This window comes from Mesoplodon bidens, assembly GCF_964165515.1.
Source record: "Mesoplodon bidens genome assembly, chromosome: 6".
Taxonomy (NCBI): Eukaryota; Metazoa; Chordata; class Mammalia; order Artiodactyla; family Ziphiidae; genus Mesoplodon; species Mesoplodon bidens.
Window position 1 is genome coordinate 70,028,397 of NC_138162.1, and position 72,089 is coordinate 70,100,485.

Below are 72,089 nucleotides of genomic sequence, written 5' to 3' on the forward strand. Positions count from 1 at the left end.
TTCAGTTACTGTATTGTTCATCTCTGTTTGTTTGTTCTTTAATTCTTCTTGGTCTTTGTTAAACATTTCTTGCATCTTCTCGATCTTTGCCTCCATTCTTTTTCTGAGGTCCTGGATTATCTTCACTATCATTATTCTGAATTCTTTTTCTGGAAGGTTGCCTATCTCCACTTCATTTAGTTGTTTTTCTGGAGTTTTATCTTGCTCCTTCATCTGGCACATAGCCCTCTGCCTTTTCATCTTGTCTACCTTTCTGTGAATATGGCTTTTGTTCCACAGGCTGCAGTATTGTAGTTCTTCTTGCTTCTGCTATCTGCCCTCTGGTGTATGAGGTTACCTAAGAGGCTTGTGCAAGTTTCCTGATGGGAGGGTCTGGTGGTGGGTAGAGCTGCCTGTTGCTCTCGCTCCTTGAATTCTCTGTCCAGGGAAACTGTCCTTCATATATACAGGAGAAATAAAGACTTTCTCACACAAATACCTTGAGGGGATACATCACCAGCAGAATTCCCCTGGTCACACAGAAATCCACGGGTCAGTGAGGACAGGTAAATCTTGAGGCTGGTTTCAACTCAAACTTGAACTCCAGAGATAACTTGTCATGTGAATCCAGTCCCCCATGGAGAAAACTTTACACCCACAGCAGTGAGCCACCCCATGACTCCTTCCTCGGCACCACCTGGTGCTTCTGGTTCAGCTTCCGGTCTCGGGCTGTAGCCAAGGGCATCAGTTTCTAGTGAGTAGCCGTGGTGCACCTGTCTTATTCTTAAGGTAATGTTTTTAAAAAGTAATTTGATAAAAACCAAGCAAGCAGTAATGTATTTTTACAATTCTGAACAAAATGCTCAACTAAATTGTAATATTAAAAACAACCCTTGTTTTCTTCCCTACCACTGAAATCTTGCTCCTTGTAAAAAACACCAGAAGAGACTATATCTGGGTTAAATGTAAACATCACAATGCTTTTCTAGTGTTGCAATTGAAATAGCCACTTCTGCCATTGAAAATCACTGATTATTCAGAGCTAGTTATAGAGAGCAAAATATCTATGTGATTGCATGGTTTCGATTACCATCATTATAATGCTGTGCACAAAGGCTGATTACCTTCCATTTTGCACTTCTTGTTAAAAACTGGGTTAATAAGAGACTTCACAAAAGGTTCTCCTCCTCACATGAAATTTCTCACAGAAATGCAAAAATTGAAATTGTTTTATTGTTAAAGAAAGAATTAGCTTATTGTACAATTTTTGTGGCGGCTGACAATATCTCATCATTAATGTATTTATTGATTAAAATACTTGCTTTACATACATGAAGCAAATTTTGGTTTCTTATATACGTCTAATGTTGACATTAGACGTGGGTGCAACAATTTAGAGTTATGTTCAACTTAAGATAGATAGATTTAAGGCTATAATTTTCTACCTATGTATACTCTCAGTGGTAATAAATTACAACTATTTCAAGTGTAGCTTTGTAGGGAACGTAAGTTATATAGGGTAGCTTTTTTGGGAATTAGTGACTTCTTCATTTTAAAAAGTCTGTATGATTATTTCCTTTTTCGTAAGTATTCAATAGGCAGAAGAATGTTGGGAGGAGCAAGAAACATAGTTGGTGTAAGTAATATGTTTCTTGATGGATAGTGGGGGGTAGGATGGGGAGTGGGCTGTCAAATCAAATGTAGGTTTTTCACTTCTAGTCATGAATTAATTAATTCTCTTTCTTTAGCCAGGCCACAATCTCCCTATAGGTAAAATGAGTGATTAAGACTGATTACTAAGAAAACTCCCCAGCTCTATGACACTCTTCAAAGTAGCAAGACTCCCAGAATGGAAAAAGTACAGAAATGGGGAAGAGAAAAGAGGAAATTTTCTTGCTTAATTACTCTCTCATAATAGATAAGCAATATTATTACAGGCTATTGACTTTGAAGGATATGCTTAGACTACTTACTAGTAGGAAGTGATGTGAGGTAATTGAGAGTTAGTAAAAAGAGCAAGAAGCCTGTTTGTGTTTCTTTTGAAAATACTCCTTATCGTGATTTGACTTGTGACACTAGTGTTATAACTGGAAGCAAATTAAATCTTTGGGCAGCTAAGAAAGTTTTGAGAGTTAGAAGTGGATCAATATGATCTGTTGTCTTTGTTCGAATTGCTGTCAGAAAATACCATAGATTGGGTGGTTTAAGCAACAGATATTTACTTCTCACAGTTTTGGAGGCTAGGAAGTCCAAGATCAAGGTGTCAGCAGATTTGGCATCTGGTGACAGCCATCTGTCTGGTTTGTAGATGGTGGCCTTCTTGCTGCGTCCCTACATGGCAGAGAAAGAGCAAGAGCTCTGGTCTCTTCCTCTACTTATAAGGGCATAATCTTGTAACGGGGGCTCCACCCTCATGACCTCATCTAAACCCAATTACCCACCACTTCCACACACAATCACGTTGGGGGTTAGGGCTTCAACATACAAATTGGAGCACAAGCACTCAGTCAATAACATCTGTTAATTCAGCTTTTCTGTTATGCATAGAATGATTACCTATAGGTACTTGCAAAGCACTGCTATTCACTTGGTGGCAGCTACTTGCAGGTGTAGCATTGGTCTTATTAGAGCTCTCTTACATGCATTTCAGTGGCACATTTGACATCAACCATTCAGTCCTGCACTACTGAATAACAGTCCTACTGAAAGTGCGCCTGTTGGGGCTGGGGGCAGAAAAGTCGTTACTCCTGCAAAAGCCTAATAGTTTTAGATGCATACTCAAGTGATACAGACTGCAATCTATATCCTTATTTTATTTTTCTAGGGGTAAAGAGACCTAGAACTCTTATGGTATTCTACACCATGCTAGGAAGAAGTATGGGGGTGAGGGGTGATGTGTTCTTGTAAGGATAATGAATGAAGAAAATACTTTACCTGTAAAGGTATGTAGAGGTTTTTCAGAATTAAATATCCATTTAATGTGTCAATAGACAAAAATATGTTTGCCTATTCACTCAATCAATGTATTTGTAGGACTAGCCTAAGGAAATAATCTGAAACACCAAATAAACTTGACATTTAGGTGTACATGGCGGCATTATTTATAACAAAACACTAGAAACAGCATAAATATATAACTATAGGTAAATGGATGTGTTAGGAACTGCACATATTTGATGTCATATTATGCATAATTATCATAATACAAATCACAATATGAAAAAACAGGGAAATGATTCCAAAATAACATTAGGCGAAAACAATAGAATTGCAAAGTTGTACAAATAGCATCATTATGATTATGTAATGCAAATGCTGGCATAGAAAAGCAAAGGAAGGGCACACGCCTTAATGACGGCACAGGTTATGTTTGGGAGGTGGGATGACAGAGGATTGGGTAATGAGACTACTGTTTTCTTCTTTCTAATTTTCTGCATTTCCCACATTTTCTGTAACAAGCATTCATTTCAATTAAGTTGAAAAATAGAAGCATTCCATTTAGACTTTTATTTTAATCTCTCCAGTTCTCAGGTAGCAAAAGGAGCCAATTTTAAGCTCAAGCCCCTCTGCACAGGCTCCCTCCCAGAGTCAGAAGCCTCGCTAACATCCTCCGTAAGCAGCTTAGCCAGAAAGCTGGCTCTGCTTTCTTCCAACCCCCAGCCTTTCTGCTCAGCAGGGCCTGCCTCCCCTCATCTTGGAACTGGAGCTGGAATCACGTTAGAACCCCTTTTCCCTGAGCCTGTGCCTTCCTCCCCAGAACCCCAGCAGTGCCTTTCTTCTCTTCTTTCTTGATTTCCCTTCTGAATCTTCCCTGCGTTCTCATTTCAAGGCCAGATGGCTGATTTTGTGAAGCATTCACATTTCTCCTCTGCTGACTTACAACTGTTTAAAACCCATCACCCACACCTCCCTGGTAACCAGGTTTCCCCCATGGCAGGCTGCCTGGTGGGATCTGGCAAGTGTGGAGAGGCTGGGGAGGGAGAAACTGTTCAAAGGGAAACTGGCCAATAAGCTAGTCAACTTTACTTCATTCATTTGGAAAGCACAGAGAGTGCTTAATGAGGACCATTAAAGAGAAATCTGGGTTGTTTAAAGAGCCATCAGTTGTGTTGAGGCTGGTTCAGCAGTTCAGAATTTGATAAGTAGATTTTCGGTTTTGCCTCAAAAAATAGACATTCCTTATGTCAAAATAACCTACAGATAAAAGATTTCATTGACATTTATTTCACATGGGCTTAGGCAGGGTTGTAGCTGCTAATGTGTTTTGACTACTGGTGAACCTGGAAAATGTGAAAAAAAACGTCAAGATTTTCAAAACAGAGGAGAACAAAAAGTACGCATCATGCCTTTGGTTTGGCTTCAGAATATCCAAAAATAAATTGAACCTGCTCTGGACAAGTCCTCTTCAAGGAATGGTGAATGACAAATACAGATAAATAGAGACTATGTCCTCAAGAAGATTATACCAGGAGAAAAATGTGTATGGCAAGTAACATAAAATTATTCTATTAAAAACATAAGATACTGTGTATCAATTACTTTCCACAAAGCTTGGCATTGAGTAGTGGCTCAACAAAATCCCTTTCCCCTACCCACTGTGTATCCCAAACTGAGCATCACTTAGGATGCTTTTAGCTTCAATTAAGTAGTTCTAACAATAACAGCAATTCACTATGTCTTATAACAAGTCTGAAGGGAAAGCAGTTCCCCAGATGATATATCAGTCAGGGTCTAGACAGGAAAATATAAATCAGTGTAGATTTTTCAAGCAGAGGAACTTCAATATAAGGGATTGCTCACCAAGGTATTGAAAGGGCTAGAGAAGCCAAAGGGTGACCTCCTGAGTGTTTGTGCAGGTAAGGCTGCCGGACCCAATATTACTGCTGCTGAGCCAGGAGCCTGTGGTGCTTTGAATACTGCTGGATAGCCCAGCCACCTGCATTCGCCTGCTGTTGCTGGTATAGGAAACAACAGTTTCCTGCAAGTCTCTCACTGCTCTTAATGCTAAAGCCAGAAACATAAAGAATTACTTCAGTCTTCCTTCTTCCCTCCATCCAGTCTTGTGCAAGTGCCTTGCCATTGACAGAAGCTACCAGCAACCAGCTGGCAATGGAGTCTGGGAAATGCTGTTTCTAGGGTTCTCATACCCCCACCCCCCCCCCACCCCCCCGCCCACCAGCTATAAAGAGAAGACCACAGAAAGATTGGCATGGGGCTAAGTGACAATAGAAAGCATCTGGTAGAGCTGGAAAATTCAACAGTTCAATAACATTATGAAGGACAAATATCCTTTTGTCTTCCCTCGAGGCCATCCCTCAGGGCTGGATGGCTTTTCCCTTAGGCTGGATTCCATGAACACTTCAAGATAGCTGAATGTTGAAGACAACATTCAAAGGCAGAAAAGGGAAATGTCCCTTTTTTTGTGTTCTTTTTAAGGAGTGAGATAAACTCCACCTTACTTGCTCTCCTATGTCATTGGCTAGAAAATGTAACACAAACTTTCTTAAACAAATTACTAGCAAGGTGTAAAAAGTAAATCCCACAATTACCTAATAAATAACAATTATATAGTATTATACTATCTTCTGGTACAAAGATTTATTAAATATAAACTTTTAAAACACACTACATTTTTGTAATCTTGTTTGCATTTCTTCATTTGAAAAAAAAACATTTATTTATTTGTTTGGCTGCACCGGGTCTTAGCTGTGCCATGAGGATCTTTTAGTTGTGGCATGCAGGCTCTTAGTTGTGGCATGCGGGATCTAGTTCCCTGACCAGGGATCAAACCCATGCCCCCTGCATTGGGAGTGCAGAGTCTTAACCACTGGACCACCAGGGAAGTCCCTGCATTTCTTCATTTTTAAAAATTATTATACATTAGTATTATGTCACCATATACTCAAAAAGTAGAAGTAACCTGGCCTCTCTCAACCTCTGAGAGGCTCTATGGGGAGGCTGAACCAGCCCAGGGAGCCTTTTGGAGAAACAGGACAGGTGGGACTGTCCCAAGCTACTTTGGCCAATAATATGATTTAGCTAATAGAAACAGAATAATTCTTCCCAGTAGAGAACCAACCGACCAAAAGAGTCTCTGGAAATTACGAAATACCTTTGATGATGTTGTTGCTCACCCTGGGTTCTGGCATCATTCTGGCAAAATGAATAAGGAATCAAAGAGTGAGCTCTTTCATGCCAATAATGAACGCAATGGAAATTGGCTTCTTTCCATTCCAGCTGTAGCAGCAGGCATAGGTTTTGCTGCCAACACAAAGCTCCATCACAGTTCAGAGTTGATACTGGTCAAATCAAAGGGCAGTGGGGCAGCATTTAGTGCAGACACTACATGTCCAATTGCCAACCTCATGCGCAAAGCTCTGCTCCCTGTGTCACAAACAGCTCCTTTGAGATTGTTTATCTCCTTCCGGCCCTTCGATTAATGAACTATCCATAAACACTTGGTAATATTAACAACTATCATCTGTGCATTTGTAAAGTGCTTTTGCTCTTACGTGATTTTATTTAAGCCCTACAGCCACTCAGTCAGCTGGGTTTTTTACCTGAACAAAAATCAAATTCAGAGTTGCAACTTGGGTAACACACATAAACTGTGAAAATGAGAGTTGAGCCTTTTAAGATCCAACATTGGATGGAGTTAGGTAAGATGCAGTTCTAGCGCTGAGGGAATTTATTATTTTGTAGCTGGGAAAATGAAGAATGCAGATAAAGAAGAATATTAAGCAGCTTGTTAGATGTGCTCAGTGGACAGTATATAACAAAAGTACCATGCAGGTGAAAGAAAGAAAAGTCCATCATTTATTGGGGTGGTCAAGACTATTCATTTGTTCCTTGTCAAGGTATGGTTCTGTTATTCTGTCAACCTCTAGATGATATCATGTGATCTTCCTGCATGTTCCACGCCCAAGGGTGGAATAAAGGGGCAGGCTCAACTTTCCAATTCAGATATCAGTATAAATACTGTGATCTAAGATAAATCTGAACTCTCCCAGTAATTAAATCCAGATATTCTTTTCGGTGATCACCATGAGGGAGAATTAAGGTAAGTCATAGTAATTTAATTACTCAAGGAGAAAATAAAAATAGCCAGGTAACAAATACCATAAAAACATAAGCATTCAGAATCTAACTTTCAGAATCGTTCCTCTTTTAAGTGCAGATGATTTTCTGCCTCACGCTTGCCACATAAATATTTATAGAAACCGACCACTGGATCAATTAAAGGAACCTTTCAGAGGGTGTGTTCCACTTTTATCAATATCAGCTTACAGTTGATCACTAAAGTTAAAAGCCTTTCTTCTGTAGAACAAGCCCACACATGATCTCTTCCTTCTGGTATTAACTCCTAGACCCTTGGTTTTATTTTTTAAGTTATCTCTATAAAATTGAGGATCAGACTGATTATTCAAGCTTGTTTTGGTCATTGGTAATCAGGTAATGAACAGACATGAATCCCTCACCATTGAAAAATCTGTAAGACTATGCCAAAATGCCCTTGGAATGCTAAAGAATTGGAATTGCAGTAGCTGACCTAACTCACAACTATATTAATCATCCACCAACTTACTTCTGGAAGTGTTGCTCCCCGAGATGTGGCTTTCTAAGTGTGTTTTATGACTGTTGTGCAACCAAGACCCCATCTGCTGCACCATCTTCTGTTCTGAAGCCATTTATCTGCAATTCTGAGAGTGCTTAGCATACATGAGACTTTAAGAATAAGACTTTACCAGAACTACTAATCGAGTGAGCAAATACGTGATAAATTTGAAAAAAAAGCTTGTCATGTGTAAAATAGTCTTTAGCAATAGCCACACAGCCTACAAAAGTGCTCCAATTATTATTGGAAGAAATAGGTTTTCTAAATTTTCCTAAATTGTGTCTTTTTTAAAAAAGAAAAGTAACAAGAACAACAACCAAAACCTCTATTGACTAAAAAAAAAAAAATCTTAAGGTGTGACATTTTGTAGTTGTACCAGAGCTTTGATTTCAGGATTGGTGGTGATATATGAAAGCACTGTAAGCTCAGTTTAAATATTATTGATTTGTGCTTTGAAAGTAGCAGACTCAGGAACAATAGAACAGTAAATTGTCATTACAGTAATATTTTTTTCTTTGCATGTTTTCAAAGTCAAATAAGAGAAGAAAAACGTCAAATTAAATCTCAACTTGAGCTAAATTAATCCCCAGGGTATTCCTTTCAAGACCCTTAGGTAAATCAGCTGACTCTGTTTTTTTTCCCTGGTACTCAGATATGTAAGCCTTGAGCCCCTTTTACCCTTGGTCCCCTGAGGTTAAGGCCAACAGATGGCCTATGACTTATTTTACAGTTTTCTGTACTAATAAAGAAACAGAAAAAGTGTAGAACAATAATTGTATAAGCTGAAGTCTTACACTATTGATGTTGCTTGTATGCATTTTAACATTTCATAGTATTTAAATTTGATTCCAGGGAGGAAAGAAGGAGGCTGGCAGGCACATCACTGGGATAATTGCACCCTAAAAAAGTGCCAGGCCAGGGACATCTGAGACTCCTTTCTAGGTAGGAGGCAGTGGTCAGTCTCCCAGTGTTAACAGAGTAGAGTAGATGAAGGGCAAGAAACAGATGTCTGGACAAAGAGGCTCAGGACTGGCAGAAGGTTTCAAATGTCATGGAGTCCATTTCTCCTTTAGCTAACACTAACCCATTACTTACACACAGAGCAATGGATTCATGGAATCAATAGGGTCTTGATGTTCAAAATTTGTGGTGATAATCAGTGACTGCAAAATTAATTACACCCTCTCCTTACACAATAAAGTTGTCTGGAATCAGTGTTGGCGGTTGGAAAGAAACCATGAGAATAATGTAAATGCTTTCACATAATCCAATACTGTTTCTGTCTCTTTTTCATGTTAAATGGAAGCCAAAAAGATAGAGAGGCTGATGGAATTTCCCCCTCATCCTGGAGTTCTTCAAGATCTTTTACTCTCCTCATTACTAGAGACTTATATTTATAGATAGGAAAGGTGTTCCTCTTTAAGTCTCCTCCGTTCCCATTTTTTGTCAGAATTCAATTTTGCAAAGACAATAAATGACAGTGAAATGTGGTAGCAATAAAATAATAATCACTAAACAAGCTGACTCTGGCATTCTTTAAAGAAACAAATTCTTGTGAAGAGCATTATATTTGCAGGATGTCAAATAAAATGTAAATGCTATCTTTTGTAATAAAAGATGACAGGGAAGGAAATTTAAGACAAAGTGCCAATAAATATGGCGTGTGAAATTTAAGACTTAGTGATGTTATAATTCCACTCACACAAACACTCAGTATTCAGCTTTTGGTGGATGGTCTAATTAGCTCTTTTTGCTGCACTGTATTAAGGGTGAATATTTCCCTCCAGTGAACTGGAAGGGAAGTCTGAAATTTCACTTTGAAGTCCCTTCTTTCTCATATTTCCTATTCTATGTGTTCTTCTTTCACACCATTCCTTTTCCCATTTGTTTCCACTTTCTTTGCTTGGAACTTCTATTGTCCTAAATTCCTGAGTTTCTACCACATCCTGGACACTGGCTTTAATTAAGAGTTGGTGGTTCATCACACAAACATGTTTTCATTTAGAACATGATATGCTTTAGTTGTTCTTAAGATCTCATCTCAACCTTCACTTCTTCAGAAAAGCCTTTCCTAATCTCCTGATCTAAGTCAAAGTCCCATTATCTATATTATGTACCTTTCATTCATATCACTTTTCACAGTTGTAACTTTACATTTAATGGTATCATTCCTTGTTTAATGACAGACTTCCAAACTAGACCAAAATTCAATGTATGGACAGAGTACATGTCTATTTTTGTTTTCCACTGTATGTGCAGTGCCTAGCTCACAGTAGGTGCTCAACCAATATTTATTTGAATGAATAAACTAGAAAAGTCTTGTTGTGCATAACATTTGCTGTCTAACAAGCAACTCAAGCATAAGTCCAAAAATGGCATCTGCATCTTCCCTTCCAAACTCTCTTCATAGTTGTCTCCATTCTGGCAAATGTAAACTCAGTTTTTCCTTTTCCTCAAGCCCAAATCCTTTGTGTCGGCTTTGATTCTTCTTATGCTCTTATACCACATGACCAATTCATCAGCAATGACAGTTAGTTGGCTCTCTTTTCAGAATTCAACCCCATTGTTCATGTCCACTGCTAACTTTCTAGTCTAACCCACTATTGTCTTTGGCTAGATTAGTGCAATGGCCTCCTAACTGGTCTTCCTTCCTGCACCCTTGCTTCTCTATATTTATTTTCAACACAGCAGAGTATTCTTTTGAAACATAAATTCATATTACTCCTCTCTGAAACCCTCCAATTTTTTCCATCTCACTCATGTTAAAAGTCACTATGAAGGCTCATGGGGCCCCACACAATCTGCTCAGTGACAATAGGGACTTTGTTACGTTCTTTGCTACATCTGCAGTGCACAGAGAAGTCAACGGCTCAAAGTAGATGACTGATAAATTTTTGTTGACTGAATCTGTACACCCACAAATCAGAGGCTATGTCATTTAAAAAAGTACTCTTCTCAATCTTAAAGCAAAAAAAGACCCCATGTAATGGGTTCCAATGGATACATTTACCACTGAGTTAAGTCATACTAAGAGTGTTCGATACATAGCATGACGTTATGAGCTTTTGTTCCAAGTCCTGCTCCTGAAAAACATGCATAACAATACTTGTACTGTATAGCCTATTTTGATTCATTAGGAAAATCATTATTGCAATCAATATTTGCTCAAAGAATCATTCAACGGCATATCATGTCATAAGGCTAACTACTGTAATTGACTGAATTTAGAATTAGAAAGAAAAAATTCCACTTGGTAATTTAGTCTGTATTTAGGCACTAGTTCAACTGCTCAGTTTGGTGGTGATTTTGTGCCATTTTTCAGGAAGTAGAAATAATAATCGTTGAATACTTTTGGTGGGGAGTTTTCATTTGTTAAGGCATTTTGACAATCAGCGAATGACTAAATCTAAAACAATCTACAGAACATCATATATCAGTTTCTTTAGCCTCTGCCTCCTTAACCTGCTTATGGTATGAAAATATAGTATTGAATAACTTAAAATCTTAAAGGAAAGTAGGGTAAGGGGAATGAGGTCACAACAAACCTCTGAAAACAAATATACTTTGGTTTTCTTTTTGCATATACTAACATATGCAAGTAAAGTGAACATAATAAATTGAGAGAAGAGTGATGGCATGTCATATCATTCAAATGAAAAATAATGGTTAATGTACAATGAATTTCTACCTGTCTTTGATCTTAAGATGACTTCCTGAGATGATTATGATGATAAAATTGTTAATTAGGATGATGAAAGGGGCAGGGGGAAGGTGGTGGATTATTAGAAGTTAGATCTCTGAATTGTTCATACCTCCTCAAACCCATTACATATGTCCAAAATTTCCTAGGAGTGTTTGAGAAATTCAATTGTGTTCTTATGGCTGAAGAAGCTTCATTATTTTATCAATTACAACTCACTCATTCAACAAATATTCACTGAGCACCTATTTTGTACCAAACACTGTTCTAGGTATGTGAATGCCATTGCATCTGCTTCAGTATAGAGCCATTACATGTCATTTAGAACTTTGCCTGGAGGAAAGATTTGTCCTATGAGGAGGGTGAGCCATATTTGGAGGAAGAAATAAGGATTTATTTAATTTGGATAAGAAAATAATAATTAGCATGGAATTTTCCTAAATTCACACTATAATTTGCTCCAGAAATTAGGAGGTAGAAAGGAAGGAATCTGGGATAAATTTTTGCTATAAATATATTTTGCCACCATTTAATAAAATCAAAATGTTCTTGAATAAAATAAATTGAGATACATTCAACAATCAGGTCAAAAATTATATATGCAAAACTTTTTTTTTTTACTAATCATCTTAATCATTGATTTTCATATGATGGATTTGTTATGGACACTTCCAATCTGAGATTGGCATTAAGATTGCTAAAACATAAACAGAAAGAAAAAAATACGATAAGCAATGGATTGGATTCTCTTTAGTAACTTTTGCCATGTAGACACAGGAAAATGTGATGTAATAGATCATTAGATTTAGGTGCAGCCATTCAACCTCACTGAATCTAATCCAAGGAAATAAACCCAAGGCCCTTCCTGCTTCTCATTTCTTTTACTGAAACAGTTGTTGTGGCAGGAAATTCAAAGAGATGATATACATTCAAGGGGAGGGGAGGGAGACACTCTAAAACAAAGAACAAAAAACCAAGCCAAATGAAAAGCAAGCAAACAAACAAGTTGAAGAGCCCTCAAAAAAGTTTTTCAACTATTAGGGGAAAAAAACCCAAACTCTATGAACCCTCTAAAAACTAGGGCTCAGAGAAATGTAGCACACCCATATTCAACACTCAGATAAGCACATTAGATCCTCAGGCATTTTTTAAAGACCCATATGTTTGGTGCAACTGCACTAAACAAAGATACATTTCCAAGACCTAAGAAAATTTCTTTTCTTTTATCCTAGGAAGGAGACTGCTCAAGCAATTAGCACTTCTTTGGAAACCCTTTCTGGCCAAGAATGGCCTGGAGCCCACATTGCTCACCCACAGCAAATGCTATGCACGTGAATGGACGCTTTTATACTGTAGGAGACCGACTCTAAAATAATAAAATCACTTATCCTTAAAGAGGATTAAACATATCCTCAAAGCAGAGAACTTGAGACAGCTGAAATTCTGTACATTTGTATGCACACATCTAAGCAATAACAGTTAACCAAAATGCAAACTATCAAAAACACATCACTGAGCAACCTCGGAATTTTGCTGTCAGCTATGATGCTGCAGTGGGAACCTTATATTTATATTATATGTCACTCTGTCTTAACTCTGTTTATCCAAAGGACTTCACCAAGTACTGAACAATTCCCCAGGAAAATGTTAGCTGTTTTCTTTTTGAAAAGTAAAATTATGATTATATGTTAGACTTGAATTTGTAAGATTCCTCCTATGCCTCAACACATATATGTCATAACGAATTTGAATTATTCTTCAAAGTAAATAGCTAAGCAAGTCATATTCTATGCAATGTTCCCCTGACCAACATTTCAACTAAGGGAATTATAGTGAAGTAACAGTGGGAACCTTAAAGGGAGAGTCACTGAATTCAGGGACTTGAAGGGAGGACTCTGAAAAATGGAGAAGGGCAGTTCCAATCCTTTTTTTTTTTTTTTTTTGTCTGTGGGTTAATAATTATAGGCAGGACAATTCTAGTAAACCTAAAGAAGTTTCAAGTTTAAGTGACTGTGCTATGGTGGTGGTGCCTTGTAGTCTTTGTGTCTGTGATGTTTTACTTGGGGGCATTGTTTGCTGGCTGAAGGAGAAAGGAGGAATGGGAGTATGGGCACTTAGAGGGATGGAAAAGGCAAGGGGACATGGTGGCATCTTTTCTCTAAGTCTTCATGATCTGTGGAGCTTTCCTTTCATATAAGCATTTGCTTCAAGAAGAGTGGAGTTTCAGCAAGACCTGAAGAAGCCATCTTCGTGAAGGAGAGAGGCATATCACATTGATTAAGTAGTTTCAGGAAAGGGGAATCTCTTCTTTTGTGTATGGAACAAAACAGGACACCACCCTGGAATTCCAAAGACTGCTGGCTTCCCGTGACTTCACAGCATGAGGAAGATTTGACCATTTGATTTTGCATTGACTGCAGTGTTCGGAGTCTCAGCCTGCCTCTCCAAGGTCCAACTAGCTGAAATCTTATTTCTGAGCCTTCATGAGGGGGCAGGAGTCTGTTCAGTGGACATTTGTTCCTGTCATGCCCACAACCTCACCAAAGTCTCCTGGCTGCCAGCCACAGGACACAGTTCGCTGTGAGTCAAGCACGAGTCTTCTAACAGGTTGGCGGAACAGCAAGCTTGTGCTGCATTTCCTGGCCTCAGAAATGTTTCCCAGTACATATGTAAGTTTCCTTGATGTATTCTCCATATGGTCCATGTGGTTAACCATGGTTTTATTTTTCTTAATAGCAGTAAAGAAAGACTCATCATGACCCTTCTTCAGGCTCATCACTCTCTCAGACCTATGATTTACTAGGAACGTCCTCTATGGGGATGAATGGCTCAACTATTTGGTAATAGGATATGGAGCTTTTACACACTGTGAGCTGTGTTGCTTAATGCCAGATGACAGTTCTGGTAAGTTGCTGAGGGAAGTAAGAATCCACCTCCTTTCCTAATCCACTGAGCTGGCCAGGTGGGTCCCAGGCTAGGTCAAGAAGGGGCCAAGTCTTCCTCCTTTGCATACCTTCAGTGTAAGAGGAAGGGCATAGACACTTGAGCCAAGTAGACTTGCTTTTGAATTCAGGTCTATGACTCTACTGTAGAGGTTCAAAACCAGGGTGGATTTGGTCCCCCAGGAGATACCTGGCAATGTCTGGAGGCATTTGTGATTGTCATGACTGGGGAGGGGCTTCTAGGAAGACGTCATCCTACCATGCATAGGAGAGCCTGTTCCCCCTTGTCCCTCTACAACAAAGAACTATCCCGCTCAGAGTGTTAGTAGTGCTGAGGTTGAGAAATCCTACCCTACTGTTGGATGCTAAGCAAATTTTAACCTTATTTAAAATGAGAGATAATTTTTGGTCCTATAGGGTTGTGATAAAGATTAAAATAAAAGAAACAATAAATATAAAATAGCTGTATTATATACAGAACCAAGACAACTCCCTTCCTCTTTTCTTTGGTACCCCAGTACCCACAAGCTCTCTATGTGCCATTGCCCTCTACTCCCCATACAAGCCTGTTTCAGCTTAGCTTAGGCTAAGTTATGCTGAGTTCTTCTAAATTATTCAGAGGTAAATACCAACTCTGAAATCTCAGGGTTTATACCAACTAAGGTTAGTTTCTCACTCTTGTAAGTGTCTGTCAGGGCTGGCACCAACTCCTCAATCAGGCCCAGGGTGAAGGAGCAGCTTCTGTCTGGGACATTGTAATGTGCAATGAAAAAAGAAAGGGAGGAAAACCACAGGTTAACTTTTAAAGCTTCCGCACAGATGTGTCTTACATCACTTTTTAAAATGCTTGCCATTCACCCCATTGTTGAAGGAGAGATTCCTGCCCTAAAGTTATGGGAATGGCTGAGCATATGACACCTGACACTGGACAGATGACATTAACAGCAGTTTATTAGTCACATGAACCCACAGCCCAGGGGAGGAGGATACTGCACATGATGCAGAGTCACAAGAAGGTTCATTCAGGAGCAGTGTGGACAAGCAGGGGCTGTGGAAGGCAGGCTTTGTAGTGTCAAGACGATGAGGTACCCCCTGGTTCCCACAGGAGGATGCAATCACCTTGTTTGAATAATCCTATAGCTGGAATTCCATAATTGATAAATTAAGTAATTCTGTAATTGGCTAGTTAGAACATTTCCTTGCTAGGAATTGAAATCTGCTACAAAAGGACTGCCCTGGTCCCTTTGATAAAGAAGGTTGTTTGGCTAGGGGACCTCATCCGAGGAAGCAGAGTGGGGAGAGGAATTTAGGATTAGGCCATTGGAAGGCCTACTGATTTTCCAATATTAGCACATTGAGCCTTAATTTTAGGCCTTAAACTATAATCACTTCTGCTTGCATTTCCTTGGCCCAAGTTACATAAAAAATTGAATCAAGTGACAGAAAGTAACTTAAAGATCATCCATCATTTTAAGCCAGTGGATTCTACACTTCCTTCTTTGATTGTGGACACTTTCGTTGAAATGGATCTTATATAAACATCATCATCTACAACAACAATGATGGATGGAATCAACAAAATCAGATCAAACAGGCTCGAAGCAGGATAAGGGTCTGGGCATCCCAGTGTCTTCCCATCCACTGAGGTAGCCTGACTGACCCCATGTTTCACAAATGAAAAGACTGAGGCTCAGAGAGGGAGGAGTGACTTAACACAGTAGAGTTGGTGTCTTCCAGTGGGAACGAACACATATTTCTAAGCTAGAAATAATTCTGTGGTGAAAAAAATGTAGAGAAAAAAATAAGAGGCCAGTAGATCCTAAAAGTATGTATATATGACAGAAGAAGGGGCAAAGGAGAAGAGGAGAAGGTAGTAGAAGAAGGAAGGTCAGAGTTATTATGAAGATGAAAGGAAAGAAACGAGAAAGGGCAAAAGCGGGAGGCAGCAAGGCCAATTCAAATGTGTGCTGTGCCGATGACTCCCAATTTCTTGGTCTAACCAGAGTACTGAGCTTCCAACTGCCTGCTTAACATGTGACTTGAAGCCTGATATGTACATAGTCTTATAAGTTCAGGACACAACTCCTGATTCCCCACCCTCCTCACCCTGCTTCTCCTTAGTCTCCCTGACCTCAGTAGGTTGTACCATCTACCCAGTTTCTCAAGCCAAATATATAGACACTAGTCATTGACTCTTTTCTTTCCCTTCCTTCCCGAATCCAATCCATTAGCAATCCATTAGCATTGGCCCACCTTCAAAATATATCCAGAACATGAGCCCTTCCTACCAGGTCTGAAAACTCCACCCTCTCCTGCAATGGCCTCTTGTCTAGTCTCTCTGCTTTTGCTTTTGGATCTCACAATCCATTTACCTCACAGCAGCCTGAGTGATCTCTAAAAACATAAATTAAACCTTATCACCTCTCTGACTGAAACTCTCTGATAATATCCCATCAGTACACAGAATAAAGTCCAGACTCTTTGCCTTACAAAGCCCACTTCCTTGGGACCCAATCTACCTCTCATAGCTTATGTCCTATCATTGGCCACCTAATTCACTCTGCGGATGCCTCTTCAGCCACACTTACCTTCTTGCCTCTTCTAAGACATGCCAAGATTATACTGCCCTACAGGCTCGTACCCTAGACTCTCATGAGGTCTTACCATTTTTGTCACTCATACAACTATTTATTCAGGTTCAGAAAATATAGCAGGCACTGTTTTCAGCACTGGGGTTCTCATCTGAAATGTCTCTTCCTCAGAAAGGCCTTCCTGAAAACTGGCCATTTCTCCTACCACTTTTTATCCCATTATCTAACTTTATTATTACTATTATTGCACTTAAGACTACATAAAATTACATCACATATATTTATTAATTTGTTTTTTTTCTTACTAGGATATAAGTCCCTCAATTATAAAATATGCTCTAGGAACATGAAATAATCTAACACTGAACAGCTCACAACTGGGGAAAATGAATTAAATATTTTAATTATGCTTAAATATGCCATTATAACCAGATGAAAAGTGGAAAAGTGTATATTTGAAATGTCAAAAAATGATGGCGGTATTGTGGATAATTAGGGATTAGAGGGCAGTAATAAATTTACTGAGCTAGGAATACTTATTTCCTGCACAGGCACATAAAATAAATAAACTAATTAAAAGGTAAGGAAATATAAAAGCATTGAGGTAATTCCTCAACATCCTTGGGCCAGTAACTGAAGAAGAGTGGTTTACTTCTTTGGTCTTCAGAACTAGCTGCAAATCAGAATCTTTTGAGAATTATTTTTACACATGCAAATTCAACAGCCCCATCTCTGGAGATTCTGATTCTCCAAGGCTGGGGTGGAGCCTAGGAAACTGAATATGTTAGGAAACTTTCCCAAGGCATTTGATGATCAGCCTCGCTTGGAAACCTCTGGGCTAGTAACTTACCCCGTACTATGTTTTTACTAGACTAACCAGGTATTTGAATAAACTGGCCAAATGGATTGCTTTGGGCTTGAGCTTGGTCATTGTTGATCTGGAGCTTCATTTATTTTTCTCATGGCAATATAATGAACCTTGAATTCTGGGCTATAGAGAATACCTAGTTTATGTTATATCCATGAAGGCAAAGTCAAGTCCTTGGTTATATCTTTGTTGGCAATGTTTGTCTTTTCCCAGAATAATTTTATAAGCAAGAAAACCAAAGCAGCAGCTCCCCCCAATCGAGCCTGTGGCACTAGTGAAATGTGGAAAGCTGAGCACTGACACCCACCTTTCCATATTCCACTACAAAAAACTAACCCCTTAAGGTACAGTGTGTCCTTGGTCAGTACCTACTAACTTTGGAACGCTAGTTTATTTGATTAGATGCTGAGATGTGTCAGCAACAACTGCCATGATTAAATGCATTTAATGGATTTAACCATCCCATGAGGAAATGAAATAGGACACAAACCTTATGCTAGTCTTCCTTTTCTAACTGGGAGTTTATTCTCCACTGGGAGGGAATAAACATGTGAAACAAAATTCTGTAGCCTACGGCATGCTGGTTTTTGTTGTCCCTCACTCTTTCATGCCTCACTGGCATTTGCTGATTATATTTACAGGGGAAAAGTGATTTTGAACTCACAGTACATTTGGGAAGTAAACCTAATGGTCATGCGAACAACCAATTGCAGTGTCTAGGAAACTAACTCAGTACATTTCCAATCTTTAAAACTCAAGTTTTCTGAACTATGGATTGGCACAGCAGTACAAGGATTTGAGTTTTATGGGGCTGGAGGAAAACTGTATATTATCGTAAAATGGAAAGAAATAAAGATTTTTAAGTTACCTGGACATTTTATTCGAAGCCAGATCATTTACAGTTCTAAAGCTGCAGTATAAATCCAGATCATGGCCATGAATCTAGGTGGAGGGGGAGTGGAGGTGTTTAACTGCAATAAGTCCTCTTTGACAATGTGTCGATATCCTAAACCAGGGGTCCCCAACCCCCGGTCTGCAGATCCATACCAGTCGGCGGCCTGTTAGGAACCCGGGCCGCACAGCAGGAGGTGAGCGGCGGGCAGCACGCGAAGCTTCATCTGCCGCTCCCCGTCGCTCGAATCACCGCCTGAACCATCCCATTACGGCACCCTCCCACCCCCACACCCCCGGCTGTGGAAAAACTGTCTTCCACAAAACCGGTCCCTGGTGCTAAAAAGGTTGGGGACCGCTGTCCTAAGCCATCAGCAATAGCTGACCAGCTGAAGGAGTTTGTATAGGCCTGCTGGTTAATCTGAAATGCAAATGCCACCACCAGTCTGCTTTTCTATGAATTCGTTTTAGTTGGGAAGACACTCTTCCAGAAGCTGGAAGCTCTCCTGCTTCTGTCTAATGTATGCAAATACTTTAAAACTCATTCCTCAGTTCAGAAGGCTGCAGTTGAAAACCACCCCTGCGATTCCTCACTCTAGTCTTAGGCATGGGACAAGGGAAACTGTTTTTCCCTCCCAGTCCTCCATTCCTCTTTGATATTCCATCACTCACCTCAACAGGATTCTCTGAGACAAAAATAAGCTTCCCAAAGAAATTTCAACTGGCTCCATCCCACTGTTGCCTTTGATAGGTCAAAACCTGAGACTCGTTTGTGCACTACTGCATAATTAATAAGAAGTACAGTACAACGACTGGCAGAAAATATGAATAAATACATAAAATGACAGAAGAGATCCCTTCATAGAATAAACACAAATGAATGATCGGTGGGAGAACATTAGAAGTGACAGAACAATCCTGGCCAAAATAAAGCCCCTTAGCTACTACATCCATTATTGTGAACAGAGATATAAGAAATGGGATAAAACAGACTGACAAATAAGTATAAGAGATGGTGGCAAATGCCATCAAAAGATAGCAATAAAGTAGTGGAGGTGTTTAGAGATGAGAAAGTCCCTGTCCCAGGAAACATTTAAGATGAACTTTGAGGTGAAGATAAGACTTGGCTATATGGAGATCACGGTCAGGGAAAGCCCTTCAAGCTAAGGGTCAGCATTGCCAAGGCATGAAATGAAGAAGGTGAGAGAATGTATAAAGAATAGTAGATAATCATAGTTCCTTAGTTTTTGGACTTAGAGAATGGGTGTGCAGGCTTGGCAATAGGGTGAACCTTGAGCCTGACACCATGGGAGACAGCCTGGAGGTTGGGTCTGCGAGGGCCAGCCTGGTGCTGGGATGGGCCAGGAACCCAGATGAGTGGGAGCCAGCCTGGAGACTGGGGCCATAGGGACCGATCTGACATCGGGTTAGACCAGGAGCCTGCATCCATGTGAGCAAATCTGGAGGCTAGATCCAGGCTGTGTTGGTCTGGCGTTGGACTGGGCTTCAGCCTGGGCTTACGGGAGCCTCCTGTGCCTGTGGGAGCTGGCCTGGTGCTTGGGGTCTGTGGTGAAGTTGGGTGCTTACTTTACTCTCCTTCCCACGTGGAGAGGGTATCTGTCTCTTCGCTGGGCTGCCTGGACTTAAGGGAGAGGTGATAGAGATAATGTAAAACTATCTTTCCTACCCTCTTAGCTATGTCTTTTCTATCCTCCTGTCAGGGACTGTAATCTTTCCAGTACCTGATATCCTGGAATCCTTAGCTCTTGTGGAAGTATCTTTTGTGTATGGATAGCTGTTCAAAATGATGTTTCTGGTTGGGGAAGAATGGTAGAAATTCCTTACCACCATCTTGCTTGAACATTTAAAATTTTGCTGGAGTCCAATTCATCTTTTTTTTTTTTTTTCTTGTGCTTTTGCTGTTGGGTCTAAGAAGGCTTTGCCTTATCCAAGTTCATGAGGACTTACTTGATATTTTCTTCTAAGTTTTATAGTTTTAGGTCTTGCATAGGTCTATAATTGATTTTGAGTTAATTTACATGCATGATGGGGTCAAATTGCATTCTTTTGCATGTGGATATCCAGTTGTTCTAGCACTGTTTGTTGGCAAGACTATTTTTTTCCTCATTGAATAATCTTGGCAGCACTGTTGAAGCCAATTGACCACAAATAGTCTTACATACGGACTCTTAATTCTGTCCATTGTCTATCCTTACACTGATGTCACTGTGTCTTAAGTACCATAGCTTGGCAATAAGTTTTAAAATTGAGAAGTGTGAGTCCTCTTACTCTGTTCTTTTGCAAGATTGCTTGGCTATACTTGGGCCCTCACATTTCCATATCAATTTAGGATCATCTTGTTAATTTCTATGAAAAGTTTAGCTGAGATTTTCACAGGGAATACACTGAAGCTGTAGATGAAATGGGGAACTATTGTTATTTTAACAATATTAAATTTTCAAATCCACAAGCTATCATTCATTTTATCTTCTTTCATTCTAGTTAACAATGTTTTGTAGTTTTCAGAGTTCAGGTTCAATGCTTTTATGTTAAATTTAATTCTAAGTATTTTATTCTTTTTGATACTATTGTAAATTGAATTGTTTTCTGCATTTACTTTCAGAGTTTTTTTTTTGCTGGAGATAGAAATACAATTGATTTTTGCATGTTGCTCTTGATTCCTGCAAACTTGCTGAACTTGTTTATTAATTCTCATAGTTTTACAGGGACTTCTAAAGGATTTTCTATATACATGATCATTTATAAGCTCATGTTATCTGTAAATAGGGATAGTTTCACTTCTTCATTTCCAATCTGGATACCTTTTATATCTTTTTCATGCCTTACTGTCATGGCTAGAACTTGCAGTATAATATTTAACAGAAGTGGCAGGGGTGTCATGTTCTTGATCTTAGAGGGAAAACATTTGGTTTTTCAGCATTAAATGTGATGTTAGCTGTGGGTTTCTCATAATATACTTTATTAGATTGAAGAAGTTCTAGTACATATTTTTTAAAAACAAATGCAAAAATGAATAAATACTTGATGAATTGACTTGAATTCTATGGCTCATTCTCAGAGCAGTTTTGAGTATACCATCCTTGACCTCACAAAAAGGAATCAAATTCAGAGTCTTTTGAGAAAGTAAGCTAAAAACTTTAAGCCATCTATTTTACCTGATTTTTAATGTTTCCCTCTAAGCAGCCCGTTACCTCTTTATTCCTCTGTTACCCTGATTTTCATTCTGGTTGTAATAATTTTTAATGATATAATCTTGTCTCTAATGATGATTCTAATGCTAATGCTTACCAGTTTTCTTCACATCATTCATTATCAAAGCCTGATAAGCTCCAGGTGAAGAATCAGGGCAGTTTCTTCAGAAAGTAGAAATAGTAGCCATTAATGAGGCTTAGCCATTTCAGGCAATGATGAACACTTGATCAAATGGAAACCCCACGGAGACTATTTTCTGGTAGTTTCTTACAGCTTCTACTAACAGTGAGAGTTCAATTAAAGTTACACCAATGGATAATACTGAAACATCAGACAGCTCATTTTAAATAAAACTTATTGCTAAAAATTCAGCTACTTTTATAAACAGTGGGTGCTGGGAGAGCTGCTGCATCAACAAGATTGCTCAGGGTCCATTGGGTAATCAATATATATATACACACATACGCACACACAGGAATATACACATGAATATTCAGGTGTGTGTGTATATATATATATTCACATGAATTTTTTTCCTTAATATCATCTATTATCCAAAAACTAAATAGTCAATAAACATTAAAGGGGGCTCAAGCTTATCAGTAATTAGGGAAATACAAATTAATAAAACAGAGATATATATTGCACACATAACAAATGGATAGAAATTTAAAAGTCTGATATCAAGTGTTGGAAAGGATGCAGAACTCAAAAACTCTAATGCATTGCTATGGGGAAGAGAGATAACATCCTTCCAGAAAGACAGTTTGGCATTAAATAGTAATTGTGAAGATGCATAGATCTGATGCCCTCTACCACCATTTGCCCTCTATTCCCTTATAACTCATAATCTCTTCCATATTTCCACTCATTTAGCTGGCCGACTACTCAATAAAGACAAGCCACCATTTTTTGTACATAAAATCCTATTTGAAATGAGGTTTAAATATTTTGCAAAGTTCACTGGGATTCATTGAAAGAGAGGCCCCAAATGAAGTACTTTGGTAATGGAAGTTTAGGGAGAAGGGCAGGGGATAGCTCTCTCCTTAGTATCATTTTATTTTTTTCTTAAACTAAATAGTAAAGAGTTTTGTGAAAGATCTCTACTAAATCATAAAATATGTGTTCTTGCTTTCTGGATTTTTAATTAAGCATAGAGGGAAGCTATACGTGATTTTTAGGGAAATACATTTGAGGCTTGGGCCAATGAAATAGGAATTATGATTGTTAGGATGGGCATTCTAGCAGATAACAAATTTTACCTTCTTATTTTGCCCTAGTCAAGGTTAGTAATACCACCTAGTCAGAGAGCTAATTTCCAAGCAAGAGTCATGTAACTTTTCAATTATTAGATGATACAGAAAATAGTTTTGAAAAATTGGAATTTTTCTTCCTGAATAACAAAGAAACTCTTTTTTAGTAGCTGTCTAGAAAATCCCCAACCAACATAATACTTAGTTAAGAAAAAGTAACCAGGAGATTTTTAAATGTAAATGTTCATAAATGTTTGAAATAAAAAGACTTGAGATGGCAGCAATCTTTATTTACATTTGATGCAAGCATATACAGTTATGGTTCTAATATTATATTTGCAGGCTCAATTAGCAAAACAAAAAAGGCTGCCTTCAAGGTGGATTAGAATATTTTTTTAAAAAAACAAGAACAGGGGTTCCTAAGCAAGTAATCCTTGGATAAAATTCAGAGGCCCTATAAAATTGGATAATAAAATCTGTATATTATTATTTCACTAATTATAACTAAAATTAAGTATTTTCTTCAGTTACGAATTAGGGGCAATAATCCACAGAAGTATTAATAAAAACTGTGACCATGATGAACAGGAACTGTCGATTTTTTTATATCACTCTATACTTGCAGATAGCTTGAAATATTTTCATTTGCTACTTTGAAATTATAGTAGCTATTAGACTTGGAAGTAGACCTTTTATGTAAAACATTAATGAAGAAGCACATGTAACATACACCACAAATTTAGTTTTTTAAACATATTTTGATAACTACTGCAAATAATATATGTAAGTATATGTGTTTTCTTTTATTACTTTAAAAATATTTACTTGGAAGTGGTCTGTTGGTATTACAGTCTGCTAAGGGGTTGATAGAACCTGCACAAAACCCCCTAATATAGAGGGAATAGGAAAGGAGGCTGTTTAGGTGTGCCTTTTGCCTGGACAAAAGTAATCTACACACACGCCACCATAGGTCATCTAGCATGCATCTACCTGCCCTTGTTCTCCCTTTGTATCTCTCCTTTGATTCTTCCAGGTGGTGGTAGATAGCTAATTGAGGATCACTTTTAAGATCTTGGGTCCGTTTTTATCAGAGAAGCAAGAAACAGGAAATTAACACTAGTTTAAACAGAAATGAAAATGAATAGCTTGCATGACAAACCCAGAGGTACAGCAGCTTCAGAAGGGATCTGTGAAAGTGATTCTAGCCATCATGTGCAGATACTACAATGTCTAGGGGAAGCATAAAGGGAGTGTCTCCCTCCATGTTTACTACATAAAGCAGGAATATATTTCTGAGAACTTCCCATGATGGTTTCCTTTGTGTCTCATTGGCCAAGACCAGATTGTATTCCTATTTCTGAACCGACCATTGACAAGGGGACTCTGAGCCTCATGACTGGCTTTTGAGGGTGGAATGGATATTGTAGACTCAATCTCTGAGACCCGGAAGGTATCGTGCCAGAATGTGAGCCCTTCCAGGGGAAGCTTTGTATTTTATTTATCTCTGTATCCAGCTGCCCACAGAGTGCCCAGCACATTTTAAGTGCCCAAATAATGTTTAATGTCATTAAACAGAGATTGCCAAAACAATGAAATGAAGTGGCTTTGTTTTCCCAGGAATGTCCTCAGAGCCCTCCCAACTTATTCCCTGCCCTCTTTCACTCTAAAAGGAGCATCAATCAAGATATTTTGGTGACGTGTTTTAGTGGTTTGCCATAGGCACTTGTATGGAGTTTTTCGATAAGAATCCAGAAAAACAAAAAGAAAAATGTCTAATGTTTTAGCTCAAAATGCATCATCAAATCCATCAGGCTATTAATATGCAGCTAGCATGATAACCAGGCTTCACTATTAAATATCATTATAATTTTTATTCATTCTAAGGTCATTGGTATCAATCTCTCAATAAATCAAGTCAAATTTAATACATATCAAAGAGCGTGATTAATAGTAAGGAGACACTATCAACTAATAAAGGCTCCAAATTTGGGTTTGAGAGAATCTGAGACTAAGAAAATCCAATGAGAGGAAAGTTATTTGAAAGATATTTTTAACCTGATGGAAAAGAGAAGTGAACTAAAATTATACCATCTATTATAACATTTCAAACTCAAACATTTGAATTCCTTTTGAAAGAAGGGAACTAAAAATGCAACAACCTCTTTGAAGAATGGAAGGCAGGAGATCCTCTAATCCTTCCATGTCAATTAGTCTCCAGTCAAGCTTGAAGTGAAGACAGAATATAGAGCCATTAGGAGGTGCTGTGGTGGTATCAGGGAGGTAAAGGCAAAGGACTTTGATGTGAATAGTCAGGAGCTCTCGAAGCAACATTGGCCATTTTCTAGAATAGATGCCCACAGCATGCAGAGAAATCATGGTAGCTGCACTGAAGGGGAAGAACTGAGCTCAGGCAAGACACAGCTGTTTGATGCTCTTCAACATGTGAGCTTTTCATGCTCCTTCATTTACATCCTCTTGTATGAGAACCGGGGATAGAAGCCACCCAGGGTTTCCTGATAAAATAATGAGGCCCCCAAAACCTATCTTCTTTGGTTGTGGCTATTTAAATCATATATTTGTGATGGATCTACCTTGTACAGAGGGTTGCTTTTAACGTGCAAAACAAACTCATGAAGATAATATAGTAGCTTACACTTTTACTCATCTCAAGAGTAATATTTACGTTGAGCCATAGATGCCAATAGCTTCTTAACCCAATGATATAGTTAACGATGGAACTGTCTAGAAAGCCAGAGGGAGTGCTATGTTTGAGCAGAAAAGGATTCTTTACACCAGGGAACAGCAAACTAAAGTACATTCATCCAGGTGATTGCTCAACATGCTCCTTTGGGAAGAAAAACATTTAAATTTATATTTTTATTTATGTTATCCTTTTAAGTATGCTTGATAGTACATAATCTATTGGTTTAGTAGGACACATTTAAAATTTATAAATAAATAAATTTACATATATTGGGGTTGCATGTGCTACGTTTTTTGTTTGTCTGTTTTCCTGATAATGATGTACATTGTTCCACTCAGACCTTGCCATCTTGATATGCTAGCTACATTATCTAAGCCTGAAGAATATTCTCACATTCTGATCCAACTGCTTTAGAGGGCATGGGCCTGGCTGTTTCTGTTCCATTTCAATAAAAGTTTATGATATTGGGAACATGGTTATAAGGGACATTTTCTTTTTTACATAGAAAAAACACACAACTGATTGAACTAGGATATCTCTGTTGTCCATGAGTTATCAGTCCAGTACTATCGATTTGTATAGCCATTCTGCACCAAGTTACAGGTTAAGCAATGGTGAAGTGGTTATGTTTCTAGATGCATTGCCTGTGAGTGCTTGGTGTATTCCCTCTTTATAATGATGATCATTTTTTTCTACTCACTTAAAGACAGCAGTTTGAAATGGTAATCTTTTTCTCCTGGTAAAGAATTTCTACCCTGTCTCAGTCTGCCTAGGGAATACAGTTAAAACCATTCAAAATATAACCTCAATATTATAAAAACACACATTTAAAAATTTTTAGAAAAATCCCAGAATCGAATTATGAAAGTCAACATGGAGGTGAATGGAATCCGATTTCTAAAGGGCAGAAATGCATTCTGACAAAGCAAGAGGAAAGCTCACTGACTATTCAAAATAGAACCCATTAGAATGTTAAAATATTTCTCAAATTCAAGTCCTTGTACTGACAGTGTTTTATAAAATATTTTCTATAGAATATGTCAGCAGCTACTTGACCCATTTTTTTTTTCAGTAGCTTTGTACGGATCAGAGGCCTAGGATAACTTTAAAAAGGGAAACGACTCATCTGGTTCAGAAACTAACTGTCCAGCTGAACCTTGAGATGAGGACACAGGCACCTCTACCCTAGCTCCAAATCCACACTGTGAATTAGGCTTATAAAAACATAGAGGGAAAGTAAAATCCTCTTCTTTGTGCTTCTTTTAGTGACAGAGAATGGAGTAAGTAGCGTCAGGAGAGAGGGGAGAAAGCAGCCCGTGATTTTCCCCTTTATTTAAAGATGATTATCTTGGGAGATCCCTTTGTATATGCTCCTTTTATGTTCTTATCATCAAGGGAATTCAGCTTGGGTTCCTGTCTATGCCCAGCTTCAAGAAATTATATATATGTAGAAAATCCATAGATGTTACTAAAATTGGTATGGCCTGGTCCATGGGCTTGAGATTCAAATATGATCACAGCCCAGTTATTTTTTTCAATGATTAAAGTGCAGGCTGACTTTTTTGCACTGCTTACACATTCATTTTTTAAAAATGACCTAAATATACTTGCCCAAAGAAAAATGTGAGAATATCAACTTATTTAAATAGCATGGGCAGAATGCTGGTGATTGTTTTAGCTGGGTGATGATGGTTTCTTATACTATTTATGTACGTGTATGTTTTAAATTTCTCATAAGTGTATGTTTTTAAGAAGTAAATTCAGGGGCAATTCTGCAAGTCATTACACTCAATGAGCTGTGCCCCAGGAGAGGCATCTTCCCTCAGTAGGTTTCATTTCCTGTCTGCTTTCAGAGTGAAATCATCTTCCTGTGTGAAGAGTAAGTCTAGGATTCTATGCAATGTGTTTTTCTTACAAAATGGATGCCAAATGAAAGCCAACTCATCTTCATCTGATACTCTAGTGAAGACACTCAAATTTGTTCTAGTGCTAGAGATAATGTCTGCACATGCTTAAGAGCTAGAGGGAAAAGAAACTTTAGTGTAGTAAATGAGAAAGGATTCCAAAGGTGGCACTCTCTAAAGAGATTTTCAAGGGAATTTCACTGTATGTAATTTTTGCCTTATGTATTCACTTGAGACCCTAAATCCTTTATGAAGCATCACCCACCACCCATGCCAACTGTCCATGACATGCTTGGGGTCAGTTCTTCAGAAGCCAAAGATATCAGGAATCTCATTAATCTCTTAATATTAGTCTGGCCTCTTAATGCCCTGCAATGTCACTGTTGAAAACTTGCTCTGTACACTCCACAGCTATTGTTTCCAGGGTCTTGAGGGGTTTCTGGTCTCCTTATCTTCCATATAAATTCAATCCTTTCCTCCCAAGAAATTTCTTCACTCTAATCGAACAGTTTTAACCACTGAGCCTGCCTCCATTACTGATAGTTGGATCTAAGGAAGAGAAATGAAAGGGTGGGAGGCAACAGATCTGTGCTTTACCGTTTTCAGAGTCTGGAAACAATCCCCTGTTTCTTTCCTGGAGCAAGGCCCTAGGCCTGAGATAACTAAAGACTCCAGGGTTCATTTGAATTAAGAGTAAACAAAATTATTCTTTAATCTTTTCCGTGAACCCAACCATTTCAAACCCAAATTGTCTGCAATTATTAAAAGAAGACAAAAGAAACAAGAGAATCAGAGAAGCAAAGACTTAGGGTCATCTAATGTGGGTCCCTAAGGATACAGCCTGAAGATGCCTGAGAGGCCTCTGGGAGGGAGAGAGGCTTGTCTTGAAAACTCATGACCAAAATATTAATATCTGTGCATAAACAGTTTATCCTAATGAAGTTTAAGACATCATTTTATATTGCACTTAGGAGAGTCTAAGGAATGAAAGAAGGGCAGACTTGAGTGGGGAATGGTACTGGACACATCTTTTTCAGCCGGTTTATTTCCATGGGTATCCTTCTCTTTCCTAAGTCATTTCTACCATTGAGATATATGAGGCTGGTAGTTACTATGAATCTCTTTAGAACCATTTTCATATTGATGAAATTGTGTGCCTATGTGTTTCTGTCTGGACAGACCTATTTTTTTTTTAAGATTTTTTGTTTGACGTGGAACATTTTTAAAGTCTTTATTGAACTTGCTACAATATTGCTTCTGTTTTATGTTTTGGATTTTTGGCCACGAGGCATATGAGATCTTAGCTCCCCAACCAGGGATCGAACCTGCACCCCCTGCATTGGAAGGCAAAGTCTTAATCACTGGACTGCCAGGGAAGTCCCTGGACAGACCTATTTTAAAATCTCAAAACCTCTGTCACTTACTAGGTGTCATCTTAATTAATTACTTAATCCCTCTTTATTTTTAAAACAGAAGCTGAAGTATATACCTCAAAGTTTGCTGGGAGACTTAATCTGGAGAATATTTGTAAAGCAATTTAATTCATGGTGAACACTCAGGAAATCGTCCCCATCCTACCTTTAACACTTTAATTCACAAGGCATCAGAATATACTCCATCCTTACCTCAATCCCTGCATTATTATTATTATTTTTTGCAATGTAAATTTGAAAACTGAGCAGTCTTCTCTCAGTAAAGATCTACTACAGGAAAAAATGACTAAGAGAAACCTACATGGGCCTTAAAAAAATAAAGCTATGGAGATAAAAGAAACATGGGCTTAGGGCTTCCCTGGTGGTGCAGTGGTTGAGAGTCCGCCTGCCAATGCAGGGGACATGGGTTCGTGCCCCAGTCCAGGAAGATCCCACATGCCGCAGAGCGGCTGGGCCTGTGAGCCATGGCCGCTGAGCCTGCGCGTCTGGAGCCTGTGCTCTGCAACGGGAGAGGCCACAACAGTGAGAGGCCCGCGTACAGCAAAAAAAGAAAAAAAAAGAAACATGGGCTTTATTTCTCTGGATCTAAAACAGCCAGGTAGCTGGATTACTTTAGCTAAGTATTAAGTCAATTAAAAAAAACTGTTAGCTAAGCAATTTGTTGAATGGTTCATTGTGGTGATATCATCAAAAGAATTCCAAGCAGAAGGTTTTTTTGGTGAACATCTCACCTTTGCCTTTCTTGCTTCTCCTTTCTATACTGCTTGTTCTATTGTGTTCTGAGGGGAAGTTAGAAAATTGTAAAATAATATAAGCTCATTGTTAAACAAATAAGCAAAAGAAAAATACATAAATTCAAAAATGAAATTTCCATCTTACTCAAGTATATCCTTTGGAAAGAGTCATGATAATATTTTGGTACATATCTTACAATTCTTTGTATATATTGTTCTTTACTTTTTAACTTAGCAACATGTTTTGTTCATCTTTCCAAGTTAATGTGTAAAGAACTACTTCACTCATTTTAACTGCATCTAGGATTACATTTTTAAATATACCCTGACACATTTAACTGACCTCCTGATCGATGGACATTTTCTTACTTTTCTTTGATGAAGTTCTACTGAGTCATTCATTTCATGGGTTTCTGTGTCAGAGGAAAAGTAGGAATATCCCTGCCAAGCGTACGTCTTTGGGTCCCTGAAAACTCGGAGGCTCCAGTGACACATGCAACCACTTAGAAAGGCAAAAAGTCTCACTGGGTAATGTGATTTTAGCCAAGCTACATTTTTGTGGGCTAACCAGCATTTCTGTGTGCTTGATAATTTTTGGAAACACCTCAAAATTCTGTTAAATTTACTATATATTATCCTTAGCTTTCGAAATGTTGTTGTTTGTGATCTGGCTCCTGTTCAGCCTTGGTTCTTACTCCTTCCTCACATGCTCTCCAAGCTCAGTCATCCGACTGCTGGCTGCCATGCACAGAGGACAGACTTCATCCCACCTTACCTCTATGAATGGTGTCTATGCCGCAAGTCCCCCTTTCCCTAGCCTCTTTATTGAAATATTCCATATTCAAAGCCCTTGACTATTGTTTCCTCTGTAAATCTCTCCCTCTCCTCCTCTTGTACCACCTCACGAAACACTCTATTATTTTCTTCTCGCCACTTCCATTGCACAGTGTCTATTTTTCAGAAAAAATACTTTTTGTATCCTATTGTAATAATGTGTTTAAGTCTGGCTTCTTTTCTGCAGAATAGGATTCTTGAGAGCGGGGACCACTTTACCAGTGTTTAGCCCAGAAAAGGAACTGCCTAGATATCAGGTGACTTGACTCAAAAGGGCAGCCACCTCGAGATCCTCTTCTCATCCTGCCTAAGCTCCAGAGGAGAGAAACTGACATGGTACTACTATGGTCTGGAAGTGCATGTGGACATTTTTATATGATCGTTATTTCAAAAGTTGCCTTTTCTGCTCAAGCTGAGAATTATGTCATCCATCCTTTACTGTACACATTTCCCACTGCTAAGTAATGCTCAACAATGTACTGTAGCATCCAGTACAATCACAAGTTCCATATGCCTCCTCACACATTTACTTTTATGGGCATTGGCAATTTAGAATGGCACTGTTCATTATGTTTGAGATATCAGCCCAGCTGGAGCCTATCCAAGGATGTGTACTTAGACTGTCAGAAAGTGAAAGGCTGACATTGGGCATGACTCATTACCGTGCAATAGATGTAAGAGAGCATTTCAGGGGAAAATCAGCTTTAATCAGTGTCAGTAGATATCATGTGATTTTTTTTTCCCAGCACTGATAACAATGCATCAATTCAGAAATGACAGCTGCCGGACACCACATGTTGTGTCCTTTATGCTTCTTTGTATCACCAAGCTTCAAACTCTGGTCATTGGTCTAATTTGCTTCTGGTTTTGGAGGATCAACAGTAATACCAATTAAGACAAAAAAAATAAGGATCCTTTCTACAGAAATTAGGTATGTAATCACAGTAATTATCACAACTGTAACTGTATACAGGGAAGGCTCTCTGCTTACCTGAAGATTACATGGAAAAAGTAAGATATCCCCATTTCTGGAGATATTCCCAAGGGTAACACCTTATGTACTCTCTAATAGCTTATCTTCTTTAAGTTTTGTACAAGCCCTGTGAGGTAGATCGATATTATCATCTCTATTTAGCAGCTGAGACATCTGAGGTTCAGTAAAGTTAATAATTAAGTGGTGTGTCCCAGTAAAAATCAGTGGTTCAGGAGGACCCAAACCAAGGTGTTCTGCTTCCATGGATTTTCAGAGGAATATTCATGATGGAAAAATTCTAGATCAAATAATTCAAGAATCCAAACTACAAACAGTCCAAAAGAGCTCTAGATAAGAGCAGCGATCAAAGTGAAGAAGCTAAAAGAAGACAACTTTCCCCAAGTTTCTCATTTTCCCAACAATGGCCCTATACTTCTGGCATCTTAAAATAAGCCCAATAAGTAGAAGCTATCTCTACCTTCCCACAAGTTGCACAGAAGCACCTTGACAAAGTATCAAGGACTATACATTTCTCCAATTTGTTACTTCTTTAGAAATACTGTATGTTCAATTCTTAACAGATTAGTTCTACTGGTAGTTCCCCAGAAGAAAAGGACTCTAGATGTATCTTTTTATAATATGGCTTCGCAAACAGATAAGCCTTTTTTTCTGATGGTGCTATAAACTGTGAAAAAAGCTATTTTCTCCTCAAGGGATAGACCCTCTGAGGATGCCACTAGGTAGACAAAAACCTAAGGAATTATGATACATGCTACCATATCCTTGCCCCTAGGATACCTAGTATGAAATCCTTTTTCTTCCCTTCTCTATTACTTTCTTTCTCTTGCCATGCCTTAATAACTCTGAGAATGAGAAATGTGAAACGCATGGCTGTTCCAATTCATTGGACTTTTTAAAGACAGCTTCATGGGATCCCCAGTGATCTTCAATGGTGTGGGTGATGGATTCTAGGATCTATCAGACTAGTAGAGCTTCTTGCTTTCTAGAATCATTTTTGAAATGCAATAAATAATTCCTGAGCACTTTGGAATAAAATTGATTCTCACTAGGAGCTAGAATAGGTAAAAACCTACTCAGTAAATAACAAAAACATGGCACACATTTTTGTTTGTTTGTATTAAAATAGGATCAGGAGTCAAGCACGTCAAGATAAAGTTATACATACAGTTGCTTCCCTTCAGGATATTCATTTTGCCAAGCTAAATATCCTTGTCTTTAGAACAATATGGAAAATTATCCATTGGATGATAACATAGTTAGTATATGCATAGCTTGTTAAATTATTTCGCCAAATATTTTGATTATAATGTTAGAAGAAAGCTTTGTGTGTGCTGTTGTATCTCAGGGAAATATTAGAATATCCCTGGTTTTTGTTTTGTTTTTTTAAACCATTTGTTTCTGACAATTATAAATACCTCTGGGTGATTAAATTTTCAGGAAGTCATTTTCATGAGCCTGATAATTATTAACAAATTATTTTGAAGTAATACTTTAAATTGTGTATTGGTGAAAATTGACTAATTAATGGTAATAGGTTAATAATTATAAGAGGAAGTTTCTTTTGAGGAAATGAAATAATCGCTAGGTGCTGGGTAGATGGCTGGTATACTCCTCAGTTGATGATTTTTAAATATTTAAAGTGTTTTAATTAGTTGTTAGTGTTTAAAATATTAAAAATAACGGATAAAACTTGCGGCTGAAGTAAGACATCAAACCTTGAGCTTTGCCTTCCAGAGAACAGGGAAACAGCTGACCAGTGAGAAGGCACGGTGTGGTCACATGACTAATTTTATCCAACGGGATGTAAGCAGAAGTAATAAGTTTCACGTCTAAGACAAAGGGGTTAAGAAGCGTATATTCTTTCCTATGTTTTCTTTCTCCTTTCGCCAGTCTGATGTAAATGAGCATGAAGACCTTAGAAGCCATATTATTATGATGAGTGGAGCTATGAATGCCACCTGGGTCCATGAATCATTAGGTAAAAATCTGCCCATTGACTCAGAACTATTATCAGACTGTTACGTGAGTGATAAGTTTTCATTATGTTAAGACACTGTAATTTTGTTTTGTTATGCTTTGCTTTCATCAGAGCTGGTGTTACGCTATGTAAAAAGGTTAAAGCTCTGTAAAAGTCATTGTTTGGCCCATTAAAATGGGGCATCTTGAGTTCTAGACTTAGTGGTCTGTATGTGACAAGCTCTGGCTGGTGGTAATTCTCTCACCTACTAGAAAAGGGATGACCCAGTGTCTGGAAGGTAAAGAGTGCCAGGACTACTATCCTCCATTCTTTTTTTTTTTTTCCTTATTATTATTATTATTATTATTTACTAGCTGCATGGATATTAGGAGAGTGAAAACATTTCATGTTTTCTGTTGGGATAAAAACAGAAAGTTTTAAGAGTCTGGGACCTAGAGATGGTAAGTTCTGGAAATATAGTTTATAAGTGTTAGAATATCAATTTGTCCTACATGAATTATTTTCTTACCATACTATGGCATGCAAGAGCCAGTCCAGGTATATACTGAATATTTCATTAATAATGTGGATGTTGACACAGGGTGTGTTTTTCAAATTTGTGATAGAGACAAAGATGAATGGGAAAGCTAATAAAGTAGGTGAGAGAATTTTTCATTTGCTTTCATGCTTCCAAGCTGTTGTCTGGGTCTTTCATTTGGCCTGAAATCCCCTTATTCTTTCTTTTTCATCTAGCTAACTCATATACATCTTTCAAAATTCATCTCAGCTGTCACCTCCTACAGGAAGCCTTCTGTCCACCCACCAATAGCTGATTTAGATGGCTTTTATCTATATTTTCTCAATGCCTTGCCCTCAAATATAGTCTAGAAGTCATTGATATTATTTATTTATTTTTTTGTCAAGTCGTCTATAATTTTTCTCATGGCAGACATTTTATCTTATTTAACTCTCTACCTTCAAAGTCTAGCATGGAGCCTAGCAGTTTGTTTTATATCCTGTCATGTTCTAAGACTAACTGGAATTGAATGAATGAAAGACCAAATCAGGACTTTAAAAAAATCAATAATCTCAAATGATAAGCTCAAATAATCGAGACAAAATAAAAGTGTTATCAAAAAAACAAAGTTTTTTTCTTAAATAAATAGAAACAAAAAAGAAACAAAAACACCCTCTATTGAAAATAAAGATCACAGAACTTATGGCTTCACAAAATTAAAGTAAAAGGTATCTGCAGTTTTAGAGAACCAGAGGCTCAGAAAAAAATCAAAGAAGAGAGTTACATAAATACAAGCAGAGGATCTTGCTCAGTTCAGGGAAGAGTGCCATATGTTCTCTAGGATGAGGGTACATCTGTGGTATTCTTTACAATGACAAGTGCCATTACTCAGGAGAAACCAGAGGATGCCCAAAAGACAATGACTAGAACACTGACAAGGACAGATCTAGGATTCTTTAAAGGAAGACATTTCAAGTATCTGGGTGCTCTCATGTATAAAAAGGAGTTGAATTACTTTGTTAGATGCTAAAGGTACAAAATGGGACAAATACATAAAAGTTGAAGATAAGTTGTGCAAGTTTGGAGAAAAATATTCTAATAATTGAGGCTTTTCAAAAATATCTAGGGCCATTTTGGACAAATTTTGGGGTTTGAGCAAAGGTTGAATGATTTTTCATCATAGTTGTGATAGAAGAGATTCCTGCATTAGGAGGAAGGTATCGGATACATTTCATTGTCCTTTACAAACTGAATATTCTACATTGGCTAAGGTGAATCAGACCAATCAGATCTTATTCCAGTATGTGCATAAAACTGTTCCTTTTTTCCTGCTCTCTTTACATTTTCTCCTTCCTTCTTTTCCACTTTTGCTCCTTAGTCTCCCTTCCATTTTTTTCTTTTCTCTTACTTCTCACTAATACTTAATGAGCAACTACCCTCAGTTAGGCAATGTAGTAAGAACTGTGAATTCAACAATGAGCAAGTTAGACAAGGTTGCTGCTCTTACAGAGTTCACAGTCTACTGAAAGGTATAAACAGGGAAATAAGTAAATATTTAATAAATACACAATAAATATTGTAAAAGGCTATGACAGGGGATTTGGAGAGTTTGCTAGGAACACTTAGGAGTGGTTACTAACCAAGGCATAGAGTATCCAGGAAGTGACATTGAACTTGTATGCCTCTTCGAGGCAAGTTTAGCCCTGCTGGTAGCATTGACATGCAGACCCTGTGTAAGCTGCATTCACCTGGTTCTTTGTACTGACTTTTTTCCACGATGCTCCAAGCATTTTCCAAATTAATTTCTTTAATCATCAAATATCCCTGTGAGGGCAATACACATCATATCCTTTTACCTCCATCTGATAATCGCCAGTGCAGGTGTTCTGTACTGGGCAAGTAGGTGTGAGGGGGAGAAGGAAAGAGAGAGACAGAGACAATGACGGAGGGAGAAAGAGAGGAGAATTATCTAAGTCTCTCAGGAGACATTGTCTCTTGTGAAGAGGTAGATTTTAATTTCAAGTCTGGATGTAAGCTAGCCTTGAATATGTAATGACTAACATGATTGCCTACTGAGCTACCGTCAATCCAGACTTGAAACTCATTACTGTAATTTGTTTTGGGATACCTTGAGCATGAAAAATGCAATAAAAAACAAAATCTATTTTACAAGGAAGGTGATAAAACTGTAAGGACAAATTTTAGAGCTCTCCTTACAGAAGTGAGGAGCCAAAGAGAATACAAGTGACCCTGACTCTTCCCAAGGGGAGCAGTGGTAGCTGTTGACAGAAGAGGAAAAACAAGATTAGTTTACTTTCTTCCTCAGAAACAACAAGGAACTAATTAACTGAGCTGCTCTCAATACACTGACCTTTATTATGTGTTGTCTATTAAGATGTTTCTACCAGAAGCCAGTGGTGACACATGATAATTGCATCCTATTTGTGTTGACTATCATGCCCTCTGTAATGATCATTTGTTTCTACAAAATTGCCACATGTCAACACTTCAACCAAAGAGTCCAGTTAAGCCACGTGTGACCTCAATAGGCATAATTTGGGTTGGTTTTCATTCTTTGTCAGTCTGTCAAGTAAAGGCAAGGAATCTGGCTACCACAACTGAAAATGACATTAATTTAGTACTGAAAATGTATTACAGATGTTTTGCTCCTGCCACCCCCCAGAGCTTAACCTTTCTTATGTTGCTATGAAAGACCTTATTCTAGCTAAATGGCATTACCACCTCATTGCAAAAAGACTGACTGAAATAATTTTCTTGAAGGTATTGATTTTAATTGGTCATGAGAGACAGATACTGTGTTTTCTGAGAAGAAAGTCTTTACTAGGAAACACGATTGGCCAAGGATCATTTCAAATCAAAATGCATAATGTCACCTAAGAGCACAATGTTTGGTATAATGGAGAAAGCAGTAGATAAGGATTCAAGGGTACTGGATTCCAGTTCTGACTGTGACATCAACTAGCTGAGAAATCTTGAGCAAGTCAGTCTCTTTGATATGGTTCCTCATCTACAAAATGCAGATAATCTTTTGCAGACTTCACATTTCCTTTATTTCATACCCTTTTAGCTCTGTGGACTTTATGACACTTATCCTAGTTGTATTTATAGTATTATCATGTGATTCTTTGATTAATGACTTTTCCCCCATCGATGGGTCCAGGAAAGCAGGGCTCATGTCTAATTTTGTTCAATATTTTATCTCAAGCTTTTAGCACAAGCTCTGGCACAGAGTAGGTACTCAATGAATAGTTCTTGAATAAATAAATAGATAGACAACATTGAGAGAGGATTCTACTATTTTATGAGTCTTAGAAATGGTATTGCCTCAAGAAGACTTACCTAACAGCCCAATCTACATTATGACTTCTCTGAATTTCCCATGTGACTTATCTATGTCTTTCTTAAAGGATTTATACCATTCTATCTTGCATTATAATTATTTAGGTCCCTGAAAGATGCCCTCAATAACTGTACATTGCCTTATACACAATAGGAACTCAATAAATGTGTGTTGAATGTGAGATAATGTCTGTGCCTTATTTATATTTATATAGATACGCAACAGTTGCTCAATAATGTTTATTAAATTAAAGATGGTGATATTTCACTGGTTTGTCAAGGATATTTAGGTTTTGAGTAACAGAAAGATCAACTCAAGTAGGCTTAATCAAAAAAGGCATAATTTATGACTCATATAACTGAAAAGACCAGGGTTAGTCTTCAAAAGAGTTAATCCTACCACTGAAGTCTCAACTTTCTATCTCTTCTCTCTGCCTTCCAAAATGTCTGCCACCTTCCTAAGAATGGCTGCTCCTAAGATAGCTGCTAGCTTCTTAGAACTATATTTATTTTTTCTAATGGTGTTCACTATGTGCAGGCACTGTTTTCAGTGCTTCAGGAGTATTAGCTCATGTAACCCTCAAAAACAACTCTATAGATAGGAATGATTAATATTCCCATTTCACATATGAGAACACTGATGGACAGAGAGATTAAATAACTTCCCCAAGGTCATATAAGTGGAGTAGCTATGATTTAAATCCATAAGATTTGTCTCCAGATTATCTGCTCCAAACCACTATACTTTTTTATTCAGTACAACAGAAAGAAAGCATTAGAAAGAAAGCATAAGACTCAAGAAAATATCTCTTTGCATCTTACTGCCCTGATTGGATTAAGCTCCCATTCCAGTCACACCTTGTAGCTGGTGGTAGGGACATGACAATTAGCTTAAATCTATTAGGACCAAATTCTGGAGGTAAGTGGCCTGAAAACATAGTATGACGGGAATAGGGCAGAGTAGATTTCCATGTGAACTCATTGATACTGTTACTGTGCGTATGAGTGAGGATATGTTGGGTGGAAAAAAAGACCAAACGTTCATTGTGACTAGTAAATCCCAAAAGACATTTTAAGAAGAGTTATATTTCAAAATTTCTGTCTTTAAAGAATAAATAGAATTCTAGATAAGTCCATTGAAAAATAAGGATTTTAGTTTGTATATAATAGCTGTTCTTGAATAATTTTCTAACCCTGATCAGAGGAAGTCCATCGGCAGGCTGGCAAAATATAATTGATTACACTGGCTAGGTGGACCAAGAGAGTTATTTGATTACACTTAAAATTAGAATTGTTCTATAACTGTTTTATAATTGAGCTTGTAGAAAGAGCTGATGCCTGGTTTAAGAAAATTCAAAGGGTATGTTTGCTGAGCTTTGGTCTGCAAGGATGTAATGACTAAATATTCAAATAACACTAGCTACTGAAGCTCTTTGCTGGGGCTAATGGCGGATTCCAGGACAGCTTATGCCACGGAGTATTTCCCAGAACTTCTACTGCCAGATTCCTTGTCCTCGTGGTGAGCCACAACTGTCCCCAGCTCTGCAGGAGACCCTCCAACACTAACAGCCTGACAGGCTGACAGGGTCATGGTGTGCCGGCCAGATGTCAGGCCTGAACTTTGGAGGTGGGAGAGCCGAGTTGAGGACATTGGCCCACATAGCATCCATCAACCAGAGCTCTCCCAGAGAAGTTCATCTTAATGCTAAGACCCAGCTCCACTCAACGACCAGCAAGCTCCAGTGCTGGACACCCCATGCCAAACAACTAGCAAGACAGGAACACAACCCCATCCATTAGCACAGAGGTTGCCTAAAATCATAATAAGTTCACAGAAACCCCAAAACACACCACCAGACACGGTCTTGCCCACCAGAAAGACAAGATCCAGCCTCATCCACCAGAACACAGGCACGAGTCCCCTCCACCAGGAAGCCTACACAACCCACTGAACAAGAGGTACCCACTGGGGCAGCCACCAAAAACAATGGGAACTATGAACCTGTAGCCGGTGAAAAGGAGACCCCAAACACAGTAAGTTAAGCAAAATGAGAAGACAGAGAAATATGCAGCAGATGAAGGAGCAAGGTAAAACCCCCCCTGACCAAACAAATGAAGAGGAAATATGCAGTGTATCTGAAAAAGAATTCAGAGTAATGATAGTAAAGATGATCCAAAATCTTGGAAATAGAATGGTGAAAATACAAGAAACGTTTAACAAGGACCTAGGAGAACTAAAGAGCAAACAAACAATGATGAAAAACACAATAAATGAAATTTAAAATTCTCTAGAAGGAATCAATAGCAGGATAACTGAGGCAGAAGAATGGATAAGTGACTTGGAAGATAAAATAGTGGAAACAACTACTGCAGAGCAGAATAAGAAAAAAGATGAAAAAAATTGAGGACAGTCTCAGAGACCTCTGGGACAACATTAAATGCACCAACATTTGAATTATAGGGGTCCCAGAAGAAGAAGAGAAAAAGAAAGAGACTGAAAAAATATTTGAAGAGATTATAGTTGAAAACTTCCATAATATGGGAAAGGAAATAGTCAGTCAAGTCCAGGAAGTGCAGAGAGACCCATACAGGATAAATCCAAGGAGAAGCATGCCAAGACACATATCAATCAAACGATAAAAATTAAATACAAAGAAAAAATATTAAAAGCAGCAAGGGAAAAGCAACAAATAATACACAAGGGAATCCCCATAAGGTTAACAGCTGATCTTTGAGCAGAAACTCTGCAAGCCAGAAGGGAGTGGCAGGACATATTTAAAGTGATGAAAGGAAAAAACCTACAACCAAGATTACTCTACCCATTGAGGATCTCATTCAGATTCGATGGAGAAATTAAAACCTTTACACACAAGCAAAAGCTAAGAGAATTCAGCACCACCAAACCAACTTTACAACAAATGCTGAAGGAACTTCTCTAGGCAGGAAACACAAGAGAAGGAAAAGACCTACAAAAACAAACCCCAAAGCAATGAAGAAAATGGTAATAGGAACATACATATCCATAATTACCTTAAATATAAATGGATTAAATGCTCCAATGAAAAGACATAGCCTTGTTGACTGCATACAAAAACAAGATCTGTATATATGCTGCCTACAAGAGACCCACTTCTGACCTAGGGACACATACAGAATGTAAGTCAGGGGATGGAAAAAGATATTCCATGCAAATGGAAATCAAGTGAAAGCTGGAGTAGCAATTCTCATATCAGACAAAATAGACATTAAAATAAAGACTACTATAAGAGAAAAAGGACACTACATAATGATCAAGGGATCAATTCAAGAAGAAGATATAGGGCTTCCCTGGTGGCGCAGTGGTTGCGAGTCTGCCTGCCGATGCGGGGGACACGGGTTCGTGTCCCGGTCCGGGAGGATCCCACATGCCGTGGAGGGGCTGGGCCCGTGAGCCATGGCCGTTGAGCCTGCGCGTCTGGAGCCTGTGCTCCACAACGGGAGAGGCCACAGCAGTGAGAGGCCCGCGTACCACAAAAAAAAAAAAAAAAAAAAAAAGAAGAAGATATAAAAATTGCAAATATTTATGCATACAACATAGGAGCACCTCAATACATAAGGCAAATGCTAACAGGGATAAAAGGGGAAATCGACAGTAACACAATAATAGTAGGGGACTTTAACACCCACTTTCATCAATGGACAGATCATCCAAAATGAAAATAAATAAGAAAACACAAGCTTTAGATGACGCATTAAAAAAGATGGACTTAACTGATATTTATAGGACATTCCATCCAAAAACAACAGAATACACTTTCTTCTCAAGTGCTCATGGAACATTCTCCAGGATAGATCATATCTTGGGTCACAAATCGAGCCTTGGGAAATGTAAGAATACTGAAATCGTATCAAGTATCTTTTCCGACCACAACGCTAGGAGACTAGATGTCAACTACAGGAAAAAAACTGTAAAAAATACAAACACATGGAGGTTAAACAATACACTACTAAACAACCAAGAGGTCACTGAAGAAATCAAAGAGGAAATAAATACTTAGAAACAAATGACAGTGAAAACCTGACAACCCAAAACCTATGGGATGCAGCAAAACACTTCTAAGAGGGAAGTTTATAGCAATAAAATCCTACCTCAAGAGACAAGAAAAATCTCAAATAAACAACCTAAACTTACACCTAAAGCAATTAGAGAAAGAAGAACAAAAAAACCCCAAAGTTAACAGAAGGACAGAAATCATAAAGATCAGAGCAGAAATAAATGAAATAGAAACAAAGAAAACAATAGCAAAGATCAATAAAACTAAAAGCTGATTCTTTGAGAAGATAAACAAAATTGATAACCATTAGCCAGATTCATCAAGAAAAAAGGGAAAAGACTCAAATCAACAGAATCAGAAATGAACAAGAAGTAACAACTGACACTGCAGAAATACAAAGGATCATGAGAGATTACTACAAGCAAGTATATGCCAATAAAATGGACAACCTGGAAGAAATGGACAAATTCTCAGAAAAGCACAACTTTCAGACACTGAACCAGGAAGAAATACCAAATATAAACAGACCAATCACAAGCACTGAAGTTGAAACTGTGATTAAAAATTTCCAACAAACAAAAGCCCAGGACCAGATGGCTTCACAGGAGAATTCTATCAAACATTTAGAGAAGATCTAACACCTATGCTTCTCAAACTCTTCCAAAATATAGCAGAGGGAGGAACACGCCCAAACTCATTCTACAAGGCTACCATCACGCTGATACCAAAACCAGACAATGATGTCACAAAAAAAGAAAACTACAGGCCAATAACACTGATGAAGATAGATGCGAAAATCCTCAACAAAATACTAGCAAACAGAATCCAACAGTACATTAAAAGGATCATACACCATGATCAAGTGGGGTTTATCCCAGGAATGCAAGGATTCTTCTATATACACAAATCAATCAATGTGATACACCATATAAACAAACTAAAAATCATATGATCATCTCAATAGATGCAGAAAAAGCTTTCAATGAAATTCCACACCCATTTATGATAAAAACTCTCCAGAAAGTAGGCATAGAGGGAACTTACCTCAACATAATAAAGGCCATATGTGACAAACCCACAGCCAACATCGTTCTCAATGGTGAAAAACTGACACCATTTCCACTATGATCAGGAACAAGACAAGGTTGCCCACACTCACCACTATTATTCAATATAGTCTTGGAAGTTTTAGCCACAGCAATCAGAGATGAAAAAGAAATAAAAGGAATCCAAATCAGAAAAAAAGAATTAAAACTATTACTGTTTGCAGATGACATGATACCAGACGTAGAGAATCCTAAAGATGCTACCAGAAAACGACTAGAGCTAATCAATGAATTTGGTAAAGTAGCAGGATACAAAATTAATGCACTGAAATCTCTTGCATTCCTATACACTAATGATGAAAAATCTGAAAGAGAAATTAAAGAAACACTCCCATTTACCACTGCAACAAAAAGAATAAAACACCTAGGGATAAACCTACCTAAGGAGACAAAAGACCTGCATGCAGAAAAGTATAAGACACTGATGAAAGAATTTAAAGATGATACAAACAGATGGAGAGGTATACCACATTCTTGGACTGGAAGAATCAACATTGTGAAAATGACTATACTACTCAAAGATTCAGTGCAATGCCTATCAAACTACCAATGGCATTTTTCACAGAAGTAGAACAAAAAATTTCACAATTTGTATGGAAACACAAAAGACCCCGAACAGCCAAAGCAATCTTGAGAAAGAACAATGGAGCTGGAGGAATAAGGCTCCCTGACTTCAGACTATATTACAGAGCTACAGTAATCAAGACAGTATGGTACTGACACAAAAACAGAAATATAGATCAATGGAACAGGATAGAAAGCCCAGAGATAAGCTCACACACATATGGTCACCTTATCTTTGATAAAGGAGGAAAGAATATACAATGGAGAAAAGACAGCCTCTTCAATAAGTGCTGCTGGGAAAACTGGACAGCTACATATAATAGAATGAAATTAGAACACTCCCAAACACCATACACAAAAATAAACTCAAAATGGATTAAAGACCTAAATGCAAGGCCAGACACTATAAAACTCTTAGAGGAAAACATAGGCAGAATACTCTATGACATAAATCACAGGAAGATCCTTTTTGACCCACCTCCTAGAGAAGTGGAAATAAAAACAAAAATAAACAAATGGGACCTAATGAAAGTTAAAAGTTTTTGCACAGCAAAAGAAACCATAAACAAGACAAAAAGACAACCCTCAGAATGGGAGAAAATATTTGCAAATGAAGCAACTGACAAAGGATTAATCTCCAAAATATACAAACAGCTCATGCAGCTCAGTATGAAAAAAAGAAACAACCCAATCCAAAAATGGGCAGAAGACCTAAATAGACATTTGTCCAAAGAAGACATAGAGATGGCCAAGAAGCATATGAGAATCTGCTCAACATCACTAATGATTAGAGAAATGCAAATCAAAACTACAATGAGGTATATCACCCCACACTGGTCAGAATGGCCACCATCAAAAAATCTACAAACAATAAATGCTGGAGAGGATGTGGAGAAAAGGGAACCCTCTTGCACTGTTGGTGGGAATGTAAATTGATATAGCCACTATGGAGAGCAGTATGGAGGTTCCTTAAAAAACTACAAATAGAACTACCATATGACCCAGCAATCCCACTACTGGGCATATACCCTGAGAAAACCTTAATTCAAAAAGAGTCATGAGGGGCTTCCTTGGTGGCGCAGTGGTTGAGAGTCCGCCTGCCGATGCAGGGGACACAGGTTCGTGCCCCAGTCCGGGTGGATCCCACATGCCGCGGAGCCTGCGCGTCTGGAGCCTGTGCTCCACAATGGGAGAGGCCACAACAGTGAGAGGCATGCGTACCACAAAAAAAAAAAAAGAGTCATGCACCACAATGTTCACTGCAGCTCAGGACTATTCTATTTACGATAGCCAGCACATGGAAGGAACTTAAGTGTCCATCAACAGCTGAATGGATAATGAACATGTGGCACATATATACAGTGGAATATTACTCAGCTATAAAAAGAAACGAAATTGAATTATTTGTAGTGAGGTGGATGGACCTAGCGTCTGTCATACAGAGTGAAGTAAGTCAGAAAGAGAAAAACAAATACCGTATGCCAACACATATATATGGAATCAAAAAAAGATGGTTCTGGGCCTCCCTGGTGGCGCAGTGGTTGAGAGTCCGCCTGCCGATGCAGGGGATACGGGTTCGTGCCCCGGTCTGGGAGGATCCCATATGCCGCGGAGCGGCTGGGCCCGTGAGCCATGGCCGCTGGGCCTGCGCATCCGGAGCCTGTGCTCCGCAACGGGAGAGGCCACAACAGTGAGAGGCCCGCATACCGCAAAAAGAAAAAAAAAAAAAAAAAAAAAAAAAAAGATGGTTCTGAAGAACCTAGGGGCAGGACAGGAATAAAGACGCAGAAGTAGAGAATGGACTTGAGGACACAGGGAGGGGAAAGGGTAAGTTGGGAAAAAGTGAGAGAGTGGCATGGACATATATACACTACCAAATGTAAAATAGATAGCTAGTGGGAAGCAGCTGCATAGCACAGGGAGATCAGCTTGGTGCTTTGTGACCAGCTAGAGTGATGGGATAGGGAGGGTGGGAGGGAGACGCAAGAGGGAGGGGATATAGCAATATATATATACGTATGGCTGATTCACTTTATATACAGCAGAAACTAACACAACAATGTAAAGCAATTATACTCCAATAAAGATGTTAAGAAAAAAAAAAAACCAGCTAGTACCTAGTTGTAGGAAAACTGAAGAGGAGCATATCATTGAGGAATTAAATCAGCATGAATCAGCCCTTAAAAAAAAGAAAAAAGAAGATCGTCTCCCAATCAGTTTATGGACTTATACCTCCAAACTGGCTCCTCTCCACACAATCTAGAATGCATTTGAACTTCCAATATGCTTAACTGAAAAGATAAGAGATCTGGATTAGAAAACAGCTGACCTGAGCTGAATCCCAGATGCTTGCAACTCAGCTGAAATTTCTGGGATAAATAAATTATGAACAAAAACAACATTTTAGAAACTCTGGTGTCAGTGAGCTAATAGGCAGCTCCAGATAAAGACTGTAGAAGCAAAACATTGTCATTTGAGGATGGTAATAGAAGTAATTATCTGTGTGCCCAGAGGGGAGAAAAAACACCCCAAACACTAAAAGCCCATGATGAATCCATAGAATCAGTCAACAAAAGAAAATTTCTAGAATTATTTGACCTAATTACAACTGAGGATTTGTCGGCTGTTTTTGTAAATGTCTTAAGGATGTAACACTCACCACAAAATGAGTTATATCATTAATAGGTCATGCAAATGTAAAACTCAGAGCCACAAAGAGCCTGCGGACTATGGACAAAGAACAAATGAAGCAGTGGGAATAAAATGAGCAAATTAGCCACAGAGAATTAAGACACATTGAAGAGAGAAGGAAAGAATCTGAGGCTCTGACTGTGCAAAAGTATAAATGTAATACAATAAGTGCAGAACCAAAGATGTGTATTCAGTGAAAGGACATTCTAACTCTAAATTCAGTTTAGATTATCAGCTTCAGCATGCAATTATCTCTGATTTATTTAACATCTCTACAAAAAAAGAGAATAAAACTATTGCTGAAATGTAATTAGCAAGAGATATTATTCCTGATCCCAATGGATTATTTTAACTTAATCAACCATGATTTAAGAGCCTAAATATTTGAGAGTATATAACTACATTTAAGACATGACTTGTGGCAGGGACAATCATTCTCAAAACATGTTTAACCACGTGCGAATCAGAATCTTCCTTTGGTGAATGCACCTTTCCAGGAAGTCCCATAACCTGGAAACCCCCAAAGCATCTGTTTTCCCTGCCTCTGTTCTTGGGTTGCTGAATGTTGCCTGAGAAAATCATATTACCTTGTAAGTTGGTTCCCTAACATTTTGTAATTTCAAAACTCAACTTTTTCTTTAAAGTTGCTTAAGAATTGCTTGCATATCGCTCTTTTGCTCTCTTATGCAATCCCCTAGTCTTTTACTGCTCCAAATTTTACTATCCTCCTTCAGGTCTGTTCCATTTATCATTTTCTATGTTCTTCCCCATTCCTCATGATAATTTAGCTTCCTACTTCCTAGCCATAAACTGCCATAATACTCCCTTGTCTACCTCTTATCTATACCTACATTTTTGCCTGTTGTTGTCTCCCTTCCTGTCTTAGAAGGGGAAAGGGAGTGGTGGAAATCCCTTCTGCTCTCCAAGTTTTATTCTTCAGTTATGCTTTGGAATATATTCTCTCTTGTCTCCATCAAACATTATTTGACCAACTTCTTTATTTATTTTTTCTTTCTCTCTCTGTCACCTTCTTCTTCCCCTTTCTCTTATGTTCAAATCTTCTAAGAAAACATTTGATTTTTCTCCATAACAAGCTACCATCTTTTTCTCTTCTTCTCTTCACAACCCGACTTTGAGGCCTTTGCCTAAAGCAGAATTTCTCCATCTTGGCACTACTGACATCTCGGGCCAGATAATTTTTGCCGTGCGATCTGTGCTGTGCACTGTAGGATGTTTAGCACCCCTAGCCTCTGCCTGCTAGATAGATGTCAGTAGCACTTCCCTAGTTGTGACAAATAAAAATGCCTCCGGACATTGTCAGAGGTCTCCTGGAGGGAAAAATCATCCCTAGTTGAGAACCCCTGTTCTAAAGTTACCATCTCCCTGTGTTTATTACCAAATTGCTATTCAGCTCAGTAAAATATGAGTTCTACTCTGACAACTCTATGCAAACTGCTCAGTCACAGAACAACAATATCCTAATGACCAAATCTGATGGTCTATTTTCTGTCTCATTTTTTGAGCATTTGACTTTGTCAGCAGTTTCTTCTTATTGAAACCTCCTTCTTCAGTGGCTTTCTTGGACCACTCTCCCACTTGTTCTTCAATCTCTCTTGCTGGTTCCTCTTCCTCTACCCTACTTTTAAATTCCACAATGCTCATCTTTCCTTGAAAGTTTAAGTCTACTTCCATGACTCTAACTAACCAAATGCATATAGGCCAATCACTCCACAAACTTAACTCTTCTAAGACTGTTTTGCTGAACTCCTATCAACACACTGATAGAAATCAAGGTATTTATTCCCAGTTATATCCCAAATGCACTTAAAAACTCAACATGCTACCTGGACTTCTCAGGTACATATTTCTAAAATCAGGTCTTTTGTTGTTCACTATATCCATTTAGTGGACTACCATCCACGAGTCAGCTGTCAGCTAAGCTACCACTCTACAGTCAATATAAACTCTTCCTCCGTTCTGAATTCCCAAATCTGTCAGTTGTCAAATCCCTTGCATTTTAGTTCTGAAGTCTCTTTAACTCTGTTTTTTCCTTTTCATTCCTATGGACATTACCCCGATTCAAATAATGTTCCACCTTTACATGGACTCATGACTTTAAACTTGCCTCTGATCCATCCAATTCATTGTATCTTTCTAAAATACATATCTGATTTTTCCATATCCATGTTTATAAAGCTCTCAGTGTTTCTCATTGTCTATAGCTGTATCTTGCAAATTGTGGTTCTCATAACTTTTGGTGACACCAAGGATGATTTTAGATGACGTGTACTTTTTTGCTGTTATTTTAAAAGTTTTGTGCTTATTGTAATTTGTATTAGGAAAAATATAGCTAGTACATCAAGTCTGTGATTTCATAGGCATATTACTGAGAACGAAGCTAAGTAAAAACACTGCGTCTATTTAAAATCACTCTAAGGAAAAAATATCAGGTAAATAACAGCATATAGTGGTGGGAAAAGTTATGCAGGTTGTGTATAAGTGTCTAAATTATAAACCTACTAGATAAAATGGTAATTATGAGCCTACTGAAATCCAAAGTCCTTAGTAGGCCATAAAGTTGCTTTCATAGTCTGATCCAACCTCCCTATTGTGACTTCTCCCACAATTCCCCAATAACCACTCTATAGTCAAGCTACACAAGAACTTTCTATTACTGAACCTGCGATGTAATTTTATGCCTTCCTGTCTTTGTTCTTGCTGTTTCCTCTGTCTGGACTAGCACTGTGGCAGTTCCAGTGAATTGCTTCTCTTCGTATCCAGTCCAGTATCTTATTGGAAGAGATAATCAAGAGGATGTGACCTGTGGTTGACCCTTGAGCAGGACCTGGACAATCAGAGCCTCCTCACCCCTTCCCCTGTCCTTAGAATGTACTCTGTCTACTGTTGCCACAGTGGGAGCCTTTTTCAAGGCCATAGACTTGAGAGAGCACTGTGTTATTGAGAACATCTAGGTGGTACACATACATGACTGAACCCCATTAAAGCCCCTATATAAACTTTTAAGATTCTCGTGGGTAGATGTGGAGATCGATTCATCTTGCAGTTGGCAAGACAAGCCTCGAACATAAGTTCCCTTTCCTATTAAAATTTCCACCTGCCAACCTGGAGTAGCCTGCCTCCTTCTTCAGTATCTCCACGCTCTTCGTGTTCAGGGGTCAATTTCAGGTTTCCCCCAGGAAACTCCAGAGGTTGAAACTAAAATGTCTTTCTAGTGTGCCTCTTGTGTGGCAAGTTTAGAGTTCCAGGCTCTCTTGCACCTGGAGTTCTAGATGTGGGTTTGGACCCACCAATCAGAAACACATGCATGAGATTTCAGAGTTGGAAAATGACTCCCATGAGGCTGCACTTCCGTTGCTTCTGTTCCTTTTTTTTTTTTTGAATTTTTCAATTTTACTTATTTTTTTTATACAGCAGGTTTTTATTAGTTATCCATTTTATACACATCAGTGTATACATGCCAACCCCAATCCCCCCATTCATCCCACCACCACCACACCCCACAGCCACTTTCCCCCCTTGGTGTCCATACGTTTGTTCTCTACATCTGTGTCTCTATTTCTGCCCTGCAAACTGGTTCATTTGTACTATTTTTCTAGGTTCCACATATTTGCGTTAATATACGATATTTGTTTTTCTCTTTCTGACTTACTTCACTCTGTATGACACTCTCTAGATCCATCCACGTCTCTACAAATGACCCAATTTCGTTTCTTTTTATGGCTGAGTAATATTCCATTGTATATATGTGCCACATCTTTATCCATTCATCTATCGATGGGCATTAAGGTTGCTTCCATGACCTGGCTATTGTAAATAGTGCTGCAATGAACGTTGGGGGTGCATGTGTCTTTTTGAATTATGGTTTTCTCTGGGTATATGCCCAGTAGCAGGATTGCTGGGTCATATGGTAATTCTATTTTTAGTTTTTTAAGGAACCTCCATACTGTTCTCCATAGTGGCTGTATCAATTTACATTCCCATTAACAGTGCAAGAGGGTTCGCTTTTTCCACACCCTCTCCAGCATTTGTTGTTTATAGATTTTCTGATGCTTCTGCTCCTTCTGTAGCAGCAAAGTCATGGGATGTTGGGTTTTCTGAAGAAGCAGATGGTCTTGCATGGGGCTGAGACACAGGCCAGGAGTCAGGCATTTGTGGCAGGTTTATTGTAACAGAGGTGATATAGTTCCAGAGTCAAGAGATGCGGTGGAGGATTTCAAACTCTCTAGCTTTTGGATCATTCTCTAGATTCTTAATGGTGACAAAAGTAGCTGCTCTTCTGTCAGCCAGTCCCATGGTACTGCTTCAGAAGTTGTTCCTAGAAACTCAAACTTGAGCCTGGTTCTCCAGGTTCTGCAAGGTTTCTATACCTAAATCTTTATATTAAATTTGCATGTATGATTTGTAAATATTTATGTATATATGGGTAAATATATAAATAAATAAATATATATATACATATTTATATTCATTGACATACTCAGAAAAAAAAATGTGCCTGCAGAAGAACCTAAGACTCCTCACAGTAAAAAGTGTCAAATCCCTGTGTTTCTTTTACCATGTCTTGCACCAAAATTGCAGCTTGTTTTGGAATCTCTGCAGCAACCCGATACCACAGCTCTGGTTATTTTATATCCATAATTCACTGAGTCAGTGGGTGGTCTTTTATCTCCCACATATTATCAAAGTGTTTATTATGAACTCCCACCATCTCAAAAGAAGAAGTTGTATAAGAAACCAAAACCCCAGATGAGGTCCTCTGTCCCCTATTAAAGAGGAGCCCTCCTTGCCACAGTGAGGTTATATTTGCATCCAGAGAGAGCAGACAGTGCATTTCTATCTTTCTTGGCACATTGTGCTGGTTATTTCAAAGTCTTTAAAAGAAGATGTTGTTATTTATTTATGTCAGGTTTTCAGTATCGTTCCAGGCACTGCCTGTTTGAGTTCTGCCTCTTTCTTGATGTTTTAATTCACTGCTAACAGCGATGTATTTCTTAGCATGCAGGTTGAAAGGTTGACCTCAGCCTAAATGCTGCTGTTAATCAGACTCCCTGGTTTGGTCCAGCATTTTAATTCATTTAATGAATTAATTTATTTATATGTTTGTTCATGTTTTCTCCCTGCTTAGAAGTTAACTATAGCTGTGCCTACCTATCTCCATGGCTTAGTAAGTCAAAATTCAAGCAATTGATGCCTGTTTACACACAAAATAGACAAATTTTCCTCCTCCAGAGTCTCCTTTGTTGTTTGGGATTAATTTAGGCATTCTATTACTCTAAGGCAAATAAAATATAATACTGGTAACTAACATTAATTGAATATTTAATACGTTCTAAATGAATCATATGCAAAAAATAATTTAAGCTTTAAAAAGTCCTATGAGTTTGATCCTAATTTCACAGTTGGAGAAACTGAGGCTTAGAAAAGCTAAATAAGGCTTCTAATGAATATAAAGGATTCCCAGGTGCACATCTATGAACAACACTGTTATTTCTCAGGCCACATCACTCTGGGTGTAAATTAGTCTGCTCAAAACCTTAGAAAAATCATAAACCTCTTGTTTTGACTCTGTTCTTAGACTGGTGGCTACTTCAGACTTGAGCAAAGCACTAACAACCAGCTCTAAGAAGAGTGTTCTGAGGGTTTCCTGTGCTCATTCCCCTTTGGGAAACTAGATGGTCCTTCCACTTCCTTTCTCTCTTGTTATTTCTGGTGCACTTCTGTCTACAATGCTTGCTGCTATTTCTTTCTAGTCTCTATTCTAGATGTATGAGTATTGAATCTAGGAGTATCCATTCTGCCAGCAGTGGTTGACTTTAGAACCAGAGAACTGAGAGGTCAGAGCCCTCAGCAGTGCCAATTTTGAACTGATACCAGAACCAGTGGTGTACAGCAAGTCAAAGTGGAAGGAGGGCCTTGTAGAAGACTAAATGAGGGAATCAAAATTGCTGTGTGACTGGCAAGGCCAAAGCCATGGAGAAATTAGCTGGAAGAGCCAGGGCCAACATCCATGGAATCAAAGCTGGGTCACTGAAGGATCCCTTTACCTCAAACGCCCTTTGAAAGTCCTCATTTTCTCAGTTAGCAGAATCTCAATGTTGACTCCGAGGATGTCCACATACAATCATCTTGTAACTAAAAAACATTCTTAATGTTTCCCTTTCTGATAGAATAATTCCTGGCACACAGTAGACACTCAATAGATTTTAGTTGGAAGAAAGTGCACGCATTCTGAAATGGAAGTGCTCATCTATTAAAATCAGGGATAGTTAAGTCAGGCTGAGAGATATGAATTGCACGGAACAATCTCACTTGGTTTTCAACCATTATGATTTTAGAGCTGCTTCTTTTGGTACTTCATTGCTGTTTATGCCTGGCTGGAAAAGATTTATCGGTTTAGAAGGAGAAGATGTGCATACCTCTGCACATGGAGACACTTAATGCTTCCCCAGACATCAAATAACTCTAATGATGTTTTGATGAGTTAAGGGTAAGTGAATCAGAAATTTATTGATTCAATTTCCTTTGTAATACACAAGGGTTTAAAATTCTGGGAAGAGCTCAATTTGAAGATACCAAGTTTAAGACACAGGAAGCAAAATTTGCCGAACTACAGTACAATCATTTTCTCCCAATCCAAACTGAGGATGTCTATAAAATCAATGGTAAATACATTTTTTAAGTTTGGTTTAATGTAAAACTAGTTGAACCTGGGTTATTGGTCCTGGTCTTCTATCTCTACTTCCATAAAACGAAGTGACAAAAATGATAGTATTTTTTCAGAACTTTAGTATCAGTCAGGCGCTGTTCTAGATGCTTTACATAGACTACCATATTTAATTCTCAGCATAGTCCTATAAAGTAGGCACTACTCCTGTTATTGTTTTATAGATTAGATTACTGAGGCACAGGGAGATTAAAGACTGTCCCAGCTCAAACAGCTAGTAATTGAAAAGCCTAGCATACAAACCCAGACAGTCCCACTGCCATCTACTTTTAATTCCTTTAACTAGATATCCTCTAAGGTCCCTCCCAGGCTGATGTTTTTTGACTGTTCGTTCTCTTTCATTTTGATGTTAGACGCACTGGAACCATATCCACACCTGTGGAGGACCAACAGAGGGAGACAAGACACTTAAATAATTAAATGAAATATCTATGGATTCATGGGATACATGTTATTTTGGAAAATGGGTCTGGGGAATCTAAGCTGAAAGCCGAGATATGTCTTCCAGGTACCTCAGGAATCCCAATGGCTAGAACATGGCTTATTGATGTGTCTTATGGTCTGAGAAAGTGGGTCAACAAAAGGTTTAATACTGTTTTGACTTAGCCCTGTCTGGGATGGTATGCTATCCCTACTCAAATGCTCTGAACTCTACAGAGTACCAACCATTTCCACTAACTACTTCCACTGAACTTTGTTAGTCTGACACATAGGTTATAAATTAAGAAAAATATAATTAATGTTTGCTTTTCATTTGGGGATGTAGTATCTATGGTTAGGAGAAGAGTAAAGTACAGTGATCAAAGGAACACAAAAAAATCATAGAAATTACCAAAAATAAGAGACTGTTTAAAGTCTGATAGAGCCATAAAATGGAATATTTTACACATTAGAAATGTTGGTAAGCCCATGTTTCTCAAAATATGAATGTTCATGATAAAATATATGAAAAGAGGAGAATAAAATACTGAACACAAATATGACTATAACAATGTAAAACAAACAATAAATCAAGCACAAATAAAAGACTGGAAGGAAATTAACCAAATTATTAATCATGTTTGCCACTACATGGGAAAATTATACAATTTTTCTCTTTTTTACGAACTTTCGTTTTCCAAATTTTTTATAATGAGCATGTGTTTTTATTATCATGAAATAAAACCTGATGTAAAAATACATAAATATTTTTTAAAAGGCTCTCTAAAATTTTTGACAAAATCTTTACTAACACATGCAATTCTTGTGAAAGCCCTAATGATGACATGACATCCAGCAGAAGAAATATATGTGGTGGTATGAAAAAAGTATGGAAAGAATAGTACATTATAAATCAGATGATGTGGTTTCTTGGATTTGCTATTCACTAGCTCTGTAACCTTGAAAAATCATTTAACCTCTCCAAGCCTCAATTTCTTCACCAGTAAAGTAGAGATAATAATATTTTCCCTGTATACCACTGAGAGTTGTTGAGAAGATTGAATATGTACAGAAATGCTTTGGAAAAGTTAAAATAACATACAATAGACATCATTCTTATTAAAGAGTAACAGTTAACTATTTCAATCTCTGTAAATAAAACAGGGATTTCTATTTATGTGTTCCTTAATTAACTCTGAATATTTACTTTTCCAAATTCCTTTCACCACTTGTGAACAGCTCTATTTTTGAGTGTAATAAATAAAGGCTAAAATTTACCACGTTCTAATATAAGTGGTGATAAAATGAGGAATGGAGTGCATGTGACAAATGATTGAGGGAGCATCACTGACCCCAACATCTTCATTGGAAATCCTGGTAGAACCATGGAGGAAATTTTACAACTATTGAGTGAAACAGACATAGAAGATCCTCAGAGGCAGAACATGGCTCAGTGATACAGGATGTCAGGAAAATGGAATTATTAAATTAAAGAACAAATGCCTTCTTTCCTTTCTTGTACAAACCTGCTTTTACAACCACTCTAAAAACAAATCATCTCAATACAATATGTTTAGTGCTACAGTGGTATGTGCAAAAGGCTTTAGCAACATGGCGAAGGATGGGCTCAACCTGCCTACAGAAGTTGGAGAAGACTTCATAAAGTAGGAGATGATGGATGGAACTGGATTATGTGGGATGTTGTATGAGGAAAGAAGGAAAAAGCGTTCCAGGAAGAGGGAAAAGGAAGTGCAATGACAGGGCCATGCCAAGGAACATGGACAGTTGTTGAGACTATCCAACTGTGTCTAGAGTTACTTGGGAAAGAAGTGGGAGAAGAAGATAATAGGTGGGACCTGTGCAAAGTGCATTATGGGACTTTATGAAAAGTGTATACTTCAGTTTAAAGATAATGGTAACAACTACTGTCTTAGAATATTGGAATTACGTGGGCATATTAGGCTTTTCAAAAGTTAACACCAGCAGCAAGGCAGTGAATGGACAATGGGAAATTTTCTGGTCAGCAGAGACCAGACAGGGAGACACTTTTTTGTAAGGGATGTTAAAAGCCTGAAGGCAATGATGGCAAAGTGGATAAAACAGATTTAAAAGATAATTGGGAGGAAAATAAAACTAGCTCACATTTATAGATCATTACTATGTGCCAGTCACTGTGTGATGAGCTTTACATGGTGTGTCTTATTTTATCCCTAGAACATTATGGTTTAGGTATCATTATGATGCCTATTTTATGGGAGGTACTGGAGATGGGGTATGGATCTAGCCTGCCTAATTTTGGCATAGAGATGGGTTGCTGGAGAAAGGTTGTGAAAAAATGGGAGGGGTCTAGGTGATTTCCTGTGGTTCCAGATTGGGATGAATGATAGAGAATATAAAAGAGGGGCATGTTTGAGGAGACTGATAATAGAACTAGTATTGGAATAGGTGACTATGAGATAGCTGGCTAGAGATTTGAAGAAACAAGTGGAAACACTGATTTAGCATCAAGGAGAGAGATCTGGGTTGGATATAGTAAATGCTTAATTAATTCAGTGGGTAGTTAAACTATTACTAAAAGAAAATGTTTATAAAAAGTCAGCTGGGTTAATTGAGAGAAAGAAAAAAAGAAAGGAAGGAAGGGGGAAAGAGAGGGGAGGCAGGTGTGTGGGAGAAATATGAGGGAGGGATGGTGAGGGGGGGAAGGAAGGAAGGAAGGAGGGAAGGAATCTGTATGAAGGGTGCCAGACCATCAACCTCAGAGAAGCAGAACCCCAGAATGTACTGTCAAGTTACACTGAGGGCTACTGGACTATAAGGACATGTTTTCTTTTCTTAAATCAGAAAAGAAGCCTAATGAAATGCAGGCTCTATTGTGGGTATGCCAGGGTGATCTGGGCTTGACAAAGAAAATGTCTTGCTAACCTCTGTGCTTAGCATGGCCTCCAAAACCCTGAGATATTTGTTGTAATCCATTATTTTCCCCCACACGAAAGAACACTACAGTTCCCTTTGAACTCTGTGTTTGATCAGTTAATGAAGAAATCCAGTATTTATGCTGAGATGCAGCTAAAGCCACATCTTGAATTATTGACTCTTCTGGCTTTGATGGAGCAAATTACATACCATCTTAGTGCAGTCAGAATATGCTTCTCTGAGAACAGTTGCCTCCCCCCTCACCGACCAAGTTCCTCTCTATTGATTCTTTAAAAAAAAACCACCACAGTATCTAAAACAAAACAATGAAACCAGTGCTCATTTACATGGGTGAAGTATTTTAAACTGTGTACTCCTTCTGAGTAATATTCTCCAATGTGAAAGCTATTAATCCTTTCTGAATTTTAACAAACCCAAAGAGCCTCTCCATCAATTTCATGTGAGAAGGGCTGGTGAGGGCCACTTTCCACAAACTTTAATTTTAGAATAGATTTCTTCAGTTCAAATGGGCTTTTGACCTAGCTAATTTAATTGTCTTTGTTATTGATAGCTGCAGAGCTGTAAATAAAGTTAGTCTGAGAATGTGCTCCTGAGGTTTACTATCTTTTTTTTTTTTCCCCAGGCTTGCTGTCTTTATTAACAACATCAGGGATGCCAGGACCCAGGGTTTACTCCAAACAACATTTTGGATGACCCTCCACATGACAAAATTTCTTTTTGTTTCTATGAGGGTATACTGTTTTTCATCATAACCAGTGTAAGGGGGTGATATGAAGTGTTTATTGTGACAGAATATGAGGCATCAAAATGCTTTCCTTCCTCGGAACCATGCTTCCACTGGGATCATCCTGGGCTGGCTCCATAACCACTTTGCCAGGGGAAAACATACATAGTTAAATAAATTAAAATATCCAGTTTGTTGTACCTTTCTGCTTCGTCTGACTCATGCTTCTCCTAACTGAATAAGGAGGATGGATACAAAGTGGCCTGGAGGGGAATGGTCTTTGCTGAGGCTGGGTTAAGAAAGAGCATCTGGGAAGAGTAAGTTCCCTTCCTCCTTGTCATCCCCTGTGGAGGTTGTTTGAGTCACTGGAATTTCTGGAGTGTGGGAGAACCTTAGGGGAAAATGGCTAAATGTTAGTGCCTGGGGGAAGAAGAAAAGACCAATGCCCAAGATTTTTACATTTCTTGAGGGTTGTTGTTTTTGTTTGTTTGTGTGTGTGTGTGTGTTTTGTTTTTGTGTGTGTTTTGTTCTGTTTGTTTGCTTTAGTCTTTCCTACAGAGAGCTGAAGAAATCATGAAATATCATCATCATGGGTCCATGCAAGGCCTAGCTCATTTTCCCTCCCTCTTTTTCTTCCTACCTTTCTTCCCTGCTGACTCGAATCCTTGCTCCTATTTCCCACATCACCAACAAATAGGCAACTATTTGTTTGACATGTATTCTAACATGTTTGACATGTATTCTTTAAATATATATAACATCTGTATATATATGAGTTATATGTATTTTTAATGGATAAAAATGGAATTAGGCTCTAAATCTCATCGTTACTTCCTTGGTTCACTCAGCACTGTTTTTTAAGATCTATGTGTGTTGCCGGGGGTCCATCTAGTTGGTTGCTTCTAAGTACTCTGTGGTATCCCACTGAGTGAATCACCATGTTTTACTTATCCAGTCCCCCAGCTATAGACAACTTGATTGTCTCCAACTCCCCCTTATCTAAAAAAAATGCCACACTTAAGTGTCCTTGTGTATACTGTCCACTTTTCCTTCTGATATATATCCAGGAGGTATATTCATAAGACATACTACCTGGCATTTGATTCATTTTGGCTAGAGCGGTTTATAGAAGGACTACACCAGGCTGCATTCCACTGGCAGTACAGGGTGATTCCCTTATTCCCATAGTTCCATCAAAGTTTGACATTGTCCAGAATGGTAAACTTAGTGCATCTTACTACTGATGAATTAGATTACCTCTTTGTATGCTTGCTACCCTTTTGAGGTTTTTCTTTTGTATATGACCTGTTTATATCTTTTGCAGTTTTTTCTATTTGGTTCTTATATTTTCTTGTCAATTTTCAGGATTTTAAAAAATGATATACGTAAGTTCCTTATAAACTTTAGACTTTACAAGTAACTCCTTCAAATTTATTATTTACATATTAATTTTGTTTCTGATGTCATTTATTGAACAGAAATCTTTAATTTTAGTGTGATAAAATCAATAATTTGTTTTGCTTCTAAAATTATCCTATGTTATCTTCTATGACCTTTATATATTATCTTTCACATTTACATCATAATCCTAAATCCTTAATCCTGGAGTTCCATATTAGTTTGAGAATACATATTTATTTTATTTATCTATTTTTCTATTTGTCATCTATCAAGAAACAGATGGCCAATTTTCTGAAAAGGCCCTCTTTTCCCATTGGTTTGTGGTACCATTTAATCATGTATTACATTTCTCTATATATGGGATTTTTTCACTGAGCTCTCTATTCTGTTCCAGAAATCTATTTGCCTGTCCTTGCACCACTGCATGAACAATTTTTACTATAAAGACTGTGTAATATGTTTTTTTTAAGACCATACTTCATTCAGATTTCTTTTGCTTTTTATTTATTTATTTATTTATTTATTTATTTATGGCTGTGTTGGGTCTTCGTTTCTGTGCGAGGGCTTTCTCTAGTTGCGGCAAGTGGGGGCCACTCCTCATCGCAGTGCGCGGGCCTCTCGTTGCAGAGCACAGGCTCCAGACGCGCAGGCTCAGTAATTGTGGCTCACGGGGCCAGCTGCTCCGCGGCATGTGGGATCTTCCCAGACCAGGGCTCGAACCCATGTCCCCTGCATTGGCAGGCAGATTCTCAACCACTGCACCACCAGGGAAGCCCTGTAATATGTTTTAATAAGACAAGTTTCCCCTTTATATTTTCAAAGATGACATTTTTCCCCTTCCACACAAATTTAGAATACACAAATTTAGGTACACAAATTTAGAATACGACTTTTTTAGATTGCTCTAAAAATATCAAGCTGAAATTCTTTGGAATTACATGCAATTTACAGATTCATTAGAATATCTAATATATTGTATATTATCAAGTTGTCCTATTCAGGAGTATGCAATGTCTCCTCATAATCAGTTCTTCTATGTTCCTTAATAGAGGTACATTTTTCCTCCCCCAACAGAGAGCTTGCGTACTCTAGGTTAATTCCCAAACCTTTAAGGGTTTTGTTTCTATTTTGAATGGTATTCTATTTTTGGTTATATTTTCTTTTTGTCTTGACTCAGTTGTTCCTCATCCCTCCCCCACCTTTAGGCTTATGTCTGAAAAAAAAAATCAGCATTCTCCCTTCATAGAAGGGCTAGTATTTTCTTCATGTGGTGGATCTAAAATACACTGAAGGGCTTCCCTGGTGGCACAGTGGTTGAGAATCTGCCTGCTAATGCAGGGGACACGGTTCGAGCCCTGGTCTGGGAGGATCCCACATGCCGCGGAGCAACTAGGCCTGTGAGCCACAACTACTAAGCCTGCGTGTCTGGAGCCTGTGCTCCACAACAAGAGAGGCCATGATAGAGGCCCGCGCACCGTGATGAAGAGTGGCCCCCGCTTGCCACAACTAGAGAAAGCCCTCGCACAGAAACGAAGACGCAACACAGCAAAAATAAATTAATTAAAATACACTGAAATCCCAAATATGGCTGAGATTGAAACTTTTATACCTATGTCCAGTCCAGGATTTATAACAATAACATTTTTATTACTAGAGAGATTTGAACTTTCTTTTAGGGAGTTTAAAATATTTTGCAAATATCACCCCCTTAAAATCCCACAGCACTTCTAAGAGATAATGATGTAGATGGCATGGGTAAGACACTGTCTTATCTGTCATCCAAGGCTAAATCTTGACTTCATTTGATGTACCAACCAGTGAGACTCAAGGATGAGCCCTACAGCAGTGAAGACAACTCCCTGACTAGCACAATAAACCTATGCACAAGCTTCACGATGGGCTCCCTACATAGGCACCAGTGGCTGAAGCCAGACCAATGTCCCCATGAGGAAATATTTTGCTTTGCCTATATTTGCCTTTTCCTCCCACTCTCTTTCCAGCCTACCCTTTCCCCATTTTTTTCTTTTTTCCAAATCCAGATATATAAAAAAACAGTCAAAGTTAATCCAAAACAAACTGCCAAATATATTTTATAAGCTTCAATGTATGACTTAAAATGCCAGACTATTAAACACCAGACATCAAGTGCATTCTCAAGGGCAATGACTGTAGGTGCAATGTTTTTACTAGTCTTTAGCCAACAGCCTGTGATCTCTGTACCTGTATTATTCTACTCTCTTAGGAAAAAAGAAAAGGTCTTCTCTCTCTCCTCTTCCTCCTTCTCCCACTCGTCTATCTTCCCCTCTTCTGTGTTAATAACAGACCTTTTTAAAATGAGGCAAAATAGGCAAAAGAATGTTGTAAAAGCATAAACACATATTATTACCATTTTATCAGTGATATCCAAGGAGATTGATAGAAGAAATGAGAGGAAAATATGTCTTCAAATCTTGCCCAAATAAAATTGGAATTTAATTAAAATAACATGTATTAGTTTTCTTTTTTTCCTTATGATTTAAATCAAGACATGGACCTGGGATAAATTTAAATTTTTACAAAATTATTCTCACAAGTACTTCTATGATATTTTCTCCAAAAGGTGAAAACAAATATGTTTTAGTCACTTTGATAAAAAATCCAACTCTAAAGATAATAATAATTCTTCCCCACACAATAGCACTACTCATACCATATTCTAGTATATACATATTTCCTTCTGGTGACTTTTCCAGATTTATAACAATTTAGTTTCAAGTATTCCCTAATCACAAACCACTTGATCTGGGGATGATTTGAAAGAAGAAAGGATGAAAAATAGGTGTGGTTTCTGTAACGCAGAATTGGAAGATGTGAAAGCATTGAGAATGATTTTGCTTTTAGAATTTAATCCAGCTGCCTATTTATATTGTTGGGATTGAACTTTATGGAGAAGGGGCAGATGGGAAATTAGCCCAATCTGCAAAGTTTCAGTGTTCTCTGGCTTGAAGTTATGATGAACAGAGCAAATATTATAAGTAACCCTGTCTTTGAGGACAGCATCTGAGAAATAAAAGTAAACTTATTAAAGAAAGATTCCATCAGTCTCCCTTCATCTCAGGTATACAAGTTACTCTGTGCCCCTGGGATGGGTTATAGACCTCAGAGAAGAGAGTCAGTAATTTCAAACCTTAAATAATAAAGTAGCAAAATTGGAGAAAAATTACACCGACACATTTTAGTTTATGTATAGATCAGGTTAAAACACAGAAAGGATTTAATCCACTAAATTAGTTGCTTTAAAAAATGTGGGAGGGCTTGAGGAGTAGACTCTAGGCACAGATTCCAAGAATAAATTTGAAAGCAACACTACAAAACTGACCCACCAAAGGAGTTGCTGCCACTGACACAATAAGAAAGGTGAGGGATAATCACAAAGTTCAGGAACAGGGAAGCCATTGCCTCAACTGTGGGCTCTGAACCACACTCCTTTGCCACCATCTGAGGACCAAGAAGCTATTGCCAAAACAACTGGCTCCAAAACCACACCATCAGAGTCACAAGCCATGCCAACAGGATGGATAGTCCATCAAACTCTCAATATCCACGAAATTATGAACTGGATGCTTAAAGCCTTGTTTCTTCTATTGCTGAAAAATCAAATGCCCACTAGCAAATGTCTCCCATTTCATTTTTGCATGCCAGTTCTTTCATGGGTGCATCTGCTTGGTGGGAACCAAATGGTTACAGAATTCAGGCTCTAAGGCAGTCTTGTAATAAGGTATAACACAAGGGGATTAGAACAGAGTTGAATGAGTTAATATCTATCACATACCACAGTAAGCATATTATTTGCAACCAAGCAAAACAAATTTATGGGCATCTCATAAAAACTGTTGTGGTAGGAAGATCTTGTAAAGTTACCAGTGGACAAAAATGACAGGAGAAAATTAGTTGTAGTCCAAATTTATATTAATTTTAGATGTATAAATATCACTGGACCATTTATTTAGTATTACTAGTATTATTTTACTAGAGGTAAAAATATTTTCAAAATCATCATCAGTTTACGTACAACCTCAGTCCCCCTGACTGTATTTTTTTTCATAAGTTCTCATATTTTCATCTGTAATTCCTTTACTGTCAGAATTGTCAGAGACCTAACTGTCAAAGTTAGAGAGGGCATATTCAATATGAATCATTTCTATTAGTATAGAGGTTTATACTTCCAGTAATATATCATCTTAAAATCTCCATCTTCATGTTTTCCTTTTTCCTACTACACTGTAGGACTTTTATCCTAATCAGTCAGAGATATCCAGATTGTTTCAAATTGTATTTTTGAAAATGAAAAGTGAAGGCCTAATTACAGAAAGACACACAGACCATCTATGCATTACACATGGCTTTAGAGAGACTAAAGTAGGGTAACCTGGGCTGGAGAGTGAGGGGTGCGGGTTGTGACCTCAGAGGGGATCTGGCCTGACAGGATGGGGTGGGGCATTTGGAGAGAAGTAAGGTCAACATTGTCCAGCCATGAGTGTGGGCTATGCAGAAACCTGATTGGGAACTGAGCCAAAAAATAAAAATAAAAAATAAACTCTACTAATGTCTCCAGAACTTATTACTACTCCAGAGAGTCCAACTCATCACTTGGGCAGCATTCTGTATGGTCTCTGAGGTGAGGGCTTTCTTCAGATCAGAAGTAAGAAGCTCATCAATGCCACAAGGCTTTACTAAGCTCCATGTTGCCTGCCCTTTGAGAAAACTTTGCTCATTTTAAAGAGCCCAGAATACCCATAAGCCTCGGATAATAGAGTGTGCATGTACCGGTAGTCAGGAAAGAGATCGAATGCAAGGTAACTCTTAGAACTAGTACTAGGGTGGCCCCAGACATTGATGACACACTTGCTTACCCAGAATACTAGAGGTGTTCATTTACATAATCTCCTTTGACCCTCACAATATTCCCAGGCAGAAGACACAGAAGTTATTACCTTCATCTAACAGCTAAAACAATAATGCTCAGAGAGGTTTTAAAACTAGCCAAGAGTCACACTCTCATAAGTGATGAAACACACAATTGGAACCAAATTTTTCTAACTCCAAGACCTGTGCTTTGTCAATGCATTGATTCTGTTGATGTATATCCACTGTAGAGGGGAAAAAACAAAGAAACCTGTACCACAAAGTTGAATTTAGTCAAAGTGTTATTCTAACTGCAGTAGATTGAAATCAGTAGGTAAATTGCCTTACTAAGAGGAATAGGATTCTTAAAACCTGAACTTAACTTGTTTGAGTAGAAATATATCCTGAAGCTACGTTATCATAAGAAAACAAATTTTAAGAAAATCATCAGTGTCAAAGCAATGACTGATTTGGTCAATTCAACTAAATTCCCAGTTAGTTACATGAAAAAAAGTTTAAAACTAGGAAAAGATGCAGTCAAGGTAGTTTTTGATGTGAAATCAGATCAACAATCATTACATTTTTTCCCACTTTATAAATAATGGTGTTGGCAATGTAGGGAAAAAAACTCTGGATTTATAGGATCCTATATTAATGTTTCTCATTACATTATGCATCATTTATTAAATTCTATATATTTCTACACAAAGACTGAATTGCCAATCCTAATTTTACTACCATCTCCTCTACCTCCTGTGCTAGAAAATTAATTTAGATAATTTATTTGGTATTCTTTTTCTTCTTTATTCATTCCATACAATTTTAAGCACTACTAGGTGACAAGTACTACATGACTGTTACAATGAAAATTTAATGGCATTTCTGCACGAGAGAGAAGCTGACCCTGAAAAACTGTGCTTGAACCAGAATAGATCTGGTGTTTCTAGCTCTAGGCAAAAGCTCTCAGGGAACCCAAGAGAGAATCCTTAAACAAAGATATAATTGATGACACTGGCAATAATAATTAGGCAAAATTTCTGGTTGAGTGAAGGAAGGATTTCATCATGGTTAAGATACTGAGATCTGAAAAACGAAACAACCCAAATGTCCATCAATGGATGAATGGATAAACATACTGTGGTACATCCATGAAATGGAATAGTACTTTGCAATAAAAAGCGATGACTTGTTGATTTTTTCAACAACATGGATGAATCTCAGTGCATCTTACTACATGAAAGAAGCCAGACTCAAAAGCCTTTATGTTTTATGATTTCATTGATATGACATTCTGGAAAAGTGAAAACTATAAAGAAAGGAGACACATCAGTGGTTTCCAGGGACTGAGAAAAGGGGAGGGGTTGATTACAAAAGGGTATGAGGGGATTAGGGAAGATAATAAAATTGTTCTATATCTTGAGTGGGTGGCAGTTACATGATTGGGTACATGTACCAAAACTCATAGAACTATACACCAAATAAGACCCTCTCACTGTATAGAAATTAAATTGAAAAGATGATATTGGGTTCCAGAGTTTGATTTGTTGGGCTCAAATCAAATCCTACCTCAGCTGTATGTTATTTATATACTTTGGGTAAATTACTTTGCTTATTCATGTTTATTTTAGAGTCCTCATTTATAATACAAATATCAATAATATTGACCTCATTGAGTTGTCATGAGGATTAAGTGAAGTAACCTATGTGAATTGCCTAGCACAATGCTTGACATGGATTTACTTTCAGCAGAGAGAAAATCATAACTTCATGTAAGTAACAGCTGCATACTTACCACTGCGGCCTCTTTTGTTATGCCTATCGTCCCCCCCAGTATATCCTCACATTCATACAAATTCTTCCAGGACCACAATTCATGTCCTGGACTTTCCCATTTGCCCCCAAACACCAGTAAGCCTACCGTGAGTACACCACCATTCCATCCTTCTCCTTGTGCCAGTCACTGGTGCTTAGAAGAGCTGGTTCCATGACACATTTTCTCTTAATGGCAGCCACACACTGTGCTTGTCAAGCCTAGAAAGAAACAGATGACAGCACACAATTCAATCATCTCTCTGTTGATTTATTCATGGTGACTGACCTTTCCTATTTTTCCTATCCAAAATATCAAAGAATGTCATTTATAAACAAAAATAAGGAACACTTGCAATAATATATGCAACTCCTTCCTTGCAATTTGTTTCAAAGCACTACATTATTAGGTCCTGGAAACTCCTCTAGGCAGCATCATTTGGTACTGCAAAGAGTCTAGTTAGTTTGGAGGTCAAGAAAAAAAATGGAAAGTACTTTCTTCCAATATCAATAGTGAGGAACCATGGCATGGATCCTCTAAAACAATGGATAGTGCCCAAATTCTCTACATGGTACAGTGCTTCATTTTGGAAAACATTATCATCTCTTTTTCCAACAGATTGCTTTTCTAATTATATTTTGCTTATGTCATTGCCATTACTTTGCATTCTCTGAAAACTCAACAAGGACAACTGGGGTGAGAGGAAACAAAATGACCTAGGGATATACGAGACATCTTCTGGAGGTCAAAAACTTGAATGTACAGTATTACTTCCTCAACTTGATACCCTAACCAAAAGAATTGATATCATAAGCCTTGGTCTTATGCTACATGCAAATTATTCTGGAGAGATAACATATTCAATCTTGTTAGCCATTAACATCTTAGTGAGAACAAGTTTATAACATGATTTGTTGATGGGGGTGAGGATGGAGAAGAGGAGTAAATAAATGAGAGCTTTTGGCAACCATAGAGAGTGGGGGTGATACATTGCTAAGGGTTGTAATGATGCAGAAAGTAGACACCGGGTTTACTAAAGCCCAACTTTTGTTACTAACAGTTATCAACTCTTTCAACCCTTGGATCATAAAGTGGCTTATTTTTTTAATGTACTTGGAAGCTGGTTGCACACTGAAATGTTTCTGAATTTTTTTCTACATAACTAAATAGTACTCCTTCTGATTCTTGCTGCAAAAGTGAAGTGCTGGCATCCAACTAGTCACATTAATGCAATATAGCCTTATGTGAGACTTTTTGGAGAGAACACACACACACACACACACACACACATACCTCCTACCTGCACAGACTCTTTTGCCTGTTTTATAAATAGAGCAAAGTTTAATTCCACTCATTATCTGTACCCTGTGCATGTATACAGTATATTACACTTTCTGGGGTAGTCTCAAAAGATAGCCAATAGCAATGTTTCCCTCCTCATACAAGCGTTCCATTCTATCCATCAAGAAGTAGAGTATATTTCCCTCTTCTTTAGTCTAGATGGGAACTCTGATTTGTGACCAAAAGAGTGTGGTGAAAATGATATTTGGGACTTCTGAGGTCAGACCTTAAGATTGACAGTCCCGACTTCCTCCTCTTAGAAGCCAGCTGCCATGTAAAAGCTCCAGGCTACCATGTAAGAGACCACCACGCTGTGAGTAGCTGGTCACATGGACCATACAAGTGAGTGAATCCCAGTGAGTGACCCTAGTGGACCTCACATCAAACAAAAGAACCACCCAGCTGAATGTATTCAACTAACAGAATGAATAATAAATTGTTGTGTTTTAAGTCACAAAGTTTTGGAGTGGTTTGTAATTCAGTAATACATAACTGAAACATTTCCCTTCCCCATTCATTCACATGTGTCACATCCCACAAGGATTAAAAAGAAGAGAGTCAATAAACATGCATACCAAGAATTATAGTTGATCCTTAAACAACATGGGTTTGAACTGCATGGGTCTACTTACATGCAGGTTTTTTTTTTTCAATAGTAAATACTACAGTACTACATGATCTGTGATCTGAGGTTGGTTGAACTGCGGATGTGGAACTGAGTGTATGGAGGAACTGTAAATGCAGAGGAAATGTGGATATGGAGGGTCGACTATAAGTTGTACTCAAATTTTCAACTGTACATAGTGTCGGCGCCCCTAACCCCCACATTGTTCAAAGGTCAATTGTAATTAAGATGCATACACATTCATAAGTTATACTCTGTATGTCAAGACTCCAAGTAACCAAAAATTTGCAATTTAAATTAATCTTTCCATTTAAATTAAGCCATCATGACAGACAACTTTTTTTTTAAATTAAGAAATCAGCCTCCATATCCATTAAGTTTGCAGGATCCCTTTCCTATGTGGTATCCCATTCTTCTAATATAATCTGAAGGCAGTAGTAAAACCAGAAATGCATGTAATTGAAAAGTACATCCATCTATTCATTCATGTTGTTTTCTCCGATACACGTTTAAAAAAATTTATGAGCTTGTTTGAAAAATGTGAAAGAAAAAAGATCACACGAGTAACCATGATTTATAAAGGTGAAACCCTCATGTCATGAATATTTTATCAGGGAAATGTGGAAGCCATCAGATTTTATCCAAGCATACTCCTCAATGTGATGTGGTAAATTCATAAATGGACCAACACCCATTATTAATGGAAATGATCACTGGATACATAGGAACAGCACAAGGGCTACAAAACAAACATCAGTTTCAGGAGGCTTCCAGGAGTTTTGGAAATAATCTAGATCAAAGGTGGTTAAAGGTCACTGCTGAGCAGAGAACAAGAGGTCAAGATTTTCTGCATGCCTTGCAGATCAACATCAAAGTGAGTCAAAATCCCATAGTCTAGGGGCTTCCCTGGTGGTGCAGTGGTTGAGAGTCCGCCTGCCAATGCAGGGGATGAGGGTTTGTGCCCCAGTCTGGGAAGATCCCACATGCCGCAGAGCGGCTAGACCCGTGAGCCATGGCCGCTGAGCCTGTGTGTCTGGAGCCTGTGCTCCGCAACGGGAGAGGCCGCAACAGTGAGAGGCCCACGTACCACATAAAAAATAATAATAATAATAATCCCATAGTCTGCAGGAAAATTGGGCCAATAGCTCCCCGTTTTTCCTAGGACTAGATCAGATGCTTCCCTCAGAAGCCACTTCAGTGAGGAACCCAGTCACCTTTATCTTTCATGAGTGTAGATCAATTTTCCCAAATATCCAATAGTTTTTAAGCTCTGGAGAGAGCTTAAAAACACACACGTTCTGAGAGCTCTGGAGACATTGATATACACAGTGGAGAAAGCAAAAGACATTTTATGAAGGAGAAACAACTGACCACATTCAAGAAGCTCATAGTCAAGCAATTAGTGATACAACTAGTGGCAAAATAAACACCCATTGATCCCCAGCAGAATAGGAGGCAGCACAAAGAACAAGGTAAATTAAAAGTAGATCAAAAGAGAAGCATATTCAGTAAAGAGCTCAGGCGGAATGCTGCCAAGGCCAGCTGAGCACTGAGGTTTCAAATGGCAAAGTCATGATGGGTTGGATGGCCCAAGCTGTGCTTTGCCCTCAAAAGAGTTTTCAAAGATGGCCCATGGTGATGTGATTTCATTCTCAAGCTATTGATTTCATTGAAGAAATCTGAAACTTTCCAAGAGTCACTGGGAAAGAGGCAGAAAGGGTCAGAAGTTAACTTAACAGCAGGGGCACTCACTGAGACTAACATGTTTCCTTGCAGAGGAAATTAATCATGGATTTGAAAGCAGTCTTTTCATGACTCTGAAAAACAAAGCCTGTACAGGTGTTTGTGCCTCCATTAATGAACTCCTTAACCTGGAGCTGAAAGTAGTCTGTTTACATTGACATCAGATCAGCGCAAAGCTGCAAGGTGGATGGGGAAATACAATTATTAAGGGACAGAGGACATAATGAGAAGGTGTGCTAGTGAGGAAGAAGTACATATATGTTGTGTATCAATGTTCTTGATTCTAATTGGCTGTGCCTTGTCGGTGGGGAAAGTTGGTGATTTTCCTTACTTACGAGATTAACCCCAGAACAGAGCATACATGTTCAAGAGTCAGATGTGGATAGCAGAGACATTTAAAAACCTTTTAGAACGCAAAAATGTTCCTTAGTCTTTCCCTTACTTACTATGAATCATATTATACATATTAATATATGCACATACAAATAAATATATGTATTTTAAAATCAACTTTATATGGGGAAAATGGAATCTTTTTTATAGTCTTTTCTATCCCTGGTATCTAGAAAGTAGGTACTCAACATATTTTTTACTAAATAAATGAAAGGAATGAATGAATGAATAAAGTTCATGGAAGTGTTCTGGAAATATAAGGCACATTTATATTTTTACTTAAATATTTAGGTTTCCTTCTTTGATTTAGAGCCAAAGTGGTGCAGAAAAAAAAAAAAAAGTACAGCAAGGCAAAACAGAACACAATGAGCTAGACAGATAGGAATTTAGATTCTCATTTATGGAGTTTTACCAACTTGCTGGGCCTTGAGAATTTCACCCCCTCTGGATTTTAGTCTCCTCAGCATAAAAGGTAGGAAGGGCAGTGGGGCGAATGTTATTATGTACAAAGTGCTCTCCAGAGACAATATTCTATGACTCCATAAAGAAGGTGTATTTTTAGAGCATGATATGGGACTTCTCAGTAACTTCATGAGATGAAAGAATCATAACATATGAGAGCTAAGGAATAATTTCAATAAAGAAATAGAACAGTAAGAAAATATTTTATAGGATCTGGTTGAACACCATACCTTAAGGAAGATAAATGATTAAAATATGCAGGATGAATGGTGGCCCCATCAGTCTTAAATATTTCCAGTCATGCCTATTTATCTAGAAGCTGATCTGGGATTGCTTAACTAATTGATGTGAATGTGAAAGCTCCAATGGCATTCTCTCTCTCTCTCTCTCTCTCAATCTCTCTGTGTCTCTGCTTGTCTATCAGTCTCTCTGTCTCTGTGTGTCTCTCTTTCACACACACACACACATACACAGACAGACACACACACACACATACACACACACACACACGGCAGACCAAAAAAATTCCCAGGGGCAACCTTCAAACAATCTAGCAAGTAATAGCGGCATATAGCCTCCATGCTTCTTTCTGGCCTAGTTCCTAGCCAACGAGGCTTGAGGAATGGTATCTCCCTTTCTCTCACTAGCCATACATGAAGCAGCAGGTTATTCTGATTTTACTCTAATGATAAAGAGATTTGTGAATTAAAAAATGCTATCTTCATGTCTAAGAGTCCCATATTTTTGTTATACATATGCCATTCTATAATCTTCCACAGAGTAACCTGCTTATTGAAAGATAGGTTCTACTGAATGAAGCTAAAATGGACTAAATCAAAACAAATCTGAATTCCTCTGGTTTCCTCATTTCCCTCAGCCTCACCCTTCCATCTCTTTTTTTTTTTGCGGTACGGGGGCCTCTCACTGTTGTGGCCTCTCCCGTTGCGGAGCACAGGCTCCGGACGCACAGGCTCAGTGGCCATGGCTCACGGGCCCTGCCGCTCCACGGCACGTGGGATCTTCCCAGACCGGGGCACGAACCCGTGTCCCCTGCATCGGCAGGCGGACTCTCAACCACTGCGCCACCAGGGAAGCCCCAACCCTTCCATCTCTTAATTAGCTGACAAAACAGCTCAACTTGTAAACATGCATGAAAAGTGTGCAAAATGTCCTCTGAAAAGAGATGTTGGCAGTTTAGAATATGCCATTTTAGACTTACGATCTGTTATAACATTTGATTCACTTATTGAAAAGCAAAGATCCATGCTAGTTTTTTTCCTCCTTCATTAGTAAAATCAACTTTAAGGTCTCCAGGAGGTAAATTATTTTTAGAATTAGTTTTTATTTTATTAGTCAGGTTGAAGAGTGTCAAAACTGCACTGAAGCCAGTGGCACTTCGCTGAGCTTATTAATATTGATAGGATCACTCTGTTCTGTGCTGAGTGACACTGCTAACCTTCCGGGATGACGAGGATTCTTTTTAAAGTGACCACACAATTAAAAAAAAAAAAAAATCCTCAGGTCTTTTCTTCTGGTGTTTTTGAAAAGGGAAAGTAGAATGTCTGCATCAGTTTTCTATGATTCAAATTATTCAACTGATGTTTCCTGAGCAACAATTTTGAGCTAACACAATGCTAGATGTTGAGGCTTCAAAGACCTCCAATATGTGATCCTACCCTTCAAGGGCTTCAGTCTACCCGGTAAAGACTTCTCTAGCACCTGATGTGCCAGGTGCTGTGTTGAGAGCTGCAGATTTTAAATGGTTACAGTATGGTCTCTATATTCAAGAGACATTAACTGAGGGGATAAAAGAATTATTCCAGTATAAAGAACCCCAGGGGACCAGTGAAGTGAGAAATTATGTTCATGGGGAGGAAGTCCTCAAGGACAGATGATATTTGAACAGGGTTTGGAAAGAGGGGTAGAGTCTGAGAGATGGAGATTAGGGATGCAAGAGAGGAGGAAAGGACTAAAGAGATGTTCAGAGGGGACAGCATGAGCAAAGAGAAGCAAATCTAACATAGAATATAGTTAGGGAATAGCAAGTAGTTCTGTTTAAACAGATAATGTGTTTGGGGATATAGTGGGTGATAGCAGAAATTGGGTTGCGGCCATGGTGCTGAACCTGGAATGTCAGCTGGAGTAGTCTGAGCTAAATTTGCACATGGTGAGTACCTAGCAAAAGTTTCCAAGAAAGGAATCAGATCCACTGCTTATAACGGTGGTTTTTGATGCAAGGTTACATTAATCCTTCCATAGGCAGGCATCACACTTGGGATAGCATTTTACCAAATAATTCTATTTTTCTTTTTGTAGCTGGAACACAGTTTGTCATTTCTGGTATAATCTATCAATCAAAATAATGCTCAGTAGTTATGGAAGGAGAGTCAACCTTTGATTTACCATAGAAGATAAGAGGACATTTTACCATTTATATTAAATGTACAATCAGGAATTTCTTAGACTGTAACTGCTTTCAGTGTGATCTCCATCACTGTTGCCAGCACATTGTATGTTCACAACTGAGATTTCAGAAAAATAAGATTCTGAAAGCTTCTTTCATAGCATAGGGAAAAGAAAGTCTGAGGTCACCTGTCTTGAGTTGCTTGGGAATCAGACTGGATCTAAGAAAGGACTTGGGAAAAATAGTCTTTAATCATAGCTTTGCCAGTCACTATGTTAAATGTAAAATGCATGCAATGAATTATAGGGTCTTTTGTTTT